At 42.8% G+C, this 60,948-nt stretch overlaps 5 protein-coding genes across 6 annotated transcripts in view; 1 reads left to right on the top strand and 4 right to left on the bottom strand.

Moving 5' to 3' along the window:
* Positions 1 to 969: 969 nt before the first annotated feature.
* On the bottom strand, positions 970 to 7,376 carry RNF135 (ring finger protein 135). Its single transcript, XM_054516899.1, is given in 10 exon segments — positions 970 to 2,034; positions 2,832 to 2,933; positions 3,348 to 3,407; positions 4,082 to 4,190; positions 5,390 to 5,560; positions 5,625 to 5,655; positions 6,098 to 6,183; positions 6,978 to 7,033; positions 7,036 to 7,182; positions 7,185 to 7,376. Coding segments are annotated over 10 exon segments (1,410 nt in total). The 5' UTR covers positions 7,297 to 7,376; the 3' UTR covers positions 970 to 1,498.
* A 1,343-nt stretch (positions 7,377 to 8,719) lies between these two features.
* Positions 8,720 to 15,702, bottom strand: ADAP2 (ArfGAP with dual PH domains 2). Its single transcript, XM_036394792.1, has 10 exons — positions 15,601 to 15,702; positions 14,442 to 14,572; positions 13,675 to 13,766; positions 13,467 to 13,552; positions 13,021 to 13,130; positions 12,220 to 12,366; positions 11,425 to 11,508; positions 10,937 to 10,999; positions 9,644 to 9,721; positions 8,720 to 9,066 (listed from the first exon to the last, which is right to left on the bottom strand). The coding sequence occupies exons 1-10, from the start codon at positions 15,689 to 15,691 to the stop codon at positions 8,857 to 8,859; spliced, it is 1,092 nt and encodes a 363-aa protein (XP_036250685.1). The 5' UTR covers positions 15,692 to 15,702; the 3' UTR covers positions 8,720 to 8,856.
* A 3,116-nt stretch (positions 15,703 to 18,818) lies between these two features.
* On the bottom strand, positions 18,819 to 33,609 carry ATAD5 (ATPase family AAA domain containing 5). Of its 2 annotated transcripts, none has more exons than XM_054516908.1 (23): positions 33,537 to 33,609; positions 30,874 to 32,654; positions 30,462 to 30,549; positions 29,610 to 29,774; positions 29,283 to 29,421; positions 28,729 to 28,813; positions 28,086 to 28,267; positions 27,497 to 27,654; positions 27,079 to 27,232; positions 26,562 to 26,855; positions 26,295 to 26,391; positions 25,678 to 25,760; positions 25,443 to 25,588; positions 25,165 to 25,315; positions 24,534 to 24,704; positions 24,215 to 24,345; positions 24,038 to 24,131; positions 23,740 to 23,804; positions 22,703 to 22,883; positions 21,826 to 22,016; positions 20,676 to 21,508; positions 19,423 to 19,587; positions 18,819 to 19,231 (listed from the first exon to the last, which is right to left on the bottom strand). In XM_054516908.1, the coding sequence occupies exons 1-23, from the start codon at positions 33,606 to 33,608 to the stop codon at positions 19,153 to 19,155; spliced, it is 5,505 nt and encodes a 1,834-aa protein (XP_054372883.1). In that variant the 5' UTR covers position 33,609; the 3' UTR covers positions 18,819 to 19,152. The 2 variants fall into 2 exon arrangements, with proteins under 2 accessions (XP_054372883.1, XP_036250776.1); XM_036394883.2 differs by having other exon boundaries at positions 24,215 to 24,327.
* Positions 33,610 to 34,221: 612 nt separating this feature from the next.
* CRLF3 (cytokine receptor like factor 3) lies at positions 34,222 to 49,066 on the top strand. The gene is made up of 8 exons (XM_036394444.2): positions 34,222 to 34,359; positions 36,788 to 36,995; positions 38,778 to 38,865; positions 39,326 to 39,503; positions 40,567 to 40,789; positions 41,942 to 42,074; positions 45,033 to 45,145; positions 46,017 to 49,066. Exons 1-8 carry the CDS (start codon positions 34,228 to 34,230, stop codon positions 46,268 to 46,270), a joined length of 1,329 nt encoding a protein of 442 aa, XP_036250337.1. The 5' UTR covers positions 34,222 to 34,227; the 3' UTR covers positions 46,271 to 49,066.
* Positions 49,067 to 50,896: 1,830 nt separating this feature from the next.
* The window catches only part of SUZ12 (SUZ12 polycomb repressive complex 2 subunit), a 24,341-nt gene continuing 14,289 nt past the window's right edge, over positions 50,897 to 60,948 (bottom strand). Inside the window, exons 9-16 of the mRNA XM_036394443.1 lie at positions 60,211 to 60,316; positions 59,299 to 59,476; positions 56,340 to 56,431; positions 55,748 to 55,891; positions 54,993 to 55,150; positions 54,186 to 54,384; positions 53,616 to 53,695; positions 50,897 to 53,293 (exon numbers count right to left, since the gene is read on the bottom strand). Of these exons, the coding sequence (XP_036250336.1) occupies positions 52,948 to 53,293; positions 53,616 to 53,695; positions 54,186 to 54,384; positions 54,993 to 55,150; positions 55,748 to 55,891; positions 56,340 to 56,431; positions 59,299 to 59,476; positions 60,211 to 60,316 (1,303 nt within the window). The 3' untranslated portion in view covers positions 50,897 to 52,947. The remainder of the gene's footprint in view (positions 53,294 to 53,615; positions 53,696 to 54,185; positions 54,385 to 54,992; positions 55,151 to 55,747; positions 55,892 to 56,339; positions 56,432 to 59,298; positions 59,477 to 60,210; positions 60,317 to 60,948) is intronic.

The raw sequence follows: 60,948 nt of genomic DNA, 5'->3' as shown, positions 1-60,948 counted from the left end.
CAGTGTGCCTGCTGTTTTCAGTGTGCCTGCAGTGGATCTCTCAGAAATCAAGTTGTCCGTAGGTTTTGTGGGACCTCAGCTCTGGTTCCTTCTCCCCCCACAGGCAACTGAGAACCTCTTGCTTTGTCTCAGGCTCGCTGGCAAGACCAGATGGTCCTTCCCATGACAGAGTTCTGTTTGCAGGCCCTTTAAAAGGGCACTAAAGTGACCACAAGATTTATTAGCTGGTAAAAACACACCCCAACATCTGCTTCCATAAGCATGCCCATGGTCACACTACCACCAGGACTGACGACCCTTTGGCCAGGGCAAGACTAAAATATGGTTTTGGGGAGATGATGTTCTTCTGGACATCTCTCTAAAATGTCAGGTCCTCAAATCCAAAGCCTATTTCATAGTTACTGCCTACCCTAAAGGGAAAGATTTTCATACCCAAGATCAGTAACATTCTTACCCTCTCAGCATTCCTTAATCAATCAGATCTGTCTAAAGAAAACTCACTTCCACAGAAAGTAACGGCATAATCTGTTCTTCTCTATTTTTTTATGTCAATATAGGAAAATGAGGTCAATGAGAAAGGCTTATCCCCAACATTAGAGCTTCCGTAGTCCATTCTTTACTAGGAATATCCTGGGACTACTTAAAGCTGCTTGAGAAACCCACCTGACTCCTACAGGGGTGGTTACTGCCTTTAGCATAGGCTGAAATTGCTTTTGAAGTTTGGCTAGGCCACAGCACAGCATGAAGAGAAGCAGAGCAGACAGAGTATCAGTGGCTGATTGGAGCGGTGGCCGAATAAAAAGCAAAAAACCCAGGCTAGATGAGTGTCCAGCCAACCTCCAGCCAGTAAGGCACTTCCCCAACACGAAGTCAGGGCCTTGTGCCCAAGGCGATGCCAAGCCTTGCGGACGTTGGCCGCTGGGATTCTCCAAGGTCGCAGGACGCAAGGAAGAGGCGACTCTCAGTCTCTTCGGGGTAGGAGGTTTTATTGGTAGGGGATGCAGAGGGCTTAGAGGAAGAAGCTGAGAGCCCCGAGGCAGGGAAAGCCTCGTGTTTTAAAGAGGGTGGGAGGGGTGAAAGATAGCAAATCAGAGAAGGATACATTAAGCATTGGCATAATCGGAGAACCAATCAAACACGGTTGTGGGGGGGACCCTGGCCCCTAACCCAATCACCCGACACCCTGGCCCGAACTTTCTAGAAAAAGAGGCAGGGGTGTCGAGTGACAGGCAGGCAGCCAGGGGTGGGGAACAAGAAAGATACACTTAGTAACCAAGACAACTGGGGAGGGGTTTGGGGATTGACACAAACTGGTAACAGGGCAGGACCTTCTGAGAGAACAATGGGGGGAAACTGAACATAAAACACACCACAACAGCTGATTCCCAGGAAACCCTGGCTAGTTATGCATTCATTCCTTGGTACACTCCTGTGCTAAACACTGAGGCTTCTATAGAAACTGCAGTCATGGCAAAATTGTCCCTGTTCCCAGTAGGCTTTATCTCCTGTTTGGCTGACTTATAGTTAAAGATCCATTTTTTTCTAGAGTGTACAGCCAGAAAGCAGAGTAGAGAGGATCTCAGGTACTGATTTCAAAGGTGTGCAAAAGCATTTCTTTGTCAGCAATGGAGTAAAATGACACAGTCTTCTTCTGCAGCTCCAAGAAAACTCCAACCTTCAGTGGTTTGTCCTTGTGCAATAATGTTTCTTGATTCTTATGCCATGCTGACAGCTGTTTTTTAGGACCCAGCCATTCTACACACCAAGAATGCTTAGTTCTTCCCAATTTGTCCATTTTACCAATCATTTCATGAGCAACTCCAACAGCCCATCCATCACTGTCCTTGGTAATTACTTCCCAGGAGTGGCACCCAGTAGAGAAACCCTGTGAACACATGACCTGGCTGATGCAGAATCTTTTGGGTGATGGTTTGTAACTGGTCAGGTGGCTGGAAACCATCACTCTCCTGTTCTGGGCTGGGAGTGCCAAGCGCTCGTGTACTCTTGTGGAGTCAAAAGTCACATCATCTGCCCCTGGAAGGCAGAAAGGAAAATATTCTCACATGCAGGCAACAAGGAAGCAGTGCATCTCTGCTCCAAAAGAGAAATAAAACCCAATGATCAACCCATAAACCTGAATCAAAGTTCAAAAATCCTCAACCAAGCACTATCAACTGTATCCTGGGCACACAGAAATATTTAACAGGCACAACTGTGTAAATATCCATGACAGACTCATATGCACTCCAGTGGAAAGGTGAAAGTACCTTGCACCCTACCAGATGGATTTTATTTCTAGCCACAATCTTTTTTTTTAAATATTACCTTTCTGTCAATAACAAATGGGATGCTTACCTTCATAAAGCTTACAGTCATCTGTTCACTGGGACAAGTTCTTACATATTTTATCAGCAAAAACATTTGTTTGCTGTGTTAAGCTACAGCTGTAGTAGAGTGTGTTGACTGCAAAAATGTTTCTGTCAAAATGTTGCATAATTTAAGTAACAACTGCAATAACTACAGCTTAACAGCAAAGATCAGTGAGGTGCAGTAACTGCCTGTACACCAGCTCAGACTCCACAGGCAGCACAAGCTACACACATCCTACACAAAACACCTTTCTTATCTCTTTTTTATCCTACATCCGCAGTCAGGTACAATGCTACATTATGTGCCAGTAACTGAATCATTCATGGCAACTCCATTGTGTTTCCATGCTTCAGTAAACAGCCACACTTCCTGCTGATGTTGGCAAGGACAGTTTTCTTCTGCAAATCCAGTCTCAGGGTCACCTGGATGTGGTTAAGAATCCTGCTGGCTGGGATACTTACACTGAGAAAACTGGCTGGAAATGGTTGGTTCAGGACTTTCAGCTGCAGACTCTGGAGGTGATGAGCTGACACTTGGCTCCTAGTCTAAGTCGGGAGGATGCACTAAATACAAAAAAGTGAAGTGTTAAGGCATTTCTTCAAAATGTACATAGGAAGTATTTAAGCTTCTAAAGGAAAACACACCTTAAATAAACCCAGCTACTTGTTCAAGTGCAAAACAAGGAACTGCATTTTTTGATTGCATAAATTACAAAGAACATGTAGGCAAAATTTTAACCCAAAATTAACAAAACACTCTATGCTGGTGTGGCCAGAGGGGAACTGTCAGAAGAGTGAGATGGGTAAAGCAGTTGGATCATTCTATGAAGATAAAGCAGTTTCTGTCTTAAAAAATTTTACAGTGTTCTTTAGTATTTGCTGAGTATTGTGTTTCTTGTTTTATTTGCACAAATTTTTTACTCTATTTGCTAAATCCACTGCCTGTAAGAAAAAGATTTCAAAATAAGGGAAACTCACCTGGTGGGAGATGCTAAGCATAATTCTCCAAGAGTAAAATTTCCAATTTTCTCTTAAGATCTTTGTTAAAGATTGCAATGCAAGTTGTTTTCCATTACCATCTGTATGGCAGATTACCTTTGTCAAGTGGGCAGTTTGCTTTATCTCTCTCTTCCAGTGACCACATTCACACCTCCCTGGGGAGGGGACACTGCTGATAACAGCTATGGAATGGCACTGCAAGACTGCTAAGAACTAGAACATCCCATTGGGAGATGCTCCGCCCAGAGGGAGGAGCCAAGCATTGCTACCCAGATAGAATCCAGAGATTTTGAGACACCAGCACAGCTTCTCCACGGGATTCCCCAGAGGAACAGCAGCTGTCTTCTTCTCCCACGGATCTTCAGAGGAAGAATCCATCCTTCTCTACAGATCCCTGTTGCTCCAACAGAACCACACCTGATACTTCAGGAGGGCTGCAGCCACATTTCCAATGGGACTGCCACCAACAGCCTGACCCACAGGGTGTCAGGTTGGGTTCTGACTCTGGCAGTGTTGTTCTAGTGTACTGCATTGTTTATTTTCTCTTTTTTTTTCTTTTCCCTATTAAAGAACTGTTATTTCCTGCTCCCATATTTTTGCCTGAGAGCCCCTTAATTTAAAATTTATAGCAATTTGGAGGGGTGGGGAGGGTTTACATTCACCATTTCAGGGGAGGCTCCTGCCTTCCTTAGCAGACTCCTGTCTTTCCAAACCAAGGCAATCTTCTACAGCACTTTTGACAACATTAAGCTTTTCATCAAGTGTAATTTTATTTATTGTCAAAGGTGAGCCTTCGTGCCTCTGCCTCTCACATAAGTCTCTCTAATAATGACAAAAGGATCAAGGGAAAGATGTAAACAGCAGTAGTTATTTAATCTCACAGATCAGATTATAATATAAAGCCCAAGTGGAAAAAGAGCAGTGATCTCTCCAAGAATCTTATTCTTTGTATCAAAAGTTTCCTTTATAGGACAGTTACCTGAGTAAACCAACCTGAAATCTCATAGAAAATAGTGAAGGATATTCTTATTAAAAAATAAAAAGACTGTGTTTTCCCCAAGAAAACCAAGAATTAAACTAATTTTTCTTTTATACATATATATCACAACTTCCTTAAGTATTCACATGAATACACAAAGTTACTCTTTTTACTTCCTTCTTCTTCTTCTTCTAGAACCAAAACCAAAAGTTTGAAAATGTATCAGTGTGAGGAAAGGGTAAACCTAGTTTCCCTAAATTTAGCAATTGTGGAAATCTACATCTGAAGTTGCTCTGTTAGTCTGTGTGTGCAGTCTGTAGGAGGAAACAGCCTTTTGGAAGCTGGATTATCTCCTTTGCAGGAGGATATTTCAAGTAGGCCAGATAACACTGAAAGTACCCATTTCTCTTCACTGCCTGTAATGGGACCCTGGATCAGGTGAATTCCAGTGTGGGCACCTGTGCCTGGGTCCTGGAAGTCCAATTCTGTCTTGTGGCACTGCCCCACCCAGTCAGCCCCACTCCAAATTCCTGCTGGCTAACTTGCATCACTTGGCACTGCTGTTTTCAACATCAAACCCTGCTCTGCACAATCTGAAGTGCTTTAACTGCACCTTTTGAGGGCCCTTGATGTGTTTTCCACAAGAAAACTGTTAAAAAATATTGAATAACTCTGCGAATTTTTTTTTGAGTACCTGTGTGTAAATACAAATTCTGGAAAATAAAAATATATGAAAGATCTTGACTTTAGATTTGACTGAGGACTGGATTTCAGCCCTGCAGCTCCCACTTCATTCCAGCTCACCAATATCCTTGAAAAAAATCTAGTTCTGAATTCCATTCCCAGCCTGTGCCTCTCTCAGTAATTTTTTTCCTCTGAATTTCTTACTTTCCCTGCTGACAGCAAAGTCCATGGATTGGCACCATTGTCTCTATGAGAATGGTGCAGTGGGGACCTCGAAGGTGCTTTGTACATATTCAGCTATCCCAGACAGTGAGCCTGAGTTTCTGCTCATATTCTGCCACTTCATTTCATCACTTACAGTTTGGGCTTTGATGTGTGTGAGCTGGTGAATAGTCTCTTCAATTTTCTGTTGAGCAGCTTTTTGCTGTTGTTCAATGAACATCAGTGTGTTTCTCTCCTGTCTTTCAACATATTCCTTCATGCAACCGAAATCTTTAGTAATCTGGCTTTTGATCTGAGATGTATATTCCTGAAAGGCAGAAAATATGGAGATCATTGTGTGGTCAGGAAAGATGCACGGAATTGAGAATTACCGCCCCATCCAATGTGCTCTTTGACTGACCCCTGCAGACCAGAAAACTTTATTCAAAGGAATAAAATACATTTGACACTATCCTGCATTACATGCTATGAGATTTTGGGCATGGTAAGGATCATGAATATTTTATGGCCAGTGGAGTCTGCTTGACAACTCAGAAAGTTCAGTATTTCCTCTTGTGATTTGTAATTTGCATCAAAGTGTACCAGAAACATTCAGGCTACTCCTGGGATAAGAAGAAAAATGCAACAATGCACAATTCCAGTGGCCTTTGTGCCAGCCAAGACACAAATTAGTGCAGCTGATGCCATATATTCATTCTCATCAGTAAAAACAGAATTGTGACAGAAAAGAAGGAAACAAAAAGGCAGATTCCAGCTCTGAGCTGGAAGGCAACCCTGCTGTCAACCACATCTCCAGCCCAGAACAATGGAAAGTTACTGTAGGTGATGATTGTACAATGTGTACCTTGTTTTATTGAGATCTTTCTTCAACAGGTGAATGGTCTCTGCAGCTATTTCTTGTTGCTTGGAGCTCTCCCATATCTCTTCCTCCTTTCAAGCAACACATTGGACTATTTATCTATATAAACCTCAGAGAAAGCATAACTAAGCTGCAGGATAATAAAAATTCCCTACATGACTGATTAATTAAGCAACGGACTGTTTGAGGAGGTGCCTGAAAGACGCAATTCTGAGTAGGAATAATCACAATGAAGTCAACATCAACAGTCACCAATTAATTAGATGCTCAACTATAATTGTGAGCTTTGATACGGTCTAAGCTTGACTGAAAAAGATATATATCTGCTAAAATAATGAAGGTCAACACATTTTTCTCATCTCCTCCTCTGGGAGTCGTTTTAAGCAAAGACCTAGATCATTAATCTGTCCCGTTTTGTGCCAGGAAGCTGGGTGGAGCTGTAGCACTGTCTAATAATGTTATGTGTCCTTTCAGCAGCCTCCAATGCAATGCAATAAATAACACCCAGCACAAAGAAGTCACTTACAACTTCTGTGCATCGGCTGAATATGTACAGGTAATAGTTCTTCTAACTGAGCTATGCAGCTCTCAATGTGTCTGCACCACTGAGCCCCAAACACTGTGAGCCGAACCCTTGCGCTCAGTGTGTTACTGCGCCGTGCGATGGAAACCGGGGCTGCCGCAGAATGCGACGGGCAGGACTCCCTGGGAGTCGGGGGATGCCGCCGGGGGGTGTCCCGAGGGAGTCGGGGGATGTCACCCCGGGATGTAATCCCGGAATGTCCCGGGGTGTCGCGGAGGAGCCCCAGGATGTCGGGGGTGAAGCTCCCGGCGTCGGGGAGCCCCGCGCTGCCTCCGGCCGTACCTTCTCCCCACGTCCCCGCCCCGCCGAGCTCAGGCCGTTGCAGGCAGCAGCTCCATGGGCTCCTCCTGTGTTTCCGACTCTTCCTTCAGCTCCCGCGGGATGAGGCTGAGCAGCGCGGCCAGCTCGCGGTTGGGCCGCAGCTGCTGAGGCTCGAAGGCGCAGCGCGGGCAGGGGGCGCGGGGCCGGCCCGCGCAGTACCGGAGGTGCAGCCCCGGCAGAAGCTGTGGCCGCAGCCCGGGAGCCGCACGGGCTCCGCGAAGAGCTGCAGGCAGCAGGAGCACGGCGGCTCCAGCCCCTCCAGCTCCATGACGGCGGCCATGGCCCGGCCCGGGGCGGAGCGCGGCGGCCGCGCAGTTTCGGTTCTCCCGGGCCCCTCCTCCGGTGCCGGGAGCGGCCGGGGCGCGCCGGTTCTGCCCCGCTCTGCTGTGCCCCGCTCTGCTTTGCTTTGCTCCGTTCTCCTCTGCTCTTCTCACGTGCCTTGCTCGCACGTTTTGGGCTGCCGGTGGAAATGGACTGTGACGCAGAACTCTCTAGAGCCTGGCCTTCACTTTCATTGACTGTCCAAAAAAGTCCCCGTTATCTGCACTATTTCATTTCCGCCGTGAATTTCCCGATTTTGTAATAGTGAGAGTTGCTGACATGGGCAGTCTGGTGACCCAGCCAGGAGAGCAGTGGCACAGCACAGCACAGTGCAGACCTTGTCTGACTGAAGTCCAGGCTACTGGAGGGACCAAACCCTTCTGAGGTCATCCCAAGCTACTCAGGTCATCTCAAAATAACAATTAACAATGAAGACTGGCATTGTCCCTTGTACAACTCAAAAGCTGCTCTCTGTTGATTTCAGGAGCAGCAGGATTAGGCCGTTTAATAGAATTGCTGAACCACCATGTGAGCTAGAACAAATGGGGTTGTGTGGGGACAGAGCCTGGAACACAGGGAAGTTCATGGGAGCATACCAATACATAAAACTGCTGCACATTACTCAGAGCTGGGCAATGAGCTGGCAAAGAAAGGCAGAAGGATGAACCAACCCAAACAATTTCTTTGCACTATTGGGTGAGTGGGGCTGAGGAGAAAGAATTAGTGTCACTAATTCCTGCAAATATTGGCACTTCTCATTTCTGTAAAAAAGAACTATTTAGAGTATCTCAAGACCAGCTGGCAAGTGTCAGCAGAAGGTGGAAGCCTCACCAGAAACTTGGTCTGCAAGACTTCCTCTTGATTTGCAAAATAAGGCTATCTGTAAGGAAGAATTAAATGTGTGAATTACTTGCTGCTTGGTAGAACCAGATCTCAGACTTTGTTTTGAGGCATGGAACACTCAGTGCTCTGTGTCAGCCAGAGCAATCTCCACCAGCTCCTGCACACAGTGGTACCTGATGAGAAGGCTCCCCTCCAACACTGAACACCAGTCTTCATTCACGGAGTGTTTGCAAGCAAGTCACTGAAGAAAATACTTTTAAAACTTGCTTCTGCCTTTCAATGTTCGGTTTAATCAAGCTCATTAAGCTTCATCTGTTCCTGGGTGAGCCAGATCAATGTATGTCCATCCTTTACTCTCAACACATTCACTGGGACATCGTGTGGGGTTGTGCTTTGGAAAAAAATCACTGGATGTAGGATTTGCCACTCACATAAAAGCCAAATGGTACAGACTGTTGAAAGCAAGGAGCTAGAAGAATCTGTGTGATTCCATTACAGGACTGGTTCCATTACAGTATCCTCCACAACTTAAACTTGGCTTGTTTTTTTATTGTCCCAGAAATGTAGTGCTGTAAGAAACATTCATCCCACTCTGCTGAAAACAACCCTGTTCCTGTGTGGCCAGAAGCTGCAGCTAGGTGGAATGCAGCTGCCTGCCTGCTCCTCCCTGTGGACATCAGAGTTGGGTGATGACTCCACTCAAGGCATCCATCCACTCCCTCTGCTGCCTGTCATTGTCACAGATAAACACAAACTCTCTCACTGGTGTGACCAGAGTGATCACTGGCTTCTTCTTCTTCACCCAGACTTTCTGGGGCAAATCATCTCGTACTTCATATCCCTCATCCTTCCTTCCGATGAAAACCTGGCCCTGTGCAAATGCATCCTGGAAGGAGGCAGAAGACAGCCATTAGCCAGCAGGCAGTGGAGCTCCAGCAGACACTGCCCTGTCCTTTGACATGGAACAGGATCTGGGGATGCACGCAGGGGATCCGATGACACGGACTGGTGACACCAGGAGGGAACACACAAAGGGGCATTTTGCACTCACAGGCATTCTAAGGAGGAGAAGGCAGGGTCCCACCCTCACAGAGCTGGTTGGTGGGTGTTCAGAAGGGGCAGGGAAGGACATTCCCGTGGCTAAAGCAGAACATTGGGGCTGTCAACTGGAATATTGCTCATCTTGGCTAAGGTTACAGGCACAGAGGCACTAGGGCTGGGGGAGATGGGGCATGAACCAGAGGCAGTAGCAGTTACTTTTAAAATATCTTTCTCACAGCCACTGTACAGGCCAGAGTTCCCAACCAGCTCAGCTTCAGAGACATCCTTTGGCAAGGGAGATGGGCTCTTGGGGCTGGGCCTGCTCCAGTCTGGCAGAGCCACTGGAAAAGGTGGATGAGAACAGTCCCTTCCTCCCCACCTGCTTCATGAAGGGGCTGTGGAACAAAGAACACTCCTCTTACCAGTGGATTTTTAAAGTATAGCAGGTTCCTTTCCTGAGAATCCAAGCAGAACCAGCGTACCTTAAAGGCCTCCTTCTGCTGCAAGGAAATGGTAGAAATTCTTTAAAGATCCAAGCCTCAAAGCAGACTTTGGTCTATTCAAATCCCAGGCCCACTTAAATGACTGGAGCTGGAGTTCAGTTTCCTTCATCCCTGCAACTGATAACAGGACTGCTGTGTGCAGCCCTCAGCTCTCTCTTCTTCCTGGGCTCAAAATACAGATTTACATTCAATGACAATCCTTTGGGCAGGGAAGTAATCAAATTAACAGGATTAAGGAAGTTGCGTGAAATGGATTGAAAGCACTGCAGAGAACAACCCCTGAGTGGTGATACTGAAGAGAGTGAGCAATCAATTTCAACAATCTGATCAAGGAGGTTGTCCCTGGAATTTTGGGTGTACAATACTAGCTGGTTTTTTTTAGGTGCTAATTCCATCAGCTACACTTACCTGACCATTCCTGAGCTATTAATTGCTCCAGGCTGAACTGAAGAGGCCTCTTCTAGGACTCAACTCAGTTTAAGCAGAATTTAGGCCTCAGGAGAAAAACACAAAATCTTTCATCCTCTGTGCAAATACCTGCAGAAGAGGTGTTGGAACACTGGCACCAAAGCTGGGCCAAAACCCAGCATATTCAGTATCAGCACTGCACTGCTGCACTTTATAATGGAACTTGGCTCATGGTTCACTCAGAGGAGAGCAAGGCAAGAAGTGGCTGTGTTCAAACAAGGCCTCAGTTCTTTATCTCCTCCTTAGCAGTGCCCAAAACCCTGCTCTTCTGTTCCAAGAGTACTGGTCCAAACACTTCCCACAATAAAACAAACCAAATTATTGGCTTCACTGTAGAGAAATTTGCTCAAATGACACTTTGCTGCTCTAAGTAGATGTGACTTAAGTGCAATGGACTCTTAAATGAAACAGAGAAGTAGGAGAGGTCAGCACATCATGTTCTGCTGTAGCAGGAGCTGCAGTTAGCAGACATAACAATCCATGGTGTTGTGTAATAGCACTTTGCATGTCCATTGACAGCTAATCCACCCTGCTTACTCCTCAAGGATTCTTCTCCCCAATGTTATTTTCCACACAAAATAAAACAAGGTCCCAAAGAACATGACAGGTTTGAATATGGTGTCTTTTATCAACCCAGGAAGCAGAGAGTCACTGAGCAAATAATTTACAAGTCAGGATCATTGAACTACCAAATATTCTCTACCTAGAATGATCATGTTTGTGTAATGCCAAATATGCACTTACTTTTGGTCCTGTTTTCTCCATATATCCTTCTTTGACAAAACTTCTTGTGATCCTGGGTATGAGCTAGGAGAACACAAACACAAAAAAAGTCTGTGTCTGTCCCAACCAAAACTAGGGCAGGCTGTCTCATTCAAGATTGCACTTCTGCTCTGTTTTTTGAAAGTTAATCACCATCAATTGTGGCTTTTGGGGTCTGGCAATTTTTTGGCTGCTTGGTAAAGGGAAGTCTGAAGTAAGAAGGAACATAACATTTTTGACAGATTACACTGTGTAAGAATCACATGGACACTTTAAGGCCTTCAATGCTAACCAAGTTTTTGCATGTTATTCAGTGTGGCTTTTCCTTCTACCTCTTCTGTCCATTCCCTGGACCCAAATGCTGCTTTTTAAGCACCTGACTCTGTCAGAAGAAGTGAGAAAATGTCATGAGAAAATGTCTTCCCATGCTATATTTGGCTAGACTGCTTCAAGCCCTGTTGAGTTCTCACCTCAAGCTCAGGGACATTTGGGAAGGTTGTTCTGAGATAATGGTAACGTGCTGCCCGAATAGCATTGAACCAGTCAACAATTTCCTGGGAAAACACCAAACACAGACACAAAGATCAACAAGAAGAGTAAGAGCACTGCTTCTCCAGAATGCCTCTCTCCTTCCTTGTGACCTCTTTATAAAGAGGTACTTTCTCCCCAAGGGGCAGAGAGAGTCAGTGATTTGTCCCAGACACCTGAAAAACATTGACCCTTGAAAATAATTTAAGAATGCCCCTCCTGGGAGATCCAAGACATTCTCAGCATGGACAGTCACCCAAGTCTGTATACACAGGCTTTTTCAGTTGATTCAGCTATGGGTTGTTTAAAAACCTCTACCTGGAAAGACACAAGAACTCTGGTGAAGGAAGAAACAGAAGTCTAACAATATCTACAGAGATACTTTTCAAAATTATCATGGTTGGCTTGGAAATAATGTAGAACAATATTCTCTATGCGTGCCAAGAATTTAACCATGAAATTGTGTAAAACCATGAGGCAGTTACCTTACAGAGATTTACATCCATGCACCACTTCAGACTATCCAAAGGGTGAGGTTGAATATATGCCCCAACAGAAAAGGAGCAGGATGCTACAGTTAGATGCTACAGTTAGGAGTATCAAATTCTGCAACTTGCTATATTGTACAAGTCTTAGTGATGCCAACTAAAACCGGACGTAGCAGACACAGTAACTCTTCCAAAATAAAGATCCAACATCTAAGCACCTGCTTACTCCAGAATCTCCATTATATTCACCTTTCCACTTTCGTGATAGACAAAAAGGTTCCTTGTTTGACCATCTGTGATGTATGTGATCTGCAGCCCATGATTGTGTCCTATTTTCTCCACCTGGAACATTGCATTCAGAGTCTCAACGCTGATAACGGCTTTTGGAACTTTGGACTGTGAAATGAAAAGCATCACTGCATTAAAGTGTTCTCAGGGAATGTATTGCAGGACAGATCAGCTGTATGAGACCTAGACCCCTACTAAGAAGAAAGCAGATGTCCTAAAATATCTGAATATTGCATATACCTGAAACATAAAGTCTTAACTACATGCAACATAAAACCACTTAGAAAGATTTCTTCACAAATGCTGGATCACTACCGAAGAGGGCTGGGTGTGCATTGCAAGGGAAAGGTCTATCTCCAGCCTCCCAGTTAGAGAACAGTTAGCTCCAGTCTCTCACAGAAAGGAGTCATGAGAGAACCCTGCTGCAGGAGCTGATGAGAGGATATTTTGGTAATGTAAGAAGCTAAAAACTGCCAGCAGATCTCTTCTTTGTCTTGCTATTCAACTGCCAGTACCCATTTCCTTTGTTCACTAAGAAAGAGGAGGCTGCAAGGTTGAGATAAGGGAAGAGAAAAAGAACTAAATCCAAAATTGCCCAATATACCACATATGTTAAGAGAGAAACTTGTCCACTCCTCTAAGCACAGGCTGGCCACAAAACTAGAAACAAAGCTACTTGTGCTGGGTTTTGCCCACAAAGAACAAGGTCTGAGGGTGGGTGTAGACCTGCTACCTATGGCCAGCTCTGGCTGAAGAACTCACTTCTTTGGTGTAGTACTTCATCACCCCTTCCTTTGCTGACAGGAGAAACTGCCTCTTCTGGAACTGTCTGCGTCCCTTCCCAAGCTTCCAGAGGCATCCTTCACGGCTGCCTGCAGAGCAGACAGAAAAGTGTCAGACAAGGGTGGCACAAGGGCAGGACTATTTAGCTAAGGGTGATGTGGCAGTTTCAAGTCTCTTCTCCATCTGAGAATTTTCCCCTCATGAAAAAATAAGTGGAAGAAATAGAGAACTGTAAGATCTGAATATACCCTTGCACTTGTGTAAGTGCCTTTTCTCAGGAGTTTCTTCTCAAAGCTAGACTCAAAGCAGTGACTGCACATCCATCAGTTCAAATGTGACAAGCCAACCTTAGACATCTCCAAAGCTACCAACAGAACACTGTGCTGTTGGCCTTGAGGCTGAGACCTCCCTGACAATCCTTTTACCTGCAGAACAGGGATCGGGGCAGACTCCAGTGTCAAGAAATTCCCCACGCTCATATTTAGCTCTAATCCACTGCTGTCTTAAAACCCTGAAAGAGGAAAACATGGATAAAGCTGATCTGTCTCTACTCTAGCTTCAGCAGCCAGCCAGGGAGACCTGAAAGGGAAGCAAATATAAAGGTCTACAGCAGTGAATACACCATCAACTTACATGCAGTCATGGGACTTGGGGATGTAATAGTATGGAGGGACCTTTGCCTCATATTTAGCTTTGGCCCAGAGATTTCCGTGATTCCTCATAAACTGAAATACAAAATAAATTACAGTTAGGTGTGCCACTGCAAATCAACACCATGTCATAAACATAGAATGAGACTTGTATCAAAGGGAGTGCTGCACTTTTTTCTGAGTCTTGCCATAACTCTCAGAGTGTATTTACATACATTTATCAATTCCCTTTGGCATTATAGTTTGCTGGTTTTAGGTGGATGCACCTTTTTCAGTATTTACAGTTCTGAACCATTTGTGAAGAAATACAAACTGTGGTTGTTGATGAAAAGAACAAAAGAAAATTAGGAGAAAATTTATATATGATCTCCCCATTCCTTCATCTCCTCCCAGATATTAACCGTGATTGTATTTTTAACACAATTCAACTGAATGCTGAGAGGCTGAACCAAAATTTAAGAAGAGTATGTTGCTTTCTTAATTGAACATACTACTCGGAAATATCTGTGGGTTTCTAAGCCACAGGAAGAAGTTACTGTGTATACAAAAATACACACCACAGACTGTTAGGAACATGGTCACCTAGCAGTGACCTATCAGCATAATTTGATCGAGCAGGTCATAAAAATCCCCCTAAAGTAACCCATGTAGTTAACATGGCTCTGTTGCACTGTGCATGGTGGATGGCACAGGAATCACATAGCAGAGAAGGTTATGAAATGTGGAGGATTATTACTTTTTCCTCTATACCTCTATTAAATTGCTCTCCCAGAAGTCAAGCCGAAGGGATTTGACTCTGCTGATTTCAGGAAGATTGCGATGAATTCCAGAGCAATTCAAACAAATGAATATTCCAAGTTTGTAAGAAGCCCACTCTGGATCTAGATAAAACCACAAACAATCAATTAATACACAGGAAAAGGCACATCCACTGGCAAGGATGAAGACCCACATCTGATGCACAGTCCAGGCTTCACACCTAGTAAATACCTCAATACCTCAAATCCCACCCCACTGTTTATGGCTGTCACTTCGCTGTGCTCAGAGGAACAATACCCGCTTTCCCCAGTGAACGATGTGGCCCCTGAGTTTGTACATTGTTTAACTGCCTATTTGCTTTAAAATTAAGGTGACTGTGCAGGCAGATGAGTGGTGATGGGAAAGCTCAGCTAATTATTAGTTCTGCATGAAAAGCTGCTGTTGCTGAACTAACAGTGGCAGGAAGGTGCCGACAGTGCGCACTACGGAGAATACAACGGAGTACAACGGAGTACCGACAGCGCGGGCTCCGTCCGTGTCCGCGAAGGCTCCTGCTCTTGCCTGCTGCCACATCCCCTGAAGCAGCTTTGACAGGTGCACGCCTACAGGCATTGAGTGTTCTGGCAGGACCATTTCCTTGGCTTGCGCCACCGCCCACTTCTCCCTATCACGCTAAACAGAAGCAACTTGACGCCTTCTTCAGCTCCCGCCTGACCCACCGGAACGGGCACCGGCGCCAGCGCGGCGCGGGGGCTCCGCCGGGTTTTCCGTGCTTTTCCTGCCCCAACCCTTGCGCACAGACATTCCCCGAGCTGAAAATCACCCCACGCACCCTCCTCCTCCCGCAGCCTCGTGCCCTGTCCATAAATAACCGGGGAAGCGCCTGGTGCTGAGGTCGTTTCCCGCCCCTGCTGCGGTTCCCTGGCCCCGCGGGGCTCCCCGAGCGCCGTGTCCCGGAGCGGGCAGCGCCGCGGGGCCGGCCCGCAGCCGCCCTGCGGGACACGGATCGAGCACGGACCGAGCGGACCCAGCTGCGGACCGGGACGGCGGCGCCCACGCGGCACCACGGCCCGAGCCCCTCGTCACGGCCGCTGTCCGCTCGGCAGCGGCTCCGGGGGCCGAGGGGCGCTGCCCGGCCGAGCCGCCTCACCTGGGTCCCCGCAGTCGGCGCAGCGATCGTTACCGGTCCCGGCCGCCCTCTGCAGCTCCAGCAGCAGCGCCTTGTTGTGGTCGTAGTCCATCGCACCCGGTGCCCGGCGCGGAGTCTGCGGTGGCTCGGCCCTGCCGGCAAATGAGGAACCGGAGCGGCCCGGGACGCCCCGTCCCCTCCCGTGTCCCCGGGCGCCTCCTCCTGCCGGCGGCTCGGGGTGCGCGGCCCCCCGGCCCGGCCCGCGCCCTGAGGGCACCCGCCCCCTGTCCCTGTCCCTGTCCCAGCCCGGTCCCCGGCAGCTTTCCCGCAGAGTCGGAAGTTCTCCGCTGACAGTGCATTGCTAAGGGCCCGTGTCCAGGAGGGCTCGCCCGCGCCCTCCAGGTTTGCCTCAGCCCCAGCTCTCTATAAAAAGTTTACAAAGCTTGCCGGGGATCAGAAGGGCAGCGCCGCCCCAGACATCGACCGAAAAAGCCGCGGTACCGCCGGGGCAGGCGAGTCCCGCTCTCCCAGCGCAGCTCTGCCCCACTGCGAGCGCTCAGCACAGGCTCTGAGGGAGCTCGGTGACACCAAGCAGGGCCAGAAAACCTCTGCCCACGCAGCTCAACACAGGGACAATACAGCATTTCAACCCTACTGAAAATGTCCCTCTTCCATGATAAAGCAAATGCCAAAAAGTCGTGCCTTAATATTCTGTTTATCTAAGACAAAATAGAAATATTCTGTTTATCTATAAAGACATGAGAAAAGAGGAAAATTTGAGACAAAGATTTTCAAGAAGGTTAATTAATTCAGAAAAAGATTGAGATGTTCAAATATTTTTCTAGTTTCAGGTTAAATTTAATTTGCATTGCTATGGTGCAGTAGTATACACAATGCTTCTTTAGTAAAGTTTATCTACAATCTTGTAAAAACGCTGTAATTTTGTAGATGACTAAACACTACACTAGACATGTATTAACAGTTCCAAGTACTGAAACCTTTTTTCCATCTTCTAGGTACTAAATAGTATTATGCCTTTTATTTACTTGTAACTATTGTGAAGTTATGAAATACACAGCAGCAGAATATCTGAAAAAGTTGTTCAGCTACTTACATAGAATCTCTTTTCAGCATTCTCCCTCTAGGAACTGTTGCATACTGGAATGTAAACATGGATTTAATTTTCCCCAGGCAATCTTGCAAGCCATACACCAAAGCTTTTTGTTAGCTTAATTTTTGTAGTGTCCTTACAACTCCTGTGGAATAAAAGGAACATTTTGTATGACACTGGGGGAGTGGCTATTTATATATATATATTTCACAAAGACTTGAGATAGTCTTGCTCTGGAAGAGGTCCTTCCCTCCTCCAACTTCTATTCTGCAGTAACATTAACACAGTCTAAGCCTTTGGCTCATTCTTCCAACCATAATTGCTTTTTTCTATATTATTCATGGGATAGTAGAATAATGTACCTAATTTACATTCTGGAAAGCAATATTGGAAGGACAGTAAAGAGAAAAAAAAGCTTGAAACTTGGTTGAGATTTCCCCAAGAAGAACAAGGTTGTTGGATTTGGTTTTAAGTTGCTGTATACCTACTAATAACTGCTGCTTGAATGGGAGAGAGTCATTGTGAAACTCCAGGGTTGTTTTTACTTCTGATTTCAAGACACACAAGTTAGCTGGAGGGGCAGTACATAAAGGACTAACCAGGGCCCAAACTATTGCAGGAAAATATTTTGCATCAAAAGTAGGCAAATTTCACAGTAGTAGAATGGAGCTTGTGAAGCATTTCCTCTAATCAGAGTTAGTCAAAACCAGCCCCAGGTCCCTCTTCCTCAAGCCCATCTCTCCTGGAAACTTGCTTTATTCTAGCATACAAAAGATGCTCATACCTGATGCATAAAAATCCAAAGGTGCTAATTTATCAGAACTCAAATTATCACACAGAGATTATCTTTCAATCAGAGTAGCATGAGGTGATTTCATGTGGTAAATATCTGATCAAGAAGGGAAATGCTTGAATTCCACCTTACCTTGTGGACACCACAGCAGATTCTGTAAACAACTTCTTAAGGCAGTTATTAAAACCAGAGAGCTGACTTCAAAAGAAGGAAAATTGTCTCTCACTGCTTTCTAACTTGGGTCTTTCAAATTATCCCTGAATTTCCTAAAATACTACTGGCTTTATAGGAATTGTTTCTGGTTTGTGGAGGTCCTCACTGTAACCTAGTTAGATTGATAGTGCCCTTAGAAAGCAGTGAACAGATACACTTCTACTTTATTATTTTAAAAAAATTAAAAATGTTATTTATTTTTACACATCATACAGGAGAAGCATAGACTGTTGATACAAAAAATCAAGCCATGAAGATTTTAACAGCCACCACTGTTTTTTTGATAATTCTGGACAATGGAAAGAGTAAACTATAAAGATGATCTACGATACAGAAGCTTAAAAAAATTTACTGTTTCCGTGAGTATTTCTAATTCCTGAACATCTTTAACACATGGAAAATGTAAGATGAGACCAGAATCAGGAAATGCCCTTCCTTATTTTTACAGAGACACTGAGGTAAGTGGAGCACCACTGCATGGCAGCAGTCTGACTCAGATTGAGGAACAGGAACAGTCCAACTACAAAGAAAAGGCAGGAAAGTACATGGCTGAACTAATTCCAGTTTTAAAATCCTTTAAAAAATATGTTTCAGGACTTTTACCTTTCATGCAACAGAAACATTGAGAGTGTAGCAAAGTCTCACAAATTTATTGTCATATAAAAACGGATTCAATCACAAATAACCAGGCTGAAGTCTTGTCAAATACAAAAAAAGAAGTTTAAGAATAGAACACAATTTACAAGACTAGAAGTAGTTAAATATTCCTGTACCCAAAATAACGCTGGGATAGTTGTTATTTACAAAATCTTGCCTAAATCTCTTGAGACCATGTTGAGCTACAGTAATAATTTCTCTACCTTTTTAGGAGATTAACATGCAGATCTGACAGCTGTAAACAATGAAAGGAATGTATACAAATATATGTACATTGAGGCATAGTGCTTTGTAAGGACTTTGTTCCTGTGGTCGAAGTGAAGAGCTGCTTTCAGTCATTTGGACTTTGGAGGACTTGGTGCACCCTCTCTGTGCCCCCTCCCACCTGGAGTTATTTATCACTTTAACTGCAAATTCAGAAACAAACTTGTTTGAACAAAACAGTCTCCTCCTCCAGATGAAAACAGCAGCTTTGCTGTGGAAGTTGTGACAGTTGGTTGTTACAAAAGGACTTCTTGCTATGTGATCCACAAATTAGAGAGAAAGAGAGCAAGCAGTCCCCACTGAATAGTTTGTGCATTTAATATTATGAATGCCCTCACTGGACAAGCACCAAACAAACCCACATTTCAGCTGTGGAGAGCAGTATAATGACAATAGATATATACATTATTTTAAATAATTATAAAAATTTAATATACAAGTGGCTCTGAATATACAATAATGTGGTAATTAAAAAAACCCAATCTATGGTGAGAATACCACCATTAGGCACAAAGTATTTCTGGTGTTGGCAATCTTAAGGGAAGTCCAAAGACAGACCATTTATCGTTTCTCTGGGTATTTCAAGATGAATCCCTTCAAGATAATGCAAGAACCTATTAAAAAAAGAGTAAAAAAGATTGTTAAAGGAACAAAGTTATTTCCAAATATAAGGCAAGACCTTTATTATTTTGAGAGACAAATGTCCACCTTCCTTGCCTAGAATTATTTGACAAAATATTTTATTAAAATCCTTAACAACCTTCTATAATGAAATGTAGCAAGATTTAGGAAAACCCAAACTTACCTTCTTTTAGTCTTCCCTTGCTCTTTAAGCTTCTCAGACCTACAGATACTGCGGAGAGTGGGGAGGTATTCAAGGGTACTGGCTTGCTTATTGCCCAGGTTTAAAGGACTTCTGGAAAATACAGTTTTGATGACAGCCAGCCTCTTCTGTGCTTTTTTGTGAGTGCTGAAACAGAGAACGAAGCTTTATTGTTTCCTATACAAGAATGTGCAGTGATGATTTCATTTCTTTAGGATCAAAGCCCCTGATTTAAAACTCCATTAAATTGATATCCAGAAGTGCATCCCAATGGATCAGATGTCTGCAGCTTCTAATTGTGTGCTGCTTACACAGCATCACAAAGCTGCACCTGGACAGAAACATCAGGGCCAGCAGTTTGTTTGGCCAAAGCTCTTGTCTTAGTCAGGAGTCTGATCTGGTGAGCTCTTCAGTCTAGAAATGGATGTGAAATTCAGTACAACCACAACTGAAAGCATCTGTGGTCTTCAAAAATAAAAAGCATGGAATTGGTATTTGCCAGAATATCAGTGTCAGGTCCAGTGTCTAACCCATGACATAAACTTGGTCACAGGATGCATGGTCAGATCCATTCTGCCATTGCTCCTCTGGGTACTGATTTACAGAAGAAAGGCTCTAAGCCATTTTCCTGTTCAGACCCCTGAATGAGCTTTAAATACCCATTGTGCAAATTTTACCTATGATGACTTGCTTATGTTAAAAACAATGTTTCATGGACATACTTGATAGTATTCTTTGGGCTTTTACAATGTATTAAAGGCTATTCTTTGTTAGCATAAGTTACTACAAGGAATTTACTTTGGATTCTGTAAGGTCTTCATCAAGCAACACCTACCAACACACTTAACAGTTGTTCAGTATGAGCAGGCGACAAATTTGCATATTTGGTAGTTGCAGAATCCCATCTGTCTTGAAAAAGCCATTCCTTTAGGGTTCTGTTATTCTTTTGGGGGTGGTGGTGCTGTTTGTCCATTTTTTAAATAACTAGACTAAGGCCAGCATTCCTTAACAACGTTAGAGTCAGGCTGTTCAAGAAACATCACTTTTTGCAGATTGACAAGAAGTTCATTTAAGGTTGTAAAAGCACAATGAACAATATATTGCAGTGTTTTCAGGCACAGTGTCATAATGGTATGAATATGTATACATCAAATCTGAAACAGTCCTGCACCCTGGGAAATGCTCTTCTTGACAAATAACTGCATTACACTCCAGAAATATTAACAAAGTCTTACCTTGAATCAGCTGCCTGACTGAAGGATATGCAATTCCTTGTGTTTGAGAGAGGCAGAGTAAGTCCCTTCAGCTGTTCACTTTCAGGTGTTTTACTGGTAGTTGAAAAGGATTCCAAATTTTGTGAAATATTAACAGAACTTTTAGTGAAGCTGAGTGCTTCAATAGCTGCCTTTATTTCACTACAGCTCTGGGAGCTCCACCAATCAGTATTTTCTATACTGAACTCATCACAAAGACCATTTCTGATTTTGGCATTTGTCCAATGAAAATCTTCACTTCTAGAAAACTCCAGCGGTTCCCTGGTGTTCATGTTTACACAGCAATCCAGGAAGGACATGTTCTCCACAAACTCAGTCAGTGAATTCAGACACTGAAAAACGACTGCAGACCTTCCTTCGTTTACCGAGGTTTTAGTTTTAACTTCTTTTTGTTCTTTATGCACCAACAATTTTGATTCCTTTTTACTCACTTCAACACATGATTTAGGACTGTCTGATGGCAAAGTTATGAATTCAGCTGAATAGTTCAGCTCAGAATCAAATAAGTCACTATCATCCAATATCTCAAGCCTTTTCTGAGCCTTTGTCTTTTTAGACCTTTTTCCAGGGCTACTCTTCCTAGAGCAAGAACTGTTAGTAGATCTGTCTTTTGAGGAAACTACAGTAGTCCTTTCAAGTATAGACTTTGAGGCTTCAGACTGGTTTGACAGAACTTGCATTGGTAAGGGAAAAATAAGTTCAAGATTGCTATGTACAAAATCCACATGCTTCATCTGGAATTCTGTGAGAAGCTGCATCAATTTATTCCATTCCTCCATAGTTGTGATTTTGTGCTGTAAAATAATAATATGAAAGCTTTATCAGCATTTAAAATTAATTTCTTAAATTTATCAGCATATTAAAATTAATTTCTTAAAAATAAAAATGTTATAGACAATCACACACTCCTGGCTTAGTGCTTATGAAGTGAGGGACTGTTTTGCTTGTAGCAGACCACCCCAGTTCAGACTGTACCTGACCACAGAATTCTCTAACTTCTACAACAAAGCTTTTCAGAGATTTGCTTCTAAGATGATGCCATTCCTGGTGATGTTTACACTCAATTGTCTGGCAATCATTCACAGTATTACCACATCTGCTACAAAAATACCTTAAGAAATGTAAACAAATCTTCTGAAGGCAAGAGGATGTTCTTAAGGCCAAGCAAAGTCTCTACACAGCCTGTATCACATTTTGGAAACTCCTGAAGATGTGAATCATCAGCTTGAGAAAAATCCACCTTGGAATCCTTCGATTTTGCAGGATGAATGACATTATCTGCCTTCCTTGTCTCTTCTTCTCCTGCACAGAGATAATAGGATTTACTTGAAAGGGAACAACTGCATCATTAAATTGATTTTCCACCTCTTTGCCTCAATTCCTGGCACAAAGGACGCTGTGTCACCTCTTGCTGTGGTGCTGGAGGAACAGAGCAGCTGAAATGAGACATCCCCATGCCCACATCACTGCTGTCAGTGTTACCAGCCTGCTCTCCTGCTCCCAAGTAACCTTTGAAGGAGGCTGTGTCTCACTTGTCTCTCCCTGTCACTCCCTCACAGCCCTAAACTCCTCCTGAATCCTTTGGGGATCAGGTTCCTACCCCTGCCTGCTTGCCAGCTGTCCCAATTTTATGCCTTTTTCAGTTCTGCTTCTTCTAGATGAATTGTCTACTAGCTATATGGATAAAGAACTGTAAACTGAGGAAAATTACTACTGGTTCCCTTCTTTACCTAGTTGTGCTACTCACAACATGAAAGGGAGACAGTAAGCACCACAAGGACAGGCAATAAACCCCTCAAAATTAAGTTCCTTATGCATTAATTCAAGGCTCTGAAGTAGCTAAAAATACCAGAAGCATTCCCCTCCCCCAAATTTAGGAGTCTTACAAGCAGTTACCATCTATTCATACACATCTAAGAATGCTTTGATTTAGTCAAATGCATATGAAGAGATGGATATTTTTAAAAGGTTAAATTAATACAACATACCATGAGGTGCCAAATGCTTCTCTTTCAAGCATCCACCTCCACTTCTAACCCAGAACTGTAAGTACAGGAGACTTTGTCTGATATCACAGTTATTTGTGGTCAGGAGAGCAGCCAAGTCTTTCACATCTGTCCGTAGGTTCTCAGCCAGGCACAGAGCTTGGAGGTAGCTCACAGAGTTTATCTAAACAAGAGTTACACACAGACCACTGAAACAACTCCTGCCAATCACACTGCAGGAAGTCACACAAGAGCAAATTGTTCTATTTATGCTTGCAATACATTTTGCCTTTTAATACAGAAGGTTAATTTATTAAATTAGATTACAGTTAGATTAAAACCTGTAAGGAAAAGCAAGCTACCCAATCTATGCAGCCTATGTCAGAGAATTAAGTTCAATTTAGAAATAATTAAAAACAAACACATAAACCTACTCTGCTTATGGTCCTGAGGCTACCTACACCTTGCTTCTTATCACCAGTGATCAGCTTTTACTGAACTATATTCACCTAGAAGTACAACAGGTTTTCCGTTTCACATTAAGAAATTTCCCCTTCTCAATAATTAGGTCCTTCTGATTCTCATTTATTTAGGTTTTTCACCTAATACATAGCTGCAAATAAAACTATTTGCTACACAGAACACTAGTGTCTGTATTAAAGGAATAACCCATAATAATTCTAAAATAACTGCTATACTTTTTAATGAATGAACCAGTACTGGCATAAGCAACCTTCAGACCAGGGCTATCAGATATTTATCTAAATACACTCTACAAACTAAATGAATTGATTAAGTGATATTCTTATTGTAATTCTCAGTACCAGTAAATTGTTTGCAAAATAAATCTTCCATTCCAGTAAAACAGCTCCTACATGTAAAGAGAAATACATCCTACATATCCTTACCTAAACCCCAAAGACGTGTCTGTCTCTGATCAAACAACTATGTTACATCAGAAATATATAAACCTAGACCAACATTTAAATTTCAAACTGAAATCAGCTGATAATTGCCTCCATTTCCAGGCACAGACTTACCAAGGAAGGGGTTTTAAAGTTGATCTCTTCAAAATAGCCATCAAACATTAAACTGAATGTTGGATCTATAAAGAGAGATCAGTGAACTGTCATGACATTATGTCAAACCTAGTTATTTTCTTTATCAATTAGAGCAGCCAGTACCTTTATTCAAACACTCAAATACTTGCTTTAAAGTCTCCACTCATTTAATTTTGCATTTAGGAGCAGTATTCAACCATCACCATTTACAGCCACTTCTAATTAGAAGTGGCTCTTCTGTCTGTAAAGCCTAATTGCTGTCACAAACACTGCTCACCATTGGTGGTAAGAATCACAGGTCTCTTTGCAGTTGCCATGAATGTCTTTATTGCACTCAGAAATCCTGCATCTTCATCAAATATTATATCCACCTACAGAAACAAACATAGCATCAATAGCTTGAGCAGCAGTTACAAGATGTGAACAGTCACAGCTCATTTCATGTGAATTTTACCTCTTCAAAAAGAATGAGGGATGTTGCACTTTTCCTGTTGTGTTCTCCTTCTTCTTTGTTTATTGATGTAATTTGAGTATCTTTCTTTACTTCCAGTGAATTCTGAGCATTTCCTGCAGATGGATGAATAACTGAGCAGGAAGGAGGAGTGAAACCATTTAACACTTTCCAGGTGCTGGCTTCAAAAATCCCCCATGTATCAAATGCTTAAGAGAATCTGTTCTTTTGTCCACACAGCTCCATACATGCTACATACACCCATTGTGTAGCATTTCCACCTCCAAAGGTAATTCATTAAATATTAAAAAGGAATACCTACCTCCATTTTTCTCTTCAGATGTTGCTTCTCCATCACCACCTTTACGTTTGGTAGAAATTTTGAAGTAGTTTGCAAGTGTTTTAGAGGGCAAGCTTCGTTTTAATCCTGCTCCTTTGGGTGACACTGGTGGTTTTCTTGGAGAAATAACTTTCTTTGGAGAATACATTTTTTCTGCAAGGTATGTTTTATATTAAACTTCATCTGGAGATATAATGTCAAACTGATATTTCTCAGACAAATTTAAAGTAAAACCCATTTTTTATCTATGGCAAATGACAGGTTTACTGCGCTGATTTTTTGCTTGTTTTCCTTTTCTCTTGTTATAGGAAAAGCTTTCTGTTCAACTTTCTATTCAAATGCCACAGCACTTGCTCCACCACTGCAGAAATAACGTAATCAAGAGTCAGTATTTTAATAAAGTCATAATTTCATTTGGTCTGTAGTAGTGTTACCCAACAGACCAGTTCTTACTATTATGGCCAGGTAAGCTAAATCTGCTATCTTTCTAAAAACAACTGATATCTAAAATTTGTTTTGGGAATTCAGTCTTTAACAACCTTCTCCCCTCTGTAAAACCCACCCCATAATTCAGACCAAATAAAGAACCCCAGATAAGAACCCCAACACTTACTTGGTGACTTGGTAGTGCTACAACTGTTAAAAAAGCAAGGCTTGTGTGCATTCACACCTTTTTTGTCCACTTGATGAGACTGAGTAGCTTCTTTCAGCTGAGACAAAATCTGTCTCCCACTACGCTGGCAAGAGGCATTGACTTCAAATATCTGCAATGGTATTTAATTTACAAAAAAGAAAGAAAATTAAATTGTAGACATCTTGTATTACAGATGCTTTTGTATCACGAGCTATAAATAAGAAAAATGCACTGAGGAAAGAAAGAAGTCCACAAACCTTAAAGCCAAGCTCCTGAGCACAAGCATACACTGCAGCAGTTTTCCCCACTCCTGGTGGGCCAGTTATCAGAACCGTATTGCAAAGGGTTGTCTCTTCCTCAATATCAGATTTACTATCTTTAAAGTCAAGGCTGCTTAAAGAATCTGTAGAATTATTAAAAAGAAAATAAAGGATTGCTGTTATTTTTTGCCAACTTTCAACAAAAGAGAAGCTATATTAATTCTATCAGTACCTTCTTGCTCTTTGTCCTCTTTTTCCATTTTCTGATTTCGTTTTTCTTCCAAATCAGCTCTCTTTTTCCATTCTTTTAACCAACTATAAAAGAAAGGAAGAAAACAAGAATAAAAATTGCTGGTGAATTAAATGAACCAAATTAAGATGGAATGGAACAGAACATAAAACTAGAGGATATCAGCCACTTGTTACCTCACAGAAATCTATCAAGTCCTTTCAGATAAAAGCAAAAAAATGTTCAGGATTTGATTCTTTTGTAGAAAAGGTTTCCTTTTTCATTCTATATTCTGTTAGCTAACTGGTATAAAAACAAGTCATTTGGTGAACTACTTAATTCACTCATAATTCAGGGTTGTTTTGTCAGATGGATCTTTAAATTCTGTGTAAGAGCCACACCAGTAACTTAAGTACACACAGAAAATTTAACTGAAAGCACAATGTGTTAGGTGGAATTTAGAGCTAAATTCCTGTGTAAAGCAGACAGTACAGCAAGGTCATGATCAGGATGTTTGCAGGGAAGTACAGACAAGTACTGCTCCCTCAGAACTTGAGCATTATCAAGTAACATGAGGTTTTGGGTTATTTTAGGAATGGATCCATGTTCCCACTTCTGACCTGTGTAGCCTTTCAATTTCTTTCTTGTTCCCAACAAGTTCACTGGAATCTTGAGGCTGATATTTTTCTGTCCAGAGCATGTCTTCCTTTTCCACACCTACAGAAAAAATATTGTCCATTTTTAAAGTTCTTCATGCAATAGACTTGATCACATCTAGCAGAGTATCAGGACAAGATTTGATTTTTGCATCACAGTGGAAAGCTGACATAGATCACACATACCCTTCCTCAATGGAAAGATTAAAATGAGACAGGAGATGCAGTTACCTGAAAGTGCACTTGGATCTGATAAACAACCACTGCCTTCTGTCACACTATCTGGTTTCTGGAGCTTGTTTTTTCCCAAGTGCATGGCTTGTCCTGTCTCTGCTTGTTTTTCTCCAGATATGGGAGGAATAAGGCTCCTGGAAACTCTTGATTTCATCTTAGGCTCTGTACCTTCAAGTTGTTTTCTTCTTTTTGATTTGCGATCTTCTGTTTCTTTCCTTTTCCTCTTTGTTTCCTTCCAATTGTCAGGATGTTTCTCAATTACATCAAGATTTGCAGTGCCATCTCTGCTTTCTAAGAAAAAAAATTGCATCCATTCAAAATTTCAGGCCAAGTCCATTACTACTGTACATTTGCTTAAACCACATTTGAAGAATTTGGTCAAAATAACCTAAAATGTGAGGATCAATGTAATTCCAACAACAGTATTCCTTCAGTAATATTTTTTTTTAATTCCCAGTTGTTTTTTAATGCCAAAGAGAGTGAGGGTGGTTTTCTTCCTAGACAGATTCCTAACCTTGTGTGCTGTTTTCCAAAGCCAACCGCTGTGTTTGCTTTTTCAGGAACCTGGAGTAGTATTTTCTCACTGGAAACTGAGGATTAGAAGCCACAATCTCATCTAGCAAATCCTTCTTGAATGCATCAGGAAAAGCTGGTCGGTGGCCTGAAAGCTGGAATAGACACACAGAGAATTACTCAAAAACTTGACACAGAATGCTTTGCATGATTTACACTGGTAATAGCTTGTTAAATTCAGAGATTAACAGAAACTGATGAGAACTGTCTAATGGTAAGATGCAAAATGGGTAACACACACAGGGAAATGTTTAAAAACCAAAAAAATGTCAGGACTAAAACAAGTTCAAACTACAGGATTTATTTAAAAACATAACTCCAAACAAATATCAAAACAGTTTGAATTTTAAAATACTCACCACAGCTGCAGAACAATTTCCAGTTTGTTTTGAATTCACAGTGGAAAATTCACCAAGTGAGAGACTGATTTTTGTGCTGTTGGTGACTTCAGTACTCAGTTCCCTCAGTTTAGTTAATACAGGACATGATGGTGATTGCAATTTCCACATTGGAGAACCTACAAAAGAACCCCCACCAAAACCAAAACAAGAGTTAACTTCTATTCTAGGGAAAAGAAATAGGCTGGTCTTCTCTTTTTTGTGAAGTCTCTTGCATTTGTCAGAAGGAAATGGTTTCTGCCCAAATCAGGTCCAACACAATCTTTATTCTCCAAACTGGAACTTAACAGACCAACTGTTTTGACTAAATATTAAGAATTTTGCATCCTTACCCATGCATGCATAGACTACTTTAGCATCAATTTAATTTGTATTTTTTGTATTCAAAAACATCTCAGTGGAAGCTTCAAGTTTTGTTCTCTTACTGAGACACAAAACAAGTGGAAACTCCCACCTATTCCAGTCCTAAGCTGTTCAAATTTTTTCTTTTCTGCACAGATTCCTCAGAAATTGTTATGTACAAATACCTAAAAACTTAACACAAGCTTACAGTCATCCTTCTGCTGTACATGGACAACAGTCTTAAAACAGGAACTTGCAAGGGAGTATGCTTCCATTGCTGCTGCCTTCTTTGCAATCTGCCTTTTCAGTGACTCTGGCAATCCACTCCTCAGGAATTCACGTTTTGCTCTGAATGGATCACCATCCTGAGAATTTTCAGATGCATCTTGGCTTTAATGAAAACAGAAGAAAAAAAGAAAGAAGATAGAATTAATAGAACTTCCAGATATGCAAGGCTCAATTTAATTACATTCTCTTCCAAATGAGTTGAAAAAAGTCTATCAGAACTGCTGAAAATAATATTAATGTGGTTAGTTTGAAATCAATTCTGTGTTAAAAATTTTAATCTAAAAAAAATTCTCTTTGGTTTTGTATTTTAAATGCAATTTGGGATTTCTTTTTAATCAGTCACCAACTACATTTCCAGACATCTAATATGGTTCTAAAATAGTTGAAGAACTCTCCAAGAAACCCTAAAATTTTGCAAGCAGATTAAAATATTAATCAGTATAAAAGTAATGAATATTTATAGCACATTTCAGTAATGTATTTAAATCTGTAAAATGAGAGAATGTTAAAGTAACCTTGAAATGTATTTTGATTTTTAAGCAACTGCACTCTTGACAACTGACCTGCTTTCATCAAAGATCACAATTGGTTCACCTGCAGAGTTTGGAGCATTTTTGCCCAGGCAAGAAGGTGGACATCCCAGTTTCCCTTCAAAAAGGTAAAAAAACCTATTATTAGATTAGCACTGATACAAGATTCTAACCTTGCTTCTGTGTTCACTACCTGTATGTTCCATTTAACCATCAGGAATCTCTTAAGGGAAAGTTGAGTATTTTAACAAAACTCATTATAGCTTTGGTTGTAATTATTTCCTCAGTATAGATGCTATTTTCTAACATTAGGAAAAAAAGGAGATGCAAAGCATGGTATATGTTGACAATTTTTCAAATAAACAGTTTTCCCTGAATGAAGAAAAAGCAAAACAACACATGTAAATAACCTCTGCACTATTAATTCATATAAAAAGGGAAGGTATATATTGGAATATTATACAAGATAAATCAGAAGAGAAGATTAATATACTGCAAAGGCAGCTTTATGAAATAAAGTTTCAGCAGTCAATAACACAAAATATTTCTGTAATAAAAAATAAACACATTCAGTAAAACCCAATTACCATTGGAGTTCTTTGCAACCTTCAAGTTTTTAGGCTTCTTCCCCAAAACATCATTTAAGCTCCGAAGTTTCTTTTCCTTCACACTCTGCTCTGTAGTAGTGACACTGTCCACGTTTGAACCCAGAATTATTACTGAATCCTAGAGGGAAAGCAAATCAAGTAAGAAAGGAAACCCAACTTCTCCTCCTTTATTAACAGTACACTGCAGATATCTACCTTAGCTTGCAAACATCTCTTGTAAAGAATCAAGTAGGAATCATTTGTGTTGCTTATATCAAGAACAAATGTATAAAAATATTCTCCCTCCCCCCCAAAGTACAGCCTTACATCACTTTCTTCCAATTTCTTCTTCTCAGCAAGAGCTCGCTGTCGAGACGAGCGCCTCACAGGAGCTGCTGAGTCTTCACTCACTTTGGATCTGTTCTGCTGTATGGCCTTTGCTTTTTCAATCAGCTGCTTTGCTTTAGATCTGTTCTTAGAAGTGGAGTTTATCTGTTAACAGAGAACAAAAAAAATGAAATAGCAATTAATAGCACTCTCTTCACTAAGTACTTTTGCATGCAAATATAATTTTTCACTTTCATAGAAATAGGTAATTGTTGCAAACTTTCATTGGTATCAAGAAGAAAATGAAATAAGTGAAAGAACAAGCAAACCAAGATGATATCAACAGTTCTCCAAAGGGAGTGAAAGCCCTGCAAGGAGATCCCCAATTTTTTCATGGAACTGATATGGGCAGTGACATTCTTAAGTCTCAGCTGTTCTGCTGTGCCCAAACACTACCACAAATGACTGCATCATTTAGGTTGGAAAAGACCTCTGAGATCATCAAGTCCAACCTCTGGCCAGTCATTACCTTGTCAAATAAACCATGGCACTAAATGCCACATCCAGTCATTTCTGTATCCCATCCTGAGAACCTGCAGCTCAGGAGTATGCTATTGTATGGAACTCTTCTGTTATGAAAGGTGGATTTTTACTAATAAAACATGTTTTAAGATCTAAGGTACAGAAAACTATCTCAAATCTCATCATAAATCAGAGTATATTCCCTTTCCCTAGGGCAGCTGGGAAGTGTCATATTATATTACACTAGATTATTACACAATACTGAATACACCACAGTTATACCCATATAGGAAATGACAAAATACTGACACCGATTGTTACATAAATTACCTTTGTGTTTTTGGAGTGAGACTCTTCATTTTTCACTGCTTCAGCTTTATTTGATTTTGTAGCTGCTTTGATACGTGTAAACCTCATTCTAATTAGGGAAAAAGGCATTATGAAATTATTACTGGTTAATAAAGGGAAATGTTACTCTCAATTTCATTTTCAAAAGCCTTTAAAAATTCAGTGCTGTAAACAGAAGCAATTTCCCAACTGGTGCATGAGGTTTTTTCTGTTGTTTGGCTGGAGGTTTTTTTGATGTCTTTAGTACAAACACATTTATAGTCAGCTATTTTTACCCACTATGATCAGTATCCATGCAACTTTGATATATAGTCCATTAATATTTATGTCTTATTTTCAAATACTTCCATACAATTAATGGGCAAAAATGCAGAATATACTCTAAAAGATTTACCTTATTGGGCTGCTTCCATCAAAGGGCACAGTAATCACCTCAGCTCTGTACATGTTGCTTTTCTTGCAGGATTGTCTGTGTGCTTTTGGGGTGGAAGTCTCTAATGGGCAGGCACTTAATTCATCTGCAGAACAGGCACTTCTGGCCTTGGGCTTTTTAGGTGTAACATTTGTTGATGTTTTGGTTTTCTGCTGCCTTAAACTCCTCCTTAACTCATTCACTTCTGGACTTGATAAAATTATGACATCTAAGGTGTTTTCCACAGTAACAACATTAGCACCTGAATCCTCTTCTCCAGTATAATTGCTGGTGTTTGAGACATCAGTTTCCTTAGTTTCTGAAGCCTTCTTTCTTCTGTTTCCTTCTTTCTGAACCTTGCTAGATTTTCTGGGTTTAGCTCTATTGCTTTTAGGTTTAGAATGTGTACATTTGTCCACCAAATCTTCTGGTATCCTGCTTTCTAATCCTTTATTTGAAGGAACGACATCTTCAGATCCCTCTTTTTCTTTTGAGGACTTTGCAGCAGCTTGCTTTTGTTTTCCAGCTGCCTTTTTAACTCCACTTTTTGTTACGTCTGCTGTTGGTTGTCTAAAAGCTTTCATGAACTGATGCTTTTCTTCCTGAGTACATTTTGGCCTCAGAGAATCTGCCCCTCCAGTCTCCAGTACAGCCAGCTCCAATTCTTCTTCCTCAATAACAACATTGGATTTCCTTTTCTGAGTCACCTGTTCAGTTTGCTCACTGTCCAAAAGGGCTGGGCTGCTTTCTCTTTCCCCTACACGTCCTTTCTGCTTCAAAAAAATGGAAGCTATTTTCCTAGAGCCTTTCTGCTCCTTATTTGAGGGAGGTAATCTGGGGGGAATGGAATGAACTTGTGCAAGGACAGTCACTGTTCTGAGTGGCAGCTGCTGGGATTCCTCACACTTCTCTGGGTCACTAACACTATCACTTTTGTCCATTTTATTTGCAGTACCAGAAGTGTCAATTGCTGGCTTTGTGTCTTCTTCAACATTATTTTCTCCCTGACTTCTCAAGAAGTCCTCAAATGACACTGTTATTATACAATTATTTACCTGGGATGTCCCATCATCCATATGAACCTCAAAACTGGAATCACCAATAGCAGCATCACACTCTGCTACTGTATTTGTCTTCTCCTCAGTTTCCTTTTTATAGGTTTCATTAATCTGGTTTTCCAATGAAGAGCTTTCAGACAAATCAGTATTTACTTTGTGCTTCCTTTTCCTTGATTTTTTTATCCTATTTTTTGATCCATTTGTTTCACAACCGAAGTTTTTTGCATTTTTTCTGGAGGGGACAGTGTTTGGGATGTTCTCTCTTTGATCATTATCTTCTGCTAATTCTTCTGCACATTTTTTGTCCACAGGAGTACAAGAAGCAATAAAGTCATTATTGTCTTGTTGCAGTCCTGTAGTTACTCTGCTGTCATAACTACTAATTTCTATTTCAAGGTCATTCTCAGATTCTTTCATTTCTTTTGGCATATTACTTAAATTATCTTTCTTCCCTTTTCTCTTCCGCTTTAAAGATGGCTTGAAAGATAATTTACACTCCTTTTCATCAGTATCCAACAGTGTTTTATTTTCTCCAGCTCCTACTGGGAATGCAGCATTCTCAGTTGCAGATGTCTTTTTAAAATAATCCAAGATATTGTTGGATTTTGGTGATGACAATGCTTTGTCCACTGGTTTTGCTAGTGGTGAAAAATACCTCGTGATTGTTTCTGCAGAAGCATCTTCCTCTCGCCGCTTCTTGCATGGCTGTAAAAGGTACAACACAAATCTTAGTTTTAAAAAACTTAAGATGACTTATACAGAACTTTTTCAGAAGACAAAAATTAATGTTAATGTGCTCAGACTGGGCACGCATCAACTAAATCTCCATGTTTTCAAGGGCCATCTAAGCCTGAAATATTCTGCCCTTTCAGATAAATAAAAATCCTGTTCTGAAGCCTTGAGATGGTCAAAACTGAACGGGATCACAGGGTCTTCAGAACAGCTCTGCAGATATTTCACAATACTAGAAGTCTGAAAGTCTGGGTCAATTCCGATGATCGACCTTGAGATGTTCCCCAGAGCGTCTCTGGAGCATTTAAGAGGGAATTCCAACATCCCTTATAAAGGTCTGATCTTACCATAAACATCTGACATAGCTTAGGACGACAGTGTACCTTTAAGAGTACTTAAAGAAAATGAACACAAGCGAATTCTTATCTCGTATAATGATTCAAACCATGAAAGAACATTTACTTCTACAGCTCCAAGAAAGACTTTGGCTCATAAAGACTCTTATAACTCCCGGTTTACTAGAAACTGAACGCCTCGGAAATGAAACCCTCTGAAGCAGAAAACGTCTCTTCCCAAAGCCCCTCGAATGCGTTTAATGACAGCCGGGCCCGCGGGGCTGCGCCGAGCGTCAGCAGCGCCTGGGAGCCCGGGCCGGGGGCGGGCAGCCCCTCACAGCTCCGGGCGGCCCCTCACAGCTCCCGGTACACCGGACGGGCCCTGCCAGGGCAGGACGGCAAAGGGGCGAACGCCAAAGGGGGCCAAAGCCAAAAGGGAGGTGAACGCCAAAGGGGCGCCCCTCGCCAGCCGCAACCCCTCTCTCCGCTCTCACAGCGCGACCCCGGCCCGCATCCCCACCTGAACGTCGCTGTCGTTCCCGGGGAGGACGGGGGAGGCGGCCGCCGCGGCCACGGCGACCCTGCCCACCATGCCCCGGCTGCTGCGGGCGCGGAGCCCTCCCGGCTCGCTCGGGGCGGGGGGAGCGCGGAGCCCTCGGCCCCGGGCGCTGCCTCAGGGGCGGGGGGGCGCGCGCCGCCGCCATGGCCCCGATGGCGCCGCCTGACGGGCGCGCGCGCCGGGCGGGCGGTAAAAGCGCGCGCGGGACCAGATTCGGATCCTCCGCGCGGAAAACGGGGGGCGGGGCCTCCGGTCGCTCCCACGTGACCCGCGCCCGCTGACCAATAGCCGCCCGCTGTCCCGATCACGTGACGCAGACGGACGGGCGCGCGGTCGCCCCGCCCCTTCTCTGCCCTAGGCCACGCCCCCTTCTGCTCCTCTCCCGCCTTTGCCGCTGTCAGTCGGGTTTTCGCGCCTCGGCCGTGACATCACGCAGCTAGCGCGTGCCCTGCCCGCCGCTGACATCACGCTTCGCTGACGTCACCGGCCACCGGTCCGTGCGCCGGGGCCGCCTCCCGCTCCCGCCGCGCTTCCCTTCCCGCCCCGCCCCGCGGATGCGCGGCCCTTCCGGGGCCGAGGTTCGCCCGCCCGGCCCCGCCCCGCCCCGCTCCGCCCCGCCGCCGCCGCCGCCTCGCTGCTGCCGCGGCTGCCCATGGAGGCCGCCGCCGCCGAGGCCGAGGTGCGGCTCCTCTTGCAGGAGGCTCGGGAGAGCATCGAGGCGGCGCGGAGCTACCGGCGGGAGCTGCAGCAGCGGCTGCGGGGGCTGCACCAGGCGCGGGAGCAGGTGAGGAAATGGGACGGGACGGGACGGGACCGGGCTCTCCGGAGCTGCCCCGGGAGGAGCGGCCGGAGCCCTGCCCGGGCTGTGCCTGCCCGGTGCCCGCAGGCGGCCCCCGCTGGGGGCGGCGGGCCCTGGCCGCTCCTCTCCCGGGGCGCGGCGTTTGTCCGTGGTTCCTGTCCGCCGGGAGAGCCGGGATGGGGCTCAGGTGTGGGCAGGGTGGAGGAGGGGGAGCCCCGGGGGTGATGAGAGCCCCGGGACCGGCGGGGGTGCCGGAGATGGAGCGTGTGGGAATGGCAAATGTGTGACGTGTCGGAGGAAAGGGATGCGAGCTGAAGTCTCTTACTGAGCTAAGCTTCATTTTCTGGGAGCAGAGGGAGCTTTCCCAGCCACGAATAAATATCTTAAAGAACGACGCTTCCAAAGTAGCTGGGATTTAAGTCTGATTTAATGGGGTGTGTTATGCCCATTCTCACATGGGATGCCTGCCTGGGCAGCTGCTCCCTGGCCTGGATGCTGTGCTGAATGAAGGCTGCTTGCTGTCCCCATGCTCCGCAGGGCCCGGGTCACGTACCCGTGGGTCGGGCGGGAGGGCTGCCCGCATTCCCGGTTAGCCGGTTTGGCTGGAGCCGGGCAGGGCTCCCGTGGGGCTGTGAGCCACCCGCGGGAGATGCAGCAGCAGATAGGAGGGACAGAGAGCCGCAGTGCCGGGCTGGCTCCTCTGCCCAGGGCAGCCTCTCAGCACATGGAGGTTTGCAGGCTGGAAGTGATGCCTTGCTGTCTTTGATTCAGCTCTGCGAGGGGTAAATAAAAACCCAAACAAAACCAAACTGAGGGAGTGTTTCCGTGGTGACCCGTTGGTTTTTCTGAAGCGAATCACGTTAGTGCAGAAACCTGCTGTGAATCTGCTGGGTGAGTGTCCTACTCCCAGAGCATGTGGGTGATCATTGGACATTTAATTAGGCAGCACTGAAACCACAGACTGCTTAAGAAAATGAATTGTTCGTGGCTGTCTTTCATCCAAACCTTGTCATCTCAAAGTGTTGCTGGGCAGTGAGAGGCAGCCCATGTGCCTTTGTGCAGTGAGTGTGTAGTTAGCTCACCTTTCCTTTTGCTCTTGCGGGCAATTCCTTTGCTGTGTGCATGTTTCTGTTTTCTCTCTTTCCATCCTCTCGCTGTTTTGCGCACATCCAAGAGTTCCCTGTGTTCCCAAGGTGCTGAGTGTGCAACTGGGGTTTGTATAGTGGCAGCTTTATTATTTGAGGGCTGGTTGGCTGATGTGATGGGACTGGATCACTCCTGTTGCATCCTTTTCCTTTGGACCAATGGGATGTGATTTTCTGCAAACTTCACAGAGCTCTGCGTGTTTAGGGACTTGCATTTCCTCTTTTGTATGATGAGCAGTATCTAATTCTGTGGCTGAGCTGCTGAATTTGTATCTGCCTGTAACGGAGGTAAAATGCTTGGAGAAGTGAGTGTTCTGTCTTCCTTTGCCCCACCCCGTCACAAAGCTAAATACTTCCTTTTTTTCCTCAAGCATTGAACTTACAAGAAAAGGGAAACAGAGCTGTGTGGCAGCTGCAGACCTTCATGAGTATTTGGTGAAGAGGAAATTTATTTTACCTAACCAGAGAACTTCCTGTGTTGGTTGTCTGTACTTCTAAAGATCTAGAAATTACGTGTAAGGCCATCAGCGTGCTGCAGCATTTCCTTGTGTGCGTGACTTAGAAAAGTCGTTCACAGGGAGATGTTTACTTCTGATTTTTGCATCTTTAGCTCAAGGATGTTCAAGTGTGTTTTCTTCCCAAAAAGCCAGATTCAGCAAGTGTGCAGACATTTTAATGAGCACTTGTAGAACCTTCTGTGGTCGGGTTCTTCCGGAATCAAAACAGACTTGCTGTTCACCCTGTCTGGTCCCCAAGGGTAGCTGTTTGAACAAAATTGAAAAGAAAGCAGTTTTATGAGGATTTTTAAAATCCAGTGAAGTGATAGCACTTAAAGTGCTCCTAGATAGTTTTCGAAAGTCTGATAGGTTTTTGTTTGCAAGGAGGATTACCAGAGGATGGCAGAGTGTTTTTAAGTAGGATTACAGCAGTGGGGTTTTTTGAGGGGCAGCAGGGAGGAGATCTACAGAGCATTTGGATTTTTCTGACAAGAAAAATTCCTTGATTGAAGCACCCATAACCCATGTTGTATTTTGCTTAGTTAATATGCTCTTCCCCTCATCCAGGCTGGTTTCTTTGCCTCCCTTCCTGCTGTACATGTACTAAAAGTGACTTCACGAGTTTGTTAACTGCCAGTGATGATTTTTTTAAAGCAGACTCCACTTGCAGCTTTTCTCCAGCAAGTGTGGATGAGATGCTTCAGAAAAATAAAAGATGTGCATGGCCTTTGCCTTTATCCTGAATCCTTCTTTCCTGTTACCTGAATTCAGATCAAAGATAGTGCTACATCCACCAGAGATGTGCTTGAGCAGCATTTCAGTGATTTGAAGGGGACCCTGAAGAAGCTGCTGGACGAGCGCCTGACGTCCCTGCTGCAGGAGGTGGATGTCATAGAGCAGGAGAGCATCAAGCCCCTGGATGAGTGCCAGAAGCTGATCGAGCACGGGGTCAGCACGGCCGATGATCTGCTCCGGGAAGGTGAGGCAGGACCTGGTGCTGAGTCTTAGCTCTGCCTTCCAGTGTGGCTCTGTCAAACGTCTGGAGTATTCCCATTATTATCACTGTGTTTGGCTCATTTTGGGCTTGTCTCAAACTAAATGTTAAGAATTGGGTAGATGTAGTGAAGAGCTGATCATTATTATCTCCTATAAATCTGCATTTCAGCATTTCACTCCAATCCTGGGGTGTACATGTGTCAGTGTAGCCTCTCCTGAAGGGCAGGAAGTACCTATTTGAGAATTATTTCACTGCAGAGACATTCTCTACCTCTCCAGGGTAGACAGAAAAGTATGTCAGGCTACTTTGGAATAAAATACATTGTGGGTACCACTATAGCAAAGTGTCTGTTTTGGTGAAGTAAATTATGTCTGTCTTGCTGAAATAGCTGAAATAAACACATTGTCCTGCTGAGTGTAATTATGTTATTGTTGGTGAGGAACATGAGGAATCAAATGGCCATTGTATGGGGAAAATTTCTCTAAAAAGTCTTAAGATGAGGCAGACAAAAATGGACATGTAGAATATTATTGTAAGGGCCAGACTATACCCTGCTGATGCTAAATACCTCGACAGAAAGGAATGTCACTCTTGCCTGTTTTCCCCAGGCTGGAGAACCTACTGGGAGCATGTCTGAGCCATGAGTGTGTTGGCAGTTTCCTTGCATTGTTCTCATGTCTCAACTTTAACTTGCTTTCAGCATGAGCTCAGTTCTGGGAGCTGAGCTGTGTCCCAGGGGTGGGAAAGCTCCCAATTCCTCCTCAGCCCTGAGCTTTGTGCTGGCTGGGGAGCTCAGTGCCTCCTGCTCACAGGAGCAGTGACCGTGTTTAGGGATTAATTTGCTGGAGTTTTTTCTACCACCACAGCTCTGGGACAGCTGGTGTTCACCTTGATTTTATTTTAAGTCTCAGGTTACTGAATCAGCGTGGTGGCAGAAGGTTTTTGTGTGAAATTCTGTGGGGTCTGATGAGGAGCTGACTCGCTGCAGTTCCCATTCCCCCGGGTGCTCTGAGCAGGAGCATCACCAGGGCTGTGGGCAGGACCAGCACAGGCTGAGCTGAGGCACAGAGGAGTTAAACTTCCATGGTTATTAAATCTCCTGCTGCCAATTATGACGTGTGCTTTCCTTCAGAGATTTGTAACGTGTGTAATCCTCCACTTGGAAAAGGACTGAGCTGGCTGAAGTTGTAAATTACCCTAAAGTCAGCAGACAGGAGACTGGAGCATATGTCTCTGTAAGATGAAGTGTGGGATGCTACTTTATATGGAAAGCTTAGGAAAATATTTGTCTTTATCTCCACACTCTATTGCATGGATTAGATTATTTCCTTCATTGTGACAATGATTGTGATTGTAGCAAAAGAACAATGATTGACATTATCTCTTGCTTTTAAGTGCCTGCTTTTTTATTATCTGATCAGTGAATGTGCTTTGCTTTTTTCTTCATTTAAAGCTAGTGGAGAAAGGGATTAATAATCCTGTTTTTTTTGTCATCTGACCCCAGTTCTGCTTCTGTCTGAGACCTGAGGCAAATTATTACATCTGTTATGGGTGTGTCTACAGGTAGCTTTCAGAGCTTCAAAAGTTGCTAGATAGGCTTTATATTGTTACCTGTAATTGCATTTTCTAGCTAAGACTAGCAAAAGTGCTGAGAGTGCTTCACATTTAATTAGTTTTTCATGTCAGAACTGGTTATTCTTTGAAGCAAAGAATGCCTTCTGTGGATGTTGTCTCATTAGAAATATTTTTACTGTTTGGTTGCAGGAGAGAGTGCAGTCGATGGAGATGTGGGACAACAGAATGAGAAACTTTGCAACTTTACAAAAAAAGCTTTACATATTCAGCTAGATAGGTAAGACACCAACATTCTGAGGTGGTCTGAGGCAGTGGCACCTGTGCCCTTCTTTGTAGGGGATCTTTTCTCCTTTGAAACAAAAGCTTTCTGCTCCATTGCCTCAAAAAATTCATTTGAGGTGCTGCTGTCCTGCTTGTTTCACAGACTCTCTTTGGGGCTGGCACTCACAGAATGGAGGGGGTTTTCACCCTCCATATGTTCTGTGGGAATATAGGCTGTTTATTGGTAAAGGATGAAGCCACTCCCTGTAGAACAGCCTGTGTTTCAGAGTATTTGCTGACAAACAGTCTGGTTAGGGCTGAAACACAGTGTTTGCTGAGTCTTTTAAGTTTGGAGTGCACGTGCCAATTTCTGCAGCTGTTCTCTCTTTGCAAATCTGCACAGATTCAAGTGTATGGATGAAATTTGAATTTGTGGAAGCTGGCCTCTCTCATTACAGCAAACTTTCCTTTCTCAGCTTACCAGAAGTGCCTTCCTTGGTTGACGTGCCTTGTTTATCTGCCCAGCTGGATGACTGCCTCCTTACTATATTGAAAAATCAAATATTCAGACATGGAACTGTGGCATCCCGCCCACCTGTACAGCTGGAGGAGTTTGTGGAAAAGCCTGGAGGTATTTTAGTCCGATGGTGTAAGGTAGGTAAAATATCCTGTGTGAAATTCCTTTAGACTTGGGTTTTTTCTAAAAAAACCCAAACAATCCACTTTCTTTCTGAGCTCTCTACTGCCTTCCAAGGATTAGTCCACTCCAGTGTGGAGTTAAAAACCGTAAGAAGTTGTTTTTATGGTAATGGTGTCATTTAAAGACAAGGCAGTGCAGTGATGGTGTGTGGCTGGTGCTGGGTTTGTGTCTGCCTGCAGTGACACTTGCTTTAGCAGACCCAGGAGGAGGCTGGACCTGCTCTGTTACACTTTTACCCCTAAACACCTTTGTGTTCCTAGGGAGATGCAGTGGGTAGAAAAAGAAAAATTATTATATTAGCTAGTCCAGTAGTATTTCTCTTCAACACACAAAAACTATTTTTGAGTAAACCACTGCTGTGGTCTGATGTGGTTTAGTTGTTGTTGGACAGCTCTGTGCTCCTTGGCAGCATCAAACAAACCTTTGTTGTTCTAGCAACAGCCACTCATTGCTGGCCACCCTTCAGTTGTGAAGGATGTGGACTCAGGTTGTTAAACCATAGGCACTGCTCTCAGGTGGGGTCTGATTTTCTGTGCTGTACAGGAGTTCCCTGGATTTGGTTGTGCCTGGGGGATAATGGAGGGGTTTTTTTGAGGGGGTGTGTGTGTAAATATCTTTTGACTCAGAGATATCAAAGAACTGCAAATCACTCCCTGGAACACTTTATGAAGGACAACGCTGATTTTCCCTTGCTGTTAAAAACTGGCACAGAATTTCTTCTGCAAAGTTGTTTTCAGCTTTTGGCTGAAGGATCTTTTTATATCTCTAGAATGAGCAGCCTTCTGTTAAATGTTTCTTCTTCTGTAGATATTTTCTAACTGTAATAAAATAATTCTGAAACATCTGTTGGTTCAGACACTGATGTTGGCTCAGACACTGATGTTACTTTCTACAAGGCACATTTTCTGCTCTGAAGTACCTTGTGAGTGATCACCTGCAGTGCTCTCCTGACACCGCCCCTGCAGAGGGGAGGGAGAGCCAGAGGGCTCCTTTGTGACGCAGTGACCGTTTCTGCAGGTGGATGAGGATTTCTCAGCCCAGGATTACCGGCTGCAGTTCCGCAAGAGCCCGGGCAGCCCCTTTGAGGACGTGTACGTGGGCTCAGAGCCCGAGTTCCTGGTGCTGCACATGGACCCCCACGTGGATTACCAGTTCCGGGTGTGCGCGCGCGGGGACGGGCGCCAGGAGTGGAGCCCCTGGAGCGTGGCCCAGACCGGCCGCACCACGCTGGTGCCCCACGGTACGTCGTGCCCCACGGACATGGCATGAGCTGTCCCTCTGGCCTACGATGCATTCTTGGCTTCCTTGGCTGAGGAACACTCAGTGAGCCTTTCCCAGGTGGCTCACTGCTTCCTTAGCTTTGGAAAGCATGTGAGCCAGAAGAAAAGCATTATTTTTTCTTTTCCCTCACCACAACATAAGGATTCTTGATGACCTACAGTGTTGGAGAAGATGAAACAGGAAAGCCTTATAAATATGATTGTCTGGCAAAAGATTTTGAGAATATAGAAACTATAAGCAAGATTGAAATGAAAGCAAGCTTTGACATCCCTTAGTTTCTGAACCACTGGAAAAACAATGGTGTGGCCAGCTGAAGGGAATCCCCTTTTGAAGAAACAAGACCCTCTGCGTGCAGGCAGGTCCAAGGGTCAGAGCAGACCCTACTGGCTTGGCAGAAGGGGCCCAAAGAGGAGTTTTTAGGGTTTAAAATGTAACACAGTATGGTAATGTAGTGATTCTTATAGGCTGTATGTAAATGCTATAGGATTTATATCTTGTACTAGATTGGTTAGTGAGAATCAGAATATTCAACACAGAAGAAGATTTATTGTATTGTAATGGGAACCTCGCTCTCTTACCCTCTCATCCTCTCTGCCCCTCTCTTCTCTCAGTCCTGCTCTGAGCTGTGCCTGGCAGCTCCCAGCAGGGCCCTGCACCCAGGCCCTTTGCAGTGAACCCCAAGTTCCTGACCTGGCTGCAGAGATCTCTCGTCTCTGTCCGTCCCCACCATCCTACCCCCGATGCTCCTACACTACAGCTCCTAACAAGCTCTTATCTTGGAGAGAGGAAAATTTAAATTTTCTCTTCACTTACAAATTTCTAAGCACAGTGGGTAATGAAGGCTTTCCTTTTCTTACAATAAGACTTGGCAGGGATTGCAGCGAAGAGTGAACTCCTGGTGAACTCTGAGCTGGAAAATACTTTTTGTAATTGCAGTTTATTTGAAAAACAAATCTCTCCATAAGAAAAAGGCAAAACCAGCCCCTGTTTTTAACATAGCTTAAGCTGCATGAGGTGCACTGAGTAGACATTGGGACTGGCTTGATTTGGCACAGACAGGACCAAGTTGAGATTCACAATTTTCTTGCTTTTTTGTTTGTTTTCTTTGAAGAATGGACAGCTGGTCTGGAGGGTTACAGCTTGAGCAGCCGAAGAAACATAGCACTCCGGAATGACTCTCAGTCCTGTGGTGTGCTCTACTCCAAAGCTCCTACTTATTTCTGTGGGCAGACATTAACATTCAGGCAAGTCCTTTTTGGGTGGCTGGTGGCTGGTGCATCCCCTGTGAGCTGTCACATCTGAGTTGTGTGTAAACCTGAGGCATGTTTGAGTTGTAAATCAGCTCAGCTCCAGTCAAGGTAGTGCCTCTATGTGACATCTGACCTTCCTTTAGTTCTGCTTCCTGGCTTTGTAGGAAAACACCTGATGTTTTTGTAGGACGTGCACTTTTATAAAAGTGAGTGAACTGAGGGATGGTAAAATATAGTTCATGCTGAGCAGATCTGTGGAATGTTGAACTTCCTGATGTTTTGTAGCAGCTGTTACTGGCTGAAGTCAGTGGAGCTTTGCCTCTAGCTCCTTTTAACCTTGGGTCAGGGGTGCTTTCCTTCCCAGACTAATCACTGGCTCTGAAGACTTTGACGTGAAAACACTGATGTGCTGTTGGGATGACAGTCTGGCAGCGATGCCTGTGACATGTGAGATAATTAGTGCTGGTCAGACTACTGCTTGAAACTGGCACTAGAAGATCCAGAGTGGAGAAGGGATCTTGTGAATTTCAAGCTTTCCATTTGACACAGAACATGATTAAAAACCTTGGCAGCTTTGCTGCCTGTCATCCTATCCCTGAGATGATGCTGTTTAACAGGGTACGAGGAAAGTCCTTGTGGATATGTCAGTTGTGATTACAGACCTCAGAGACTATGAAGCTTTGTTCAATCTTTTCCCTGGTTAAATAAAACTACTTGCTGTACAGCAGGCAGCCCCCACAGGCAATTGAAAAGGGCTGTTCATGATACTTTCATGACTTATTCCATGGTGTTTCATTTATCCCTTCCTGATAATGGATTATGTTAACTTTAGATGGTTGTAGTGTGAGGATGTATTCAGTTGCCCTGTCTGAGATGGATAAAAAGATCTAAAGCTTTCATTTGATATCTCTTGCTAGATTTAACTTCTCTTGGCTCAGCAATGCCTGTGAAATTAAAGGCAGAACCTTGAGGTTTCCCTTGGTTCTCTCTCACTCCAGTGCTTTTTATTTTTTTTATTGGTAGCATATGAAAATGTTTTGCTTCACGTTTTGGTTATGGACTTCTCTCCAAGTCCATAACCATCCTGATTGTTTCAGGATGGCAGAGCTCAAACAAGCACATGTCCACGAGAACTATCGTGACACGAATCTTGAGGCTAGAGACAACCTCAAAAATTTGTTTTGTTCTGTTCCTCTTCCAAGGTCCAAGAGTAGCTTCTTGTTTGGAAGTGTGAGAGATTTTCTTGGGCTGGGAGATGTAGTGCTTGGTGCTTGACTTCCTCCAGCTGTTGGAACACAAGTTATTATTCTCAAGCAGCTCTGTGTTCTCTGTGTTCAGGACCCAGGCACAGCTTGTCAGTGAGCAGTGAAGTTGTGATAAACACAGTGCTTTGTATCTACATTTTAAAGATAAACTGTGGCAATTGTCCTGAGCTGAAGCATTTGGCCAAGCTGCAGGAAAACATCACTGCTTTAGGTCAGGTCTCCTCCTGTTGCCTTGCTCCAGGGAGCTGCCCTCAGGGAATGGAACATCTCTCCACAGCTCTCCATCTCCCTAAAGCCTTCTTTGCTGTGGGCAGGCACACAGTGATTTGGGCTCACCCTGCAGATGCCCTGTGGTGCTCACACTCTGTCAGGAACCCAGCACAGCTCTGCTGACAGCTGAGGCTGAGGCAGTGCCTGTGATGCCCATGGATGGACCTCTCTGTGCTCTGAGGCAAATGGAAACTGGAGGGGGTTAACCAGGTCCAGTGTCTGGGCTGCAGTGGCAGAGACAAGGTTTTGTGGTGCAGCATTTTTGTTGTGCACCAAAAGGAAGTTGAAATCTCCTTTAGGGTTGCTTTGGGAAAAGATGGTGGATCCCTTCCAAAGTAAAAGCTTCTTGGAGATTCAAGTAATCGTTTTTCCTTTGCTTTACAGTGCAGGGCTATTGCTCTCTTAGTGCCATTCTCAGGGGACTGAAAACCTAATGGAGTGCAAAAGTAAAACATGGCTCCAATTTTATCTTTGCCTCTAAAGAGTTAACCCATTGTGTGCCAGTCCACTGTCCCCTTTAATTACTGTTTCCTGAAAGTTCTGCTGAAGTTTTCCTTTGTTTGCCAACAACCAAAGATCAGTCTGTTCTTTCTCTCAAGCTGCAATGAAAATAACAACTGCTTTACTTTCTAGAAAAGGCCTGAGTCACTCAGGCTCTCTGTAAAGTAGGATTCAGCACCTTTGAGAGGTGGCAGTACAAGAGAAGGGACTTAAGTCCAGAACAGCCCTTCAGTGTATGAACTGTGCAGCCTCACTCCTCTGCTGGGGCCCACCGGGAACTGAATCCCTGGTCATTTGCACAACTTGTTTGCATTTTCTTCAGAGATTCTTTCCCCAGACTAAAACTCTAAATACAGCTGAGCAGAGGCCAGACATGTAAATGCTCTTCTAGGCATTGCTTGGTTTGCACCAGGCTGATTTATTACAAAAGCCCAAACCAAATACACCCCCAAAACAACACCCCATCCTCATCATCCCATTACGGTAGAATATGCCAGGGTCCAAAAAACCTATTTCAGTCATGCTTATTAAATCCCTGCTGAAGCTACAGCTGTCTTGCCATAATACATGATGCTGACCAGTAGTGTGGTATAGCTGATGGTCCAGCTGAGCATATTGTATGCTTCAGACAACTGGAAATAATTTTGAAAGGTCATTTCTAAGCTGTGACAGTGGAGAATTGTATTAAATAGCACTGGAAGTTTGCAGGAAGCAAAGGTTTGCTTCATATTTTGTACAGATTAATAGAGTATTGCTCAGTGGAGCTCTTGGGAAAGCTGGTGGGAATTTTGTCATTCACCAGGGATCTCCCCAAAAGTTTGGGTGAAATGTTGAGAACCCTGGAGCACAGTACAGGAGTCTGGAGTGACTGTCTGGATTTCATTTAAATGTTTGGACTTAACCTTTTTCTTGTTAGGATTGAGACCGTGGGGCAGCCGGACCGGCGGGACAGCCTGGGCGTGTGCGCGGAGCAGCGCAACGGCGACGAGTCCCTGCAGCGGGACCAGGCCGTGTGCATCAGCACCAACGGTGAGTCTGAGCCACACAGCCACAGAAACACCTCCTGGGAGGAGACTTTAAAGATCAGCGAGTCCAACCCATGCCCCAACACCTCAACTAAACCCTGGCACCCAGTGCCACATCCAGTCCCCTTTTAAACACACCCAGGGATGGTGACTCCACCACCTCCCCAGGCAGAACATTCCAGAACTTTATCACCCTTTCTGTAAAAAACTTTTTCCTAATATCCAACCCATATTTCCCTTGGCACAGCTTGAGACTATATGTCCTCTGGTTCTGTCAGTGCTGCCTGGAGAAAGAGCCCAACACCCCATCTGAGCACAGGCACCTTTCCGGGAGTCGTAGAGAGTGATAAGACCCCTGAGTCTCCTTTTTCTCCAGGCTGAGCACCCTCAGCTGCCTCAGTGGTTCCTCACAGCGTTTGTGTTCCCAGCCCCTCTCCAGCCTCATTGCTCTCCTCTGGATGTGTTTGAGCATCTCAACATCCTCCCCAAACTGAGGGGCCAGAACTGGACACAGCACTCGAGGTGTGCCCTCACCAGTGCCCAGTATAGGGGAAGGATGACCTCCCTGCTCCTGCTGGCCTCACTATTCCTGATCCAGGCAGGAGTTTTCCTTCTCAAAACCCACAGCCCCTGGCTCTTTAGATCCCTACATGACACATGAGCAGCTTTCATGTATGTGCTGCTTGTGCAGTTAAAAATCCTTGGTGAGATCACAGATCTCTCCCTGCTAGCAGTTATTGCAGCCTGTTCCATGTGAGAAGACAAATGTAGCAGGGTTACTTCCCTATTTGCCTGCAAAAAATAGAGAGATGTGTTCTTGCACGTTAGTATGTACAGAAAATGAGAAATACTGTTAGATCTGCTGACTGTTTCAGGGGCAGTATTTGTAAATGGAAAAGAGATGACAAACCAGCTGCCTGCTGTTACTTCTGGCTCCACTGTGACATTTGACATGGAAGTTGTGCAGTTTGGACCCTGCGGCAACGAGGGAGGAAACTTCAAGCTTCGAGTAACCATCAGCTCTAACAACAGAGAAGTGGTCTTTGACTGGGTACTTGATCAGTGCTGTGGCTCTTTGTATTTTGGATGTTCATTCTCATACCCAGGCTGGAAGGTTTTGGTCTTTTAGCAGTGAGTAAAGGGATTTTTTTGTTCTTGCTGTAAAGTTAAAAGCTGAGTTTCCAGCTGTTTGACAACAATCTGGTAACAAACCCCTGTCTTTATAGTACTTGAACTCCACTATATTGTACTTCATACTGGATTCATTTAAACAATAATTGTGAAACATTGGATTTGTTACTCCAGAAGAGCTAGAAACAAGCATTTGTGTAGGCAAATTAATTTAAGCAGTCCATCAGACCTTTCCCTTTTTTCCTCTAAACTTGATTTTTGTCAGTATTTCATTGTACTCGTCTCAGGGTACGCGCGTTGTGTAGAATTAACTTTGCTTAAAGCTGCTGCTCTGTGAAATGAGTGTTTTAGGGGTGGTAATGGACCAAAGTTGTATTTCTGCCACTCAGAGCACAGTATTTAGAGCAGTGAGGTCCTGCTGTGCTTCCTTGTGCACGATGCTGCCTTAGGGGTCTGTGTGGGCAGCGGGGCTGCCCGCGGCAGCCGCCTCCTCGCACATGGTACTGTTCATCCCTCTGCAGCAGGGAGCTCTGAGCCAGCCTGGGGCTCAGAGGGAGCCAGCCTGTTCCTGTCTCACTTAAGTGCCTTATTTCCATGCTTCTTGAGCTGCTTTCTGTGTTGTCACTTGGAATATGTTTTCTGTAGTAGCTGCATGGGGATGCTTACGTTGACCATGCACAGCTGCCTCAAGCAGACCAAGCCAGAGCAGGATGTGATCCTGAGCCTCTCTGAATGTCTGCCCCAGTTACAATTCACACAGAGCCTGTGTCTGAGCAAGTCTCAGTGATTTGGTACCTGAGCTCACCCTGTGGATTGGCAGCTGTGATTCCTCAGAGCCCTTCTAAACTCAGAGACAGCCTTCTCTTACTGTGTGCCAACACAGGTGATGTTGTGATGTGCAGGATTCCTGGCAATCCCAAATTCTGCCTGGGGACAAGGGGCAGTCAGTGCAGGTCCATGGCCCAAGCACTGCAGACAGACTGCAGCTGCTGCTCCACCTGGAGTGAGGGAGATGGGCTTTGGGTGGGCTTCAGGCAGGCTCTGCCTGCATAGGTTTAACCTGGGGCAGTCAGAATTGAAGAGATGGTGGTAATTAAGCTGTCTCCTCCATCAAGTAGGATGGGATAAATAATAGTGTGAATTAAATTACTTGGAATTCAGAAGTTATGTAAAGTTACACACTTTTCCTCTAAGGACAACTAAGAGGGATAGGCTCAGTCTCAAAGAGAGCCTATTCCTGGTCAAAAGATTGCAATGCTACTGGATTTAAGGAATATTTAAAAATAACATTCACTGATGGGCTTACCTCAAGTTCAATTAAAATTAAATCTATTTTATCATGTTAGAGTAGCACTATTTTTATAAAGCCTAGACAATCATACATCATACTGCCTTTTCTTCAGTGGCAATGTGCTACATTAGCCCTCTATGCTACCATAATAAGCTTAAAGCATAAAGGCTTATTTTACAATTAATTAACATTGCCCATACTCACCACTGTCAGTACAAAAAGATCAGCCATCCTGCCTGAATTTTTCCCCAAGAAGCTGTAGCAGGGGTACAAGAATTTCAGACAAGGAGAATGGCTGTTGGTATTTATACCATTTACAGGAGAAAAAAATGTGTGCATTTAGATGAGTGCAAAGAACCTGCACAAGGCAGAGTTAGGGTGGAATGGGCAGGAAGACATGAAGTGAGAAAGACTGAGCTGCTGCAGGTCAGATCATCCACTGTTAGCCACAAAGGGCTTGCAGTACTCTTAGTTTTTCAAGCTTCACTAGTTCAGTGTTAGGCAGAAAGAGAATACTGGCATATCCTGTGCTTTCAATGTTCTGTTCTCCTGTGAAGAGTGTTTTCAGTACTTTTACATAAAGGTTCAGTAGATGAAAGTGTCAGTCCTGCTCAGAGGGCTGGACAGGCACTCCAGACAGCAGCTGACTTAAATTTTGCTCCATGTAGTAGTGCTGGCAGTTCTACTTACACACTTCAGGTATCAGGTACTAGTTGTAACTTAGTACTTCTACCATATGGAAAGTAAAATTGTGAATATCCACACTTGTGAGGTACCAATGGGTCAGGTACCTTTTCATCTGCTCTTGGAGGGGCTGGTCAGACTATAGATTCTTCAGGATATTTACTTATATATTAGAAAATAAAGCTTAAACCTTGAATTCAGGTACTTCCAGAGGTGGCAATGCCGTGTCAGGTTGTTCAGAATATCCATAAAAGCAGCTGAAGATGACTGTGAAGGGTCATGAGAGGCCCCTACTGCTGCCCTGGAGAGCTGGGGAGGAGGGCATGAGAAGTTTTTCTGCCTTCAGGCTTTAGCTGAGTGTGTTGAACAAGGGCAGTTTGCCAATGGTTCTTTTGTTGTTATGGTGGTGGTTTTGTTTTTTATTTGAACTTGGCACAAGCCTCACTGTCCAAATTGCCAATGAGGTACTTTCAGCCACCTCTTGGAGCTGCACCTTGTGAACAGAGGAGGAGTGAAGAGTCTCAGGGCAAGAGACCCGAGCACTAAAGGAACAAAGGAGGCAAAGAGGCGGAAGAGGCTTGAACTGAAAGGTGTAAATTCTGTTCTTCCGCAGCAGAGGTCAGCTGGATGGAAAACTTGACACTTCCTTTACAATTTGCACCTCTAGGTCTTGGAGCCCTGCAAGCAACAGAGTGTTAATGGCTTATGAAACCCAATCTTGAAAGTTGTTTTCCTAAGCTAGTACATTAACTTACCTCAACTAAGACTTATGTGTCAAGAGAAATTTGAATTTTTTTAAATAAAAGTTTTATCCCTCAACTGTGTATTGTCTAGAGAATTATTTATTGAGGCATAAAGCTGAGCACCACAGCATTCTAACAAGGTAAGAATATGTTTTCTAGAGCATTGCAGCCATCTTTAAGAGCTTCTCCCCTTTTTTTTCCCATTTATTTAATCTTATGTCCCTCAGAAGTCCCAATTTATTTCCAGGTTTCCCACCTGTGCACTTACCTTTATGTCCAAATTTTAACTGACATCTCTTGAAAAAATATTTTTCCCTTCTTTTAATAAAATTTGTTACAGCATCTATGAGCTACCTCCCTCAATATTCCATCCCAGCTGATTTGCCTCTGTCTCCATTTTACTGTTCCCATCTCTTACTGCTGCATTCTGTGGTGCCGCTCTTACACATCTGTAGTTTTTGGCCAGCAGCAGAGGTATTTAATCACCTTCAAATAAAGTCCCTGTTGGACTAACACACAGCTTTACTTCATTCCCTTAGTTCTGCTTTACCTGGAGCCTCTTCCAGTTCTTTTTCTTTTAAAGGAAAAACAGCTTGTGAAACCAGTAAGTGAAGTTGCTGACTTGGCAGCTTTCTCTCATAAATACTCCATTCACATGAGCTTTCTTCATGACAAGATGCCAAGTGTTTCTCCTCCAGAGCTGCAGCTTCACTCTCAAATTGAACAGCCTAAAAACTCCAGGTCAAAGTCAGGGAAGGACTTACCTACTCCAAAGCCTTTGTTTTCTTGGATGTGAAACCAGAGTCAGATTTGTAACAGGGAACAGCTCCACTCGCTGATGATGGCACCAGACTTCTGTGAATTAAGAAATATTTAACTTGGAACAACACTCTCAAAATTGCCCTCACAGAATGCCTCCTGTATTCCCAGAGGTAAAACCAAATTTCTGGTCTGGGGGATTGTATGGGTTGGGAGTTTTGTTTTGTTGATCAGATAAATAATCAGAACACTTCAAATCATGGGCAACTGCTTCATTCCAGGCAGTGAATTTTTACCCCACGCCTCAAAATTCAAGGGCTACATTCAAGATACACTCCAAGCAATGTACACTGAAGGTTAACAATTCATCTACCACTTTTGAATATAGTGTTTAATGCACTGAATTAAAAATTCAAATCATATTAGGTTCCAGGTTGGGGTTCACAAACATGTTGTGATCACCAAGTACCAAACATCATTAAAACCTGCCATGAGCACACTGAAGGCCAGATCAGGAGAACCCAGACAATATTCAAGACAAGAACACACTGCCCAACTGCAGCCTGAGGTCCAGTTTGCAGAGCCCAGCTGGCACAACCTGCATTTCAGGATCTGAATCCTAACATGTAAAAAGGTTTCCAGTGTCTGCCATTCCACAGTCAGTTCCTGACTTGTCCCACAGTACCTGGAGCATCCATCCTCTGCAGTCCCAGAGAATGGGATTTAAACTGACACTTCTTTAAACTTTACTCCATTTAAGCCAAATACTCTGTAAAATTTCTGAAAAATTAACCACTTGCATGTTAAAACAACACAAATCTTCATTCTGTAACTGACAACACAAGCAATGTTTCATTTGCACTCTTAAAAATTACAGTTCTGCACAGTAAAGCACAACTTAAACCCTTCTCAGGTATTCAAGTCCTACCCAAGAAAGGAGAATGAAAGTTGTTATAATCTGGCTAAAACCCTGGAAATTAATGGATACCTTAAATAGAACTGTAACAATCTGGCAAAGGAGAGCACATGCAAATTTTGAGCCATGCAGAAGAGAGTTCATAGAGGTGCTGCTTGAGGTGTCTGCACATGGAATGACTGGACACCCATCATGGCAGATTTTGTATTACTGAACTTCTTGTACAAAAGCTGATTTCAAATAAAACATTTAATGAAAAACAATGGTTCATTTAAACAGCTGAACTTGTTTTGGGGTGTTTTTTTGGGGGGTAGGGTATCTTTTCTTTTTACATCTACTGTACCATTCAAATTCTTTTTAACCAGCTTACATGGCATCTCCAAAGGTACAAATAGAAAATGCATCTTTATAAATAGAAAACAAGGGGATTTTTTCAGCTTTTATTATAAATTGACATGACATACAAAGTTTACTGAACAGAAGTAATTTCATTACTATTTTTGGGGGGATCACCAACTTTTTGTGCAAACAATGCTAGCCTTCTTTTAAGCATTAAGAGCATAACTGCTTAAGAAATGACATAAGCAATAATTCTAGAACTACATCTCCCCTAAAATAATCTATTTTTTTACATATGTGCACAGCTTTAGCAAATTAAAGCCAGAGAGAAATGCATGATGTACTATCCAGAGGCATAATTAGAGTTTGCTAAAACTCAACAGAGCTGGCAATTCAAGGAGTTTGTAATGAAAAGCTGCAGTTTCCCTCTTTCCTATTTTGTACACAAAATCAGTGACTAAGAACTTAATACTGGATGACAAATCACATCCACACCATTAGTTAAATAGTCTCACAGTTAAACACATCTTAAGGACCATCAAAATCAGTATTTACATTTTATAAATTTCTGAAGACACCATTAGAAAGCTTATATACCCCTTCAACAAATAGGGAACTGCATTTCATGGTGATGGAATGAAATAAAAAACAAAAAATACCTGTATTTACAGCAGCATTGTTCCTTTATAAATAAAGAATATGAAAAATGAAATATTTTAAGGATAATAAAAAATTGAGGTGATGTCACTCAACCACAGTGCTTGCTGGAATAAAACCCTTCGGTGCTGATACTGTACCAGTAGTGAAACCACTTTCCATTGGAAAAAATCTGTAAACGTATGCATAAAATGTGTTAACAGCAGTGCAAAACTGCTCAAATATAGTTTAGTCAGCATCTTAGTATCTGTATTGAATACAATACATCACAGAATACTTACATAAGAAGTGCAACACATTTTCTGGTCCAATTTTACAGTGCATTTTTCCCTCAAGAGTGGCATCTCGAAAGCCAAAGCTAAACCCACGGCCTGGCCTTGCAGTCTGTGCTGAGGCGAGAACTTCGCAGGAAGCGCCTGCAGACGGACACGAGGCTCCAGCCTTAGCATGGCACCCAGGATGGGCGAGCCCAGGCACAGGGGGCCACACCCAAACCCTCTCTGTAGCTGTGTAGATGTGTAATAAAAATATAAAGGAGCTAAATGTTCAAGTTTAAAATGGTACACTGGGTGATCAATACATCAGAATTATCCACGAAACCCAAACTGCTGGTTAAACCTCAAAAAGCCAAGGTGGTACTTCACTGTGTCTGGAACGTGAAAAGTCAAGATCTTTCCAAACAGGCACGAGACAAAGGAAGTGCTAAGTTTGCCAACTCTGATAATTTTTAGTGTAAAAAAAATTGATTTGTAATTTATGATCAATTGATAAATGATTTCAAATACAAGGATCAAGGTTAAACTGTAAATAGTCAGACGTTATTTTCACAAAAAGCTAACTGGAGAATTTCTAAATAAGAAAAGCAGAAACTGTATCCCAATCCCCTTTCCCTAATGTTTCACAAATTCATGGTAGGAAAAACAGCCAGATACAGATGCAAAAATCTTAATATAAAAAACGGTTTTACATATACTTAAATTATGTAAATTCCATAAAGTTCTTAAGACACTAATTACTAAAATTACAAAAAGATTTTTATATTGCTCTTCATGCTCAAACTCTTAGAATATTGTCATTACATCACCAAAACCAATATACATGTAGTACTTGCATAAGTAACTGAATAAAAACCCTGTTTAAACAATATCCTTGTTGAAATCATTTATTTCCATCCAGCAGTGCCTGTTTGGAATCTCTGTATTTCTGTGTGTAATTCTTTATAGAGCTCATGCACCCTAGAATGTCACTTCAATGCTTGTCCGTTGAATGACAATTGACTTTTGACTTCAGAGCTTCTGCTTCTTGCTCTGTTTCGTGACACCTGAGATGCTTTCCACTTCTGAAATCCTCTCTCTCATGGTATTTTCACTGTATCCATTTGCTGTCCCACTTTGTTCCTCGGAAGATTCCTCGTCCGTCGGGGACGCCGATTCCCCTTTCTCCAACTTCTGCTGCATCTCTCGGAGCCTGGCCACAGCTTTGTCTATGGACATGATGCTGATGAGGTTAAAGTCATGCATGCTGACCAGGTGGAGCATAAAGTTTCGACACAAGTTCTTCTTAATGATTTTTTGTCCATAATTTTCAACAAATAGCATACAGGCATGATTCATTTGATTGTCAGCAATAAACCTGTCAAATAAGAAAGCCATCATTATGCAAGCAGAACACTTTCAAAAACAAAAATATACTCTACAACATGATTTATCAATGTAACAGCAGAGAGCAGCTATTACAGAGTCCAATAATTTTTCTTTCAAAGCCCAAATGCTACTAGGCACAACTTCTTCAAAAGCTTAAACTCTCAAAAGCTTATTACAAATTATCCTTTAATGATCCCTTCCTAAACAGCTGAGCCAATTGAATTTTCAGTATTTAGTGAATTACAATGCAAAATGATCAACCAAATCTATACTATAATTTATTTATATCAAAACTAAGCACAGTAACATACCCGTGCTTCATAACATGAAGATTCCATAATTTCATCACTTCTTTCTCTCCTTCGTTAACATCAGAAAATTCTTCAATTTGCTGGAGATTGTGAGGAAGGATAGGAAAAGAAACAAACACATCCATCAGAACTGTGTATCTGCTGCCAAGTAGTGAAAGTATATCCAAAACTCAACTTACACACAAAAATATATATAGAAAATTCAGGCTTTGCAGTCAAATAAGTTAGCAAAATGTCATTTGATGTAGAGACTTTTGATGAAAAATAATATCCTTATTATATACAGCCCAAACTGTGTCCTCCTGATTACAGCATCTCCTCTTTGAAGGAGAAAGGCAGCCACAAACAATGAAAACTTGTTCAAAAACAAGGGGACTGAACTAATTCTGCAAACTGAATGCATACTTGAGAAAACAAACTTTGATTCCAGGAATTTCCATCAACAGTAGTTCAGCAAAATTTTCTGCTCCCAAAATGCAGGATTTTCACAACATACACCAAACCAACAGCAGATCATCTTTTAAAAACCCCAATCCCCTTGAAATAACTTAGTACAAATGGAATAATTACAGTAATGGTTTTCTCCCGAAGCCATTCTGGGTCCTTCTCATCCTCACTGTCCACCTCCATCTCCTGGGGGCGCAGGGGCAGGCAGGTGTCGCTGTGGAAGTAGAGGCGGTTGTGGCCGCTGCTGTACGTGCGCTGCTGCTCCACCTCCCCGTCCTCCGACTCCAGGAACTCCGACATGCTCGCTTTCGTGCGCTTGGGCCTGCCAAGGGACAGGTCACTGCTGTCAGCAGCACATCACAGATGCAAGTACTGACAACTGCCACTGATTAATACCAATTATTTTAGGATCTAGATTGCAAAAATGTTGAGGGGGGGAAATCTCCAACAATTAAATAATCCCCATTAAAAACGGAAGAGCTCCTGATCCAACCCTCCAACTTCACCTTTTGGGGAAGAAAAGTTTTAGGGTAAGGCAGTTAAAGAGACCTACATTGTTATGAATAGATATCTCAATTGGAAAGATAAAAAAAAAATCATGGGTGATGTTATCCTCCTTCAGTTACATTTTATTTAGTCATAACAGTGAAATTTAGCACTGTGTATATGCACCTGCAGATGGTATCACAAATCTGGTTTATAGGCCAAAAAATTCTTTACAGAAAGAGTGGTCGGGCATTGGATTGGGCTGCCCAGCAAAGTGGTGGAGTCACCAGACCTGGAGGTGTTTAAAAAAGACTGGATGTGGCACTCAGTGCCATGGATTAGTTGCTAAGGTGGTGTTAGGTCACAGGTTGGACTTGATTTCCAAGGTTTTTTCCAGCCTAGTTGATTCTGTGACCCACACAGAGCTTGTTTGCCAGCTCCTACCTGCACACCAGGATGTGTGTGATGGGAGTTCTTTTGACGGGCCCGTTGCGGCTGAAGGCGAAGCCGGGCTGGCGATGGATGTCCTGGGGGTTCCCGGCGTAGGAGCCATCGTAGCACTCATTGATGGACACGTCTATCCGAGCACCTTTTGGATGATACTGCAGCACAGTTGCAAATACTCAGCAGACAGTAATGACAATGCATCAAGAGGTTTAAATAAGTAACCTTTAAATTCTGAATACCTTAAATATCACCTCTCAATAACCTGATACGGCTCTAAGTTTCCTTTCACAGCAACCAAATAATTTTTAACCTCTAGAAGCAAATTACATTAAAACTTCCTTGCTCTATACTATTTTACTGTTTTGTATAAAACCACTCAAAACTAATTATAAAATTAAGCAAAGTAGCAGCAAAAGACTGCTAGTAAGAACATTTCTAAATTTCCTAGAGCTTCAAGAGACTTCCAACCATATACAATTACATTGCTTTCTACATCAAAGAACACATTGATGCAAGAACAGTAGCTACATTTAGAATTCAGCCTCCAGTGGTCAGCATTATTTAATATATATCGATTTAAACAAAGACAATATTTCCCCTCCATGTAACACACAAAATTCACAGAAAGCAGCTTCTAACCTGTAGATACAACCCTACAGCTTACTAAGCTGGAAACAGAATCCCTGCCTTTGTAGCATCTGTGACAGACTGTACAGAGTTTCATAGTGCTGAACTACAAAATGGTTACTTACAACATAATTAAAGATAAATCTGCTGTGGCAGAGTTTAAGATGTTTGAGTAAACTGTAGAGTTTCCGACAGTTCAGTGTGCACCAGGGGCAGTGCAAGTCATCGCGGGCCTCGGTCTGCTGCCTCGTGTTATTGTTGTAAAGAAACTGGTGGAAACAGGAACAGGCAGAGCAGAATTAGCACCAAATGGGTTTCATTCATTAACTTCCAACCCCCAAAACCAAGCTGGACGTCGTTACAGGAGACCTCCACAGCAATAGTTAGATTTTGGGAACACTACATGAGCTCAGTGTACTGAAACACTGGTATTTCAAGAATTTTGTTTCCCATTGGAGACCCACCTGTCTCCCTCCAGAAGTCTAACAAGGAATGTTCTTTGTCTTTCAGAACATCAGATGTGCCCCCAAGATTAGTCTTCTAGAATACTTCCATAAAGAGGAGTCTGTGGAATGGCTTTCAGTCTGTGAACCTGAGACTCTTTAAGGCATCCACAAAAAGGGCAAATAGAAATTTCTACCCAGCTCCCAAGTAAACATTTTAATCCCACACAGTATTTAGATTCTAGTTTTTCCCTTTAATGATTATTTCCAATACCTGGTAAAATATTCGCAACTTCTGTCGAGGTTCATTTAAAACATCTCTCTCTTTTCTTGTCTGAAGGTCTGTAGGCAAAGATTCTTTCACAGCTGAAAAAAACCACATGCAGACACACGTTTCTTTGGTGCACAGGAACAGACAAACATTTTCTTACCCAACTATGGAAGTCCTGAGAAGGGCACTGCTGCTGAAGGAAACAGGATACTGGAATGTGCTTGGACATAAGTAGCTCCTACCAGCAACAAGGAAGTCTGGGTGCTCAGCTTCCTTCACAAACCTACAGGCAAACCCACTTCCAACACAAGATTATCTCAAGTGCTGAAGAATCATTCAGAGAACTTAAAAATGGTCAGGTAAAAAGCAACATTTTTCTTACTCCATTTCAGCAGAGAATTCTTTATGTATAGCTAAAAGCTGGAAAATAAAAGCCATCCCTGCTTTCAGATTGCTGCATTCAAACACACCACTTAAATTCGATTTCAGAAGTTCCACAAGTCTCCTAACAGGCAGCAGAAATGTAAGTAAACACACAAAATATTCAACTGAAACTTTAACCCTTGAACACTGTTTGTATGTGTAATGGCACTGCTTAGCTGCTTCTGAGTCTCTTCCATACACTTTAATCTATATCAGTATTTGATTTCATAGAGTTAACGAGAAACCCCACGTAACTAAGCAGGTTTATAAATCTGCCCTCAAGAGAAACCAAGCAATGACCCTACTTGCTTCTGAATGGTGATAAAGATGGGAAAACAAGGCTCAGCTCTACTGACCTAATTTTTAGAAGATGCACTTACTTTATTTAATATTTTGGAGAAGAAAGGAAATTTTATTTTCTGTCTGTATGAAAAAGAGAGGAAGCCCAACACTTCAGCCTGCACCACATCAGAGAAATCCCAATTCCATGGCTCAGTTACTTTCAGAACTTTGTAATTACAGCAAAGTTTAAGCTGCCATATTTAGAAAGTCTTTGATGTCTTTATTCCACTGGTCTGCCTTGGGAAATATGCCAAAGTAAAATGACAACACCAAACTGATGTCCATTGGGAAAGATGGGCTGGATCTTTATCAGAATATCTGATAGAAGTTTTGTACAATTTTCACTCTCATGGTATTCAGACACTGCAAACAGCACAACCATAACAAATACCCTACAATGCTGTACATCACACTGCAATATATTTGTGTATAAGAGTTGGCTGTACTATTTGAGAAGGTTGCTCTGGCTGTAACTTTATCAATTTACTGGAATATTTAGCTTTTCTGATGGAAGAAAAAATGTGTTTCTGGTTACACTGGCAAGGCAGTCTTGCCATGTTCCTACTGCCTCTACATTTGTTACAGTAAACTAGCACACACCTTCTGGAGTTAGTCAACTCAACTCTCATTTCTTTTGCAAGTCTGAGCATAAAACCTGCCTAACAAATTACAATACAGGTCTCCAAGAACTCTAAAATACAAGGAAGCCTAGTACAAGGAAGTAAAGAGAAAACAGAACAATTTCTACAGCAAAAGTTCAAGGACCTCCCAGGTTCTGCTGGAATTACTTCATGTTTGTGTGCACTGTCAGCCATTCATCCTAATGGAAGAAACTCAAGTGTCTGCAATCTGTAGCTCAGATAAAATACTCAATTCAGGGAACAGGTATCAGTCTTATTTAAATATTCTTCTACTCTTTCCAAAGAGAAAGATGCGTGTAAGGTTGGCTGAGGATGTTAGGGGTCATTCTAGACATTGGCTTCTGCACAGGTAAGGTGAAATTTCTTCTTGATCTCACTTTTCAATCACACTAAAGCCCTAAACACAGCACAAAGAATCACCACTCTTGGAAAGTCCCACCATTAAGTTTCTCAGCATTTACTGTAACACAATTGCATAAAAACCACATTTGGAAAAGCAGTGTTTTACTCATAATAGTAATTTCCTTGCTGTCACCACTCCATCTCCAAAACATCACCAAACTCAGACTGAAATGCCATTTTGGACAAGTTCTCCAAAGCACTGTCAACTCTTCACTACCAGTGCCTCACTGCACACCCCATAGACTAAGCCTGGGGACAGAACCACCAAAATAATCACTTCTACACCCCAAATAATCACTTCTACAACAGGGACCTAGAAGATTCCTTACTCTCAGAGTCCCAATCTAGTTACAAGCTTGGAAATGCTGATTACTCTGAAGTGAACTGGGTGCCAATCCAGAGTCAAGGTGTATTCACAGGTGTTGAAACAATAGGTGCAACCTGTTGTTCTCTGTACAACTTCAGTTTTCCAGATGTCCTTGAGCTTCACTTGCCTACACAAGGTTCTAATACAAAGTCACAAACAACTGGAAGTGAGACAAAATAAAGATGGCATCTAGGCCAATTTTCCTTTGAGTTTCTGTACTGACCATGAAGCCATTCATGGACTATTCCTCTGGCCAGTCTGGTTCAGCTGTGTCTCCTCCCAGCCCCTTGTGTCATCTGGCCTCTTTGATAGTGGGGTGGTGTGAGAAGCTGCAAAGTCCTTGACTTAGTCTAAACACTGCTTAGCAACAACTAAAGCATCAGTGTTATCAACATTATTCTCAACCTAAATCCAAAACACAGCACTAAAGCAGCCACTGGGAAGAAAATTAACTCTATTCCACCTGAAAGTAGGGCACCTATAAACCCAGAAACTTACAGAACACTAATTGGAGTAGGGCAAACCAGACAATCTCAGAAATCCTAGTGATGGATTTTCCCCAATGTATTTCACAGCAGGCTTTATGAGCATTGTATATAATCATTTCAATATTGTCCTGATGTATAGCTTTTAACCTTAAAAAAATTACAAAGTACGGGATACAACAAAGCCCACTCAGTTTTGCTTTTTCCTGCTGAGAATAACCTGAAGCAGCTGCACCAGTGAGCCCTAAGCACCAAAGGGTTAAGCAGATGATTATTCAGCAGCAAAACCAAAGTTTGCTTACCTATAGTCTGAGTAGGTTTAACAGAATTGGGCTTGTTTTCTTGAGGGAGGCTTTCAGAATTTCGTGTTGCAAGAGGCTTAGCTATAGGAGCTGTAGACTTATCATTTGTGTCTCCTGTCCAACGAAGAGTAAACTGAAGTGTAGGTCCCTGAGAAAATGTTTCAAATGGAGGCAACCTCTGCAGAGTGGGGGAAGTAAAAAAAAACCCAGCAGAATAAGTGTCTTCATAAAAACAATCATGAGAAAATATTCACAGAACATAAACTGATGTAATTTATTTTAATGCAAGTAGAGGCTGATCAGGATAGTTGAGCTTATAACTGTACTTTTACTACATAATTTGGATCATCTCTGCTTTTTTCATAACTATATAATCATGTTGAGACACAAATACTTTGCAACCATCTGGAATGTTCATGTTCTTCTCTCCGATCACTTACAACTCATACTCTCCCAGGACATGTGAGCATGACTGTGTAAGTACAATCACTGCATCACTGAGTGTTGATTCACCTCAGTTAACAACTTCTCTCTGCTCAACCCTTCCTCCTACACTGATACACCCTCCTCTTTTCACCACCACATTTTATCAGCGCTCTCTTAAGCTATGTACATAAGATCACACCTGTCTGGGTTCCTCTTTCTTCCCATTAAATATTCTGCAGTTTGCTCCTTTTTGATATGTCCAACTTGTTAGAACAGCATTTAAACTGCTGATCTGATTTTCTAGGTCAGGAATTCAGAAGTCACTGAAAAGAGACAGCTGCCATACTTACAGTAGTTGACATCTGTTTGTATTAATGATTCAGTGTAGCCAAAGCTTTCTAAATTGAGAGCTAAATTAAAATGTATGTCCATACATTCCCAAAGAGAATTATTTCCTGGTTTCTTGGCCACTAAAACAACCCATACCTTCCCATCCAGAATCGTTTCCCATGTTGCTCTTTTCTTGCTAATGGGACACTCTTCCATTTCCTGCATGGCCACTTCATATTCCCCATCCAGAAGTTGCAAGCGTCTGTCAAGACAAAATATGCCTTATGTGTAAAAAGGCTCTTCTATTGTTTGTCTATTAAAATACACTATTTCACAGTAATTAAATTTCCATGAATCTAAAAACATATTTTCAGGCAAATTTATTTGACTAGGTCTAAATCTTAGCCAAACATCATCCACAACAAAGAAAAATGTTAAAGACTAAACCAAAAATATATACATTTTTATGCATTATTTGGTTCTGCTGCAAATCAGTCTCATTTATACAACAGTATGCCTGAGAATGCCCTTGCTTATCATCACTACAAAACCCTCTAACAGTTCATATGTTGCTTAGCATATTGAAGTTATCCAGTGGAATTAAGTAATAGAAAAGAACAAAATACTGTCAAGACTTCTAAGATACAGATTAGAAAAGAACATTTCTTCAAAACTCTTCTCAAAATATGCTTCTAAAACCCTATTTGGATAAACAACCATTTTGTCAGAATTAGTCTGAGTTTTTCTTCAAGCTCCATTTTTGTAAATACCTACCTCTGCCTGGGACCTGCATTTTCCATGGAAAGAACTCTTATTTTCATGTACTGTATTTTGGCTGCTGGCACTATGATCCTTTGCAGCACAAACAACCCAAATGTCTACCCAGGAAATGGT

The sequence above is a fragment of the Molothrus ater genome, chromosome 19, assembly GCF_012460135.2.
Source record: "Molothrus ater isolate BHLD 08-10-18 breed brown headed cowbird chromosome 19, BPBGC_Mater_1.1, whole genome shotgun sequence".
Classification (NCBI taxonomy): Eukaryota; Metazoa; Chordata; class Aves; order Passeriformes; family Icteridae; genus Molothrus; species Molothrus ater.
The sequence above is the reverse complement of the archived record's forward strand: the minus strand, read 5'-3'. Positions and strand labels throughout refer to the sequence as shown.

Excerpts from the sequence above, each read along its gene's own strand:
- ADAP2 (XM_036394792.1), bottom strand. The coding sequence starts at position 15,691 with ATGGACTACGACCACAACAAGGCGCTGCTGCTGGAGCTGCAGAGGGCG. Across the intron at positions 13,767-14,441 it reads GGGAGAGCAATTTAATAGAG|TTTATGAGGAATCACGGAAA; the intron begins GTATAGAGGAAA and ends TTTGTATTTCAG. Across the intron at positions 11,000-11,424 it reads CAAATGTCCCTGAGCTTGAG|CTCATACCCAGGATCACAAG; the intron begins GTGAGAACTCAA and ends GTGTTCTCCTAG.
- ATAD5 (XM_054516908.1), bottom strand. The coding sequence starts at position 33,608 with ATGGTGGGCAGGGTCGCCGTGGCCGCGGCGGCCGCCTCCCCCGTCCTC. Across the intron at positions 26,856-27,078 it reads TTTGGAAAACAGCACACAAG|AAAGCAGAGATGGCACTGCA; the intron begins GTTAGGAATCTG and ends TTTTTTTCTTAG. Across the intron at positions 25,316-25,442 it reads CTCAGGAGCTTGGCTTTAAG|ATATTTGAAGTCAATGCCTC; the intron begins GTTTGTGGACTT and ends ATACCATTGCAG.
- CRLF3 (XM_036394444.2), top strand. The coding sequence starts at position 34,228 with ATGGAGGCCGCCGCCGCCGAGGCCGAGGTGCGGCTCCTCTTGCAGGAG. Across the intron at positions 39,504-40,566 it reads TTTTAGTCCGATGGTGTAAG|GTGGATGAGGATTTCTCAGC; the intron begins GTAGGTAAAATA and ends CCGTTTCTGCAG. Across the intron at positions 45,146-46,016 it reads CGTGTGCATCAGCACCAACG|GGGCAGTATTTGTAAATGGA; the intron begins GTGAGTCTGAGC and ends TGACTGTTTCAG.